We start from the raw sequence: 53,702 nt of genomic DNA, 5'->3' as shown, positions 1-53,702 counted from the left end.
TGAGGGCTAGGCAGAGGCAGAGCTTGGTTTGAGTGTTGGCAGATAACAGATTTGAGTTTTCCTTCCAGTTTCTTCTGAGAGTGGGCAGGCAGATCTTTAGACAGGAATAATTCTCCAGGGTTCTTCAGAGAACAGGACAGGCAGATTTCTGACAGAGAAACTCTTCAGGGTTTCAGGCAGGCTCAATCTAGGAAGCAAAGAGGAAAAAACAGATCAGGTCAGATTCAGGCTTTCAGGGAGTCAGAGGTTCAGACAGGCAGGTTGGCTCAGGCTTGCTAACCGTTACTGGCAAACACTCTGGCACTGGAAAGAAGTCCTCTGCCTCCTTAAATACGGATCTCCTGATGAGCAGACGAGCGACAGGTGGTGCAATCAGCTCCGGCTCCAGGAGATCTCTTACGCCCTCTGGTGGAGAAAGTGGACAGACCTCCAGATCCCAACAGTACCCCCCCTCAACGACCGCCTCCTGGCGGTCCAAAGAAAGTAGATGGCAGAGATTCACGGTATTCGTTGATCAGAGCAGGGTCAAGAATGAAAGATCCAGGAACCCAAGTGCGATTCTCCGGACCGTAGCCCTTCCAGTCAACCAGGTACTGCCAGCCGGGGCCCCGCAGACGGGAGTCTACGATCCGGCGGATGGTGAAGGCAGGGTGACCATCAATGTCCCGGGCGGTTGGAGGGGAGTCGGACGGAGGGCAAAAAGGGCTGGTCAGGACAGGTTTGATTTGAGAGACGTGGAATGTAGAATGGATCCGGAGTGAGGATGGCAGATACAGGCGGACGGCAGACGGGTTGATAATGGACTCGATTTTGTAAGGACCGATGAACCTGGGAGAGAGTTTACGGGACATGGATTTGAGAGGGATGTCATGAGTGGAGAGCTAAACCTGTTGTCCGGGTGTGTAGGTGGGAGCAGGGCGTCGTTTGCGGTCAGCAAATCTCTTGTTTTGGGCAGATGTCCGGTTCAGAGCTGATATTGTGTCCTTCCAGATTTTATGACAACGGAGGATGTGGTGCTGAACTGATGGAACAGAGATTTCCTTTTCATCGGCAGGGAACAAGGGTGGCTGATATCCTAGAGAGATTTCAAAAGGGGACAGACCGGCTGCAGAAGATGTGTGGGAGTTGTGTGCGTACTCTGCCCAGTGAAGGTATTGGCTCCAGTAGATCGGGTTGGTAGAAGTGAAGCATTGGAGGGTTGATTCAAGTTCCTGGTTTAGACGTTCTGTTTGACCATTGGATTGTGGATGATAACCTGATGTCAGAGAGATGTTAGACTCAAGAGCAGAAAAGAAGTGTTTCCAGACCTGTGCGGTGAATTGAGGCCCTCTGTCCGACAAAATCTCCTGGGGAATACCATGGAGTTTGAAAACGTGCTTTACTAGTAGTTGTGCTGTCTGGAAGGCAGTCGGAAGTTTCCTGAGGGGAAGAAGATGGCAGGCTTTTGAGAATCAGTCTATTATTGTGAAGATGGTGGTCATACCTCTGGATGCGGGCAAACCGGTTACAAAATCCACGGCGATGTGGGACCAGGGGCGAGATGGAACAGGTAGCGGATGGAGAAAGCCAGAAGGAGGCTGGTGTGAGGGTTTGTTGATGGGACAGGCTAGAACATAGTCCTTAGTATCTTTGTGGAGGGATGGCCACCAGAAACGGCGAGAGATCAGGGCTATGGTTCTGCTTACACCGGGGTGAGCAGAAAATTTTGCTGAATGCATCCAGTGGATGAGACGGGACCTGACGGAAGAGGGAACATATGTCTTGTTGGGTGGACCGTTACCTGGGTCGGGTTCAAAAGCTTGGGCCAGTTTTATCAGATCAGATATTTCCCAGGAGACAGTAGCCACCGTACAGCTGGCAGGGAGAATGGTATCAGGAGTTTCAGGTTTGTCAGGAGAATAGAGGCGTGAAAGAGAGTCAGGTTTGATGTTCTTGGAACCAGGCCGGTAGGAGATAATCAGGTTAAAACGTGAGAAAAACAGGGACCAACGGGACTGACGGGGATTGGATCATTTTGCAGATTGAATGTAAGATAAGTTTTTGTGATCTGTCCATACCAGAACGGGATGCTCTGCGCCCTCCAGCCAAAGCCGCCATTCTTCCAGAACCACTTTAATTGCGAGGAGTTCTCTGTCTCCGACATCGTAATTTTGCTCCGCGGGCGAAAGTCTGCGGGAGAAAAATGCGCATGGATGAGCTCTTTGGTCAGAATCAGATACTTGGGACAAGACAGCCCCCACCCCAGAATCAGAAGCATCCACCTCCAATATGAACTGCTTGGAGGGGTCAGGGTGGACGAGGATGGGTGTACTAGAGAACAGGGCCTTGAGTTTCTTAAATGCAGCCTCAGCCTCCGCAGACCAGTGAAAAGTCCTTTTAACAGATGTTAGGGCAGTCAGAGGCTGAGCTGTCTGGCTGTAGTTTCGGATGAACCTTCTGTAAAAATTAGCAAACCCCAGAAACCTTTGTAGTTGTTTACGGTTCTCGGGATTGGGCCAGTCCAGAACCGCCTTGATCTTGTCCTCAGACGGCTTCACCTGCCCGCCCTCGAGCACAAAACCTAGAAAGGTGACAGAAGGACGGTGAAACTCACATTTCTCAGCTTTGACAAACAGCTTGTTTTCAAGGAGTCTTTGAAGAACCAAACGGACGTGCTTCTTGTGTTTAGACATGTTTTTGGAGTAGATCTGAATGTCGTCGATATAGACAAAAACGAAGACATTTAAAAAATCTCTCAGAACATCGTTGACTAGGGCCTGGAAACAGGCAGGGGCGTTGGTCAAACCAAAAGGCATAACTAAATACTCAAATTGCCCTAGAGGAGTTTTAAATGCAGTCTTCCATTCGTCTCCTTCTCTGATTCTGAGGAGATGATAGGCCTTTCTTAAGTCCAACTTGGTGAAAATAGTAGCTCCCTGGACGGGTTCAAAGGCAGACGCTAACAGGGGTAAAGGGTATTTGTTCTTAACTGTTATTTTATTAAGACCTATGTAATCAATACAAGGTCTCAGATTTCCCCCATCCTTTTTTCCCAAAAAAGGGGGAAACCCCCCCCGGGAAAGGAATGGGGAAAGGGCCAAATTTAAAACCCGGCGGCTAAAGAATCTTTAAAATCCCTTCCCTTTGGCCCTCTCTCTCGGGCTTGGAGATATTATAGAGTCGACTGTTAGGGGGGGGGGAGCCCCGGGTAACAGATAAATTTTGCACAGCCAAAAGGGCCCAAGGGGGGGGAAGAGAAGAGCACTATCCTTACTGAAAACAATGCAAGGTCGTGGTAATCAGGAGGTACTAAGGAAAGATCAGGGGGGCCCGTCTCCGGGACGCCCGGGCCGGAGACTGATTTCGAAGTGTGGGGGACCCAGACAGGAAATAGGGCGGGAATGCAGACCAGGAAAAACATGCCCTTTGGTGGGGTTTTGATGTTAAAAGGCCACAAAAAACCCAAGGGACTATGGATAAGGGGGCTTTTTCCGAAACACAAAAAAGGAATATTTTTTTCTCTTGTTTTGCCGGAGAAAACAGTTCGAGCAGCTTAGTTTGGTGTGTGATTTGGGAGGTAATTTTTTTAACCTCGGGGGCTGAGACTCTCAGGGGTTTTTATTCAAGGGGGTGGTTTCTATTTCAATCGGGAACCAGACGGGAGTCTATTAGATTTTTCTCACAACCAAGTCTAAAAATGCGAAAGCGGAGGGATTGACCGAGAAAAACAGATGGCAGGTAACAGAAAGGGTGGGGAAAAATTTCTCATTTGAAATGGTCCCCAACTCCTAATTTCCTCGGGGGACCCTGGTTTTTTACCTTAGGGGGCAGGTAGAAACAAAGTGCCCAAAGGTTTTTCACAGAAACATGCAAAGGTTCCCCTAACTCTCCTTTGCCTCTCCTCGGATGTGACCTGGTGTGCCCCGTTTCTGCCTTGGGCTCAAATTTCTGAATTCAGGAGGGAGGCCCGTAATGAGCCCTTTTAAATACGGGGACAGATACAATGGATTTGGGCTCTTAGATCGGGAAAACTCAGCGTCAGGGGGCACTGGGGGAAAAGTAGTGTCATTAGTCTTAGTTTCGGGGGCAAAACAGAAAAAACATGGTTTTCAAAATCTAGACTTAAATCTGGCCGAAACCCTGTTACCCAAACCGGGTTTGTTTAACTTAATGAGCCCCCTTCCAAAGGGTTGCTGGCTCATCGAAGTGGCCAGCTCATTTTTAATAGTTTCGCCCCCCAGAGCATAAAAATAAGCGCTTTTGAGCGCAGAATAAATTCCATGGGGGGGAAAAGCTCCAATTTTAAACCCCAAAAATTTGGGGATTAAAAATTTTGGGCAACATTTCTTTTTCCCCCTTTTTTAAATTTCCAAAAAAACCACGACATTCGGTGGCCCTTATCAGTGTTTTGGGGTTAAAAATTTTTGCTGAACTTTTGGATAAATTCCTCAAATAAAACTAAAAACTAATTCAGAAAAAAATTTGGGGCTTCCGCCCTTTTCCGGGGGCTTTTCTTTACAATTGAGAAAGGGTTAAAAAATTTTTGGGGCTTTTTTCCTTGTCATTGGGGAAAACGGGAGGGGGAATTTAAAAAATGATTTACTTGGGAAAAAAAATTTCCCTTAAACATTTTTACTTGGATTCCCAAAAAAACTTATCAGGAATTGAAGGGGGGAAACTCAAAAACAATGGCCCGGGGTTTCTGCCCTGATAGAGTTTGTTTCTTAAACCGGGAAAGGGTTGAACGGTCTCCGTTCCAGGTGTAGCTTTTTTAAGATAACCGCCTATTTCCTGAATGAGCGGTTAGTTTTTTTTCCCCATGACGTGTTTTTTTAAACCCCACGGAGGCGGTGTCGTGGTCTGAACAGAGCTTCCCTTTTTGCCCCAAACACCCTTTCCTGAGTGATTCCACTGGGTTTGTCTTTTGGCCAGAGTTTTTCTTCATGTTTGGCTTAAGGGGCCTAACCCTCATGCAGAACAACCAGGGGCCCAGGAAAAAAGTTAAAAGTTTTAATTGAAATTTTTTTAAGCAAAAATAAATTTGAACAGATCCAGGGGGGAATTTGTCTGGTCACGAGGGGGTTCCCAAAAAATGCACAAAGGGGCTATCAGATCCAGACTTTTCACAGGGGGGTTAAACTGCATCTCCGGGGTTTCTTCAAGAAGGGACAGGAAATTTTCGACAGAAAACTTTTAGGGTTTCAGGCAGGCTCAATCTAGGAAGCAAAGAGAAAAACAGATCAGGTCAGTTCAGACTTTCAGGGAGCCAGAGGTTCAGACGGGCCCGGGTTTGGCTCAGGCTTGCTAACCTTTAAACTGGCAAACACCGGGGCACGGAGAGAACCCTTCTGCCTTTTTTAAATACGATCTTTTGATAGCAAGATGGATAGGGGGAAAATCAGCCCGGGCCCCGGGAAGATCTGCGACCCCCTCTGGTGGAAAAAGGGGCCCAGACCTCCAGATCCCACAGTACCCCCCCCCCAAACCGACCGCCTCCGGGTTTCCCCCAAAAGGAATAATGGCAAAGACTCACGGTAGTCGTCGATCAAGCGGGGTCAAGAATAAAAGATCCAGGAAACCCCAAAAGTAATTTTGATCCCTTAAGTTTTCTCCCCCCCTGCAGACAAAAAAGGGTGTAAACTTTTTTTAATTTTTATTCTGCTTTGCAGCCAGCTTTAAACGATGTTTGAAGTTTTTTGGGCTTGGTTATTTTTGAAAAGGGTTACTGGGAAACATTATTGGAGACTTGTTAAACTTTTTTGCCCCAAAATTAAAAAAAAAGAATAAAAGAAAAGATTAATGATGAATATTGTAGAATAATAACCCAACTTTTTAAAAATTGTTATTTTTGTTGACACAATTATTACCTCCTCTTTTACCATCCCATATATATTTGCCCTTTAAAGGTGAGCATCACAGGGGGTCCTACGATAAAATGCATTTTTAAATTATTTTTTTTCCCCTTTTTCCCTTGATTTATTAATAAAAACCCTTTTTAAGGATGATTTTTTTAAATTGATGCATAAGAAGTGTTTAAATGGGAATCATTCACAGGAGAAGGCAGGGCTAATGAAACCCTTTACACATTTTTTCCCATTTCTTATAAAGATTGATTAATTTTTATCTGAAAATATTCTGTTAATTTCTACGGGCGGAATTTACTAAAATGTTAAAAAAAAAATTTTTTTTTTCTAAAGGTGTTTTTATTTCAGTCTATGATGTCATGACCTGACATTTCACATTACAGAGTATAAGATAAGAAACAAAGCGAAAAATTGGGGGCCCCTGCTGGTAAGACTAACAAGAAAAACTTTTTTTTCCTGCTTTTTTTTTCCCCCGTTTTAGTATTTTTCCTAGGCGGGCTAGGCTTCCAGTTGATTTGAAAATCACACCTGAAACCCTTTAAATTTACCCCTTAAACTGTCCTCTAAAAAAAGTAAACTTTTTTTAAAACAGAATATGTAGATTTTTAATTTTTTAAAGAATAGTACCCCAAAAAACATTTTGGGCCTTCTTTTTCTACTCACCCCCATGCTGAACAAAACTCTGGAGTACTTTTTTGATATCTCAAATGCATCTGGAGATCTGGGAGGCTTCTTGCTGTCTGCTGACATTCAAATAATGGAGGTCTATGGCGCCCGAGACAGAAAGGTCCACAAAAGTCCACAAAAACTTGTCAATATTCCTCCATACTGCTCGTCCAATGTAATCCAAGTGTCCTGAGTGGGTAGCATCCAGAATTTACTCGAAACGAAGTCATTTAGAACGTTTTAGAGCCTAAACAGTAGTGTATAGGATTTCCTAATAGCGCCCCCATGCGCGCTCACGATTCTATGGAAGCCGGCAGACCAAACCAGCGCATTCAGCTCGGCAAAGAACTCATGCTCTTCCTCAACACTGAAGTCCTCAGACATTTTTCTTTCGTTGTTTCTTTCTTTGCACAGGTAAACAGCACATTTCTTCTTCTACGCTTGCATTATCGGCAGACCAGACGCTGAATGCGCACTTTCTTCCGGTTTGGTCTGCCGGCTTCCGTAGAATCGTGAGCGCGCATGGGGGCGCTATTAGGAAATCCTATACACTACTGTTTATGCTCTAAAAACATTCTAAATGACTTCGTTTCGAGTAAATTCTGGATGCTACCCACTCAGGACACTTGGATTACATTGGACGAGCAGTATGGAGGAATATTGACACGTTTTTTGTGGACTTTTATGGACCTTTCTGTCTCGGGCGCCATGGACCTCCATTATTTGAATGTCAGCAGACAGCAAGAAGCCTCCCAGATCTCCAGATGCACTGCAGCTTCTCTACTGTTACCCACTCTTTACTCCATCCAGACAGTGTCTTGCCCACGACCAAAATCTAATAAATTAGCAAAGATTCCCAAAGGAGTAAATCATGATAATCTAATTAAAATCAAAATAACTCCAATTGGGGAAAAAGTTAAAACAATTAAATGCGGTCTGTTTAACATAAGATCGCTTTCCTCTAAAAGTCTACTAGTTAATGACTTGATTTGTGATAATCACATTGACTTGTTTTGCCTTACAGAAACCTGGCTGCAGCAAGAGGATTATGTGAGCATAAATGAGGCAACTCCTTCAAGCTATTTAAATTTTCACATCCCCAGAAGTTCTGGGCGAGGAGGAGGAGTAGCAACAATCTTCCAGTCTGACTTACTGATTACTCCCAAAACAATTAATACCTACAACTCTTTTGAACATTTAACCCTTAATTTCCCTGATCCAAATTTCAAGGCAAGAAAACCTCTTCTTTTTGTAACTTTGTATCGTCCACCAGGTCCTTACTCTGAATTTTTAGATGAGTTTTCAGAGTTCCTTTCTGATTTGGTATTAAATACTGACAGGGTCATCATAGTGGGAGATTTTAACATCCATGCTGACATTGAAGGCGATAGCTTAAGAGCAGCCTTTAATGCTATCTTAGACACTATTGGCTTTGTTCAAAATGTGAATAGTCCCACGCATTCTCATCTTCATACTTTGGATCTTGTGCTGACATACGGCATAGAATGTGAAGAAATAACAGTATTTCCTCACAACCCTGTCCTCTCTGACCACTTTCTAATAACCTTCAGGATTACTTTAACAGAGTTCTCCTCCCCCAAAAGAAGGTTCAATTTTAGTAGATCTTTATCAGATAGTGCAGTTATAAATTTTAAAGAATCTGCTTCACTTTCTCTCTGCTCTGTGTCACTGAGCAGTGCTGCAGAGTGCAAAAGCTTAGCTTATTCCCCTTCACAGGTTGATGATTTTGTTGATGGGGTTGCTAGTTCTCTGCGTATTGCCTTAGACAACGCAGCTCCTTTGAAAATGAAAACCGTTAAAAATAGAAAGCTTGCTCCTTGGTTTAATGCAGAGCTGCGTACTTTGAAGCAAAATGCTAGGAAACTGGAGAGAAAATATCGCTCCACAGGCCTGCGAGAGTCCTTCCTAGTCTGGAAAAATGGTTTACTGCTGTATAAGAGGACCCTTTGTAAAGCAAGAGCAGCATACTTCTCCTCATTAATAGAGGAGAATAAGAATAATCCTAGATTTCTTTTTAATACAGTTGCCAAACTCACCCAGAGCCATAGCTCTGTTGAACCGTCCATTCCACCTGCTCTTAGCAGCAATGATTTTATGGGATTCTTTATAAATAAGATTGATCTTATTAAAAAAAAGATCATAAGCACTCCTCGATCCGCGATTGTACCTGAGGTAGTCATGGAATCTGAACCGGGTTTAGACTGCTTTGATCCAGTTGAACTCTCTGAATTAGCAAAATTATTGTCTTCATCTAAGCCTTCAACTTGTATGTTAGATCCAGTTCCAACCAGGTTATTTAAGGAGGTATTCCCTTTGATCTCCTCCTCCATTTTAGATGTGATTAATCTATCTCTGTTACAGGGATATGTACCTAAAGCTTTTAAGATTGCTGTAATTAAACCTCTGCTTAAGAAACCGTCTCTTGACCCAGATGACTTGGTCAATTATAGACCTATATCCAATCTTCCTTTCTTATCCAAAATTCTTGAGAAAGTAGTTGCCAAACAAGTTTGCGATCACTTCCACCATAATGAACTTTTTGAAGAGTTTCAGTCTGGCTTTAGAGCTCATCATAGCACTGAAACAGCTCTGGTGAAAGTCACTAATGATATTCTCATGGCCTCAGATAATGGACTTGTATCTGTGCTCGTCCTGTTGGATCTTAGTGCTGCATTTGATACAGTTGACCATAATATTCTTTTAGAAAGACTTGAATATTTTGTTGGAATTAAAGGAACAGCACTAGACTGGTTTAAATCTTATCTATCTGATCGAATTCAGTTTGTTCATGTTAATGATAGATCTTCAACACGCTCAAAGGTTACCTGTGGAGTACCACAGGGATCAGTGCTAGGACCAATTCTCTTTACTTTATACATGCTCCCAATTGGTAGAATTATTAGACAGCATGGGATTAATTTCCACTGTTATGCTGATGATACCCAGCTATATCTGTCTATAAATCCAGATGAAGCTAACCCATTACATAGATTACAGGCATGTCTTGAAGACATAAAAACCTGGATGACTCTTAACTTTCTGCTTCTGAATGCAGACAAAACAGAAGTTATAGTCTTTGGACCAGAGTCTCTGAAAAAGAAACTGATTAGCCAGTCACTTCATTTGGAAGGGATTAAACTGATTTCAGATAATAAAGTAAAAAATCTTGGTGTTATTTTTGATCAGGACCTGTCATTTAAATCCCATATCAAAGAGGTTTCTAGAATTTCCTTCTTTCATCTGAGGAACATTGCAAAAATTAGAAATATCCTGTCCAGGGGTGATGCTGAGAAACTAGTCCATGCATTTGTTACTTCAAGGCTGGACTATTGTAATTCTTTACTATCAGGAAGTCCACAAACTGTAGTTAAAAGCCTTCAGCTGATCCAAAATGCTGCAGCCAGAGTTCTAATGAAAATGAAAAAGAGAGATCATATCTCTCCTATCCTGGCTTCTCTTCATTGGCTTCCTGTTAAATCAAGAATAGAATTTAAAATCCTCCTTCTCACATATAAAGCCTTAAATGGCCAAGCTCCATCTTATATCAGAGATCTGATTGTTCCTTATGTTCCTAACAGAGCACTTCGCTCTCAATCTGCAGGTTTACTAGTGGTTCCTAGAATTTCTAAAAGTAGAATGGGAGGCAGATCTTTTAGTTATCAGGCTCCTCTCCTGTGGAACCAACTACCAGTTTTAGTCCGTGAGGCAGACACCCTGTCTACTTTTAAGGCTAGGCTTAAAACTTTCATTTTTGATAAAGCTTATAGTTAGGGTGGCTCAGGTTATCCTGAGCTATCTCTATAGTTATGCTGCTATAGGCTTAGACTTTTGGAGGACATAGGGACCCCCATTTCATCATTCTGCTTCATTTTCTCTCTGTTCTCCTATTCTGCAGAATCTGTTAGTTCAATCTCTAACCTTCTGCTCTCTCTGCTTTTCCTCAGAGTAGCTTTGCCTCGTCTGTTCCTGTTTGGTTGTGACGTCATCCTGGAAAAAAACATCAGCTGTGCTGCTTCTATCAACACCCTTGTTAATAGATGTTGGAGATCGGCCTGTTTTCCAGTGTGGTCCTGTTTCTCTGACCGTGACTGAGTGGATGTGCTCTCTTCGTCCTCTGGCATGGGAGCTGCCTTGGAGCTCGTCTGCCTGGCTGTGTGTTTCCTGGACGGGGCCGCCTTTTACAGCTGCTTTTTGTATCTCTGCTTCTGTCTCCTTGAACCCCAGTCGGCCTCGGCAGATGGCCGCTCACACTGAGCCTGGTTCTGCTGGAGGTTTCTTCCTGTTAAAAGGGAGTTTTTCCTCTCCACTGTCGCTACAAGCATGCTTAGTGTGGGGGATTGTATTTGAGTCAATGAGTCAATGCAATCAACTGGTTTTCCTTAGATAGAAAACTTTGTATCAATTTGACTGTATGATCTGGTTGAACTGTAAAGTGCCTTGAGATGACATGTGTTGTGAATTTGGCGCTATATAAATAAACTGAATTGAAATTGAATTGAATTTGAGATATCAAAAAAGTACTCCAGAGTGTTGTTCAGCATGGAGGTGAGTAGAAAATGAAGGCTAATCATGTTTTGGGTGTACTATTCCTTTAAAGCGGAGGTCTTCAACAGGGGGTCAGTGACCCCTAGGGGTCCACAGAGGTACTGCATGGGGGTCGCAAAAGTTTTGGTTCATTATAATTTTTTTATATTCCCCCTGCAATTCTTTCCACTAACTGAAATGTCTTTAAATCCACATTAACATGAATTCAACACACTGTAGTAAACAGATAAATGGAGGCAGAAGATGTCTTTCAGACAGGAGCTCTTTCAAGCTGGACACCGTTTCATTCACAACACCTGTCCCATCGACAAGGAATCAGAAATACTTTAATAATCCCAGGGAGGGATTACTTTAGTTACATTACTCCATCTGTTATAGAGTGACTATAGAACCAGTTTGATAGAAAACAATTTCATACAATATATATAATTAGGGGGTCCCCGCTCCATCTCACCATCAGTTTGAGGTCCTCGGCCCAGAAAGAAGACTCCTTGAAGAAGTTAATATTTTTCAAGAGCCTAAATTCTTTATAGTTCATAATAATAACCACAATCACAACCTTACTTAACATGTTAAATAAGTGAGAGCAATACCAAAGGCTGTATTTTAGATCTAAAAGTATTTCTTACGTTTATTTTTGTCAAATTAGGTTAAACGTGCTTTTAAAGTAATTTAAAGCTATTTTAATGTTTTTAAACTAGAATAGTTATGAATAGATTTTATTTAAATGTTTTCCCAGAGGTGCTCCTCATGCCAAGAAACATCCATTAACTTGATAGTGATCCAGATCACGTGTGATCATGTTTAGCTATCGGTGTAATTCACAATTAGGGTCAGAATTTGCTGCTTGATGAAGGTCTGCACTTATCTAGTTGTTTCTGTTTCAGTCTAAAAAAATTTGAGCTGATATTTTAAGTTAAGTTAATCAAGAAGTGATTGAAGCACAAACTGACATCATTGTTTAAAGTTGTAGTTTATATTTATATATTTTTACCAAATAGATATTTATAGTCAGAAATCATTTGACTTACATATTAATTTGCATTCTTAGAAGCAGTTTTTTTATTACCTTGATTAATTTTGCAATTCTGTTAAATTTGACTAATCTTTAGATTAGTGTAGTGTCGCTTTTGATTTTGAAATCAAGTATGTGACTTAATACCCTGTTACCGTGACACTACCAGAGTGCTAATTAATAATTTGCTCACAGGAATGTTGTTTTTACCAAACATCTCATTATAAGGGTTGTTATTTGGCCCATAATATTGAGGCTGCATAATTTGTAGATGTCAGAGGGTTACCTTAAAAAAAAAAACAGCCATAGTTCACAGCTAAAACTTCAGATTTTCTTAGTTTAGAATAAACCTTATTAGTCCCCTGATGTTAAGGAACCACAGGAAGCATATTTATATGATCTTGTTAATCCTTAAGGTCATAATCTGCTCTCAGCACTCCTTAATGTCTGACTAACACTCAGTGTTATTTTAAACAGCCTTATCAATTTGATCTTTATTTTGCCTTTTTGGATTCTACTGTTTGTGACCAAATACAGATTTTCTTGCTAAATCTTTATTGGGATGAGCTTTGGATATTTTGCCTCATTTATATGTCTTTGCAATTAAAGATGAAATTCCAGAATTGCGATTGTTATTTTCCTTTTCTAACAGGGAATCGAGTTAAAACAGACTGTACTGAGTTCAGAGATACATCCTGTCTACTCTGTGCTGATGGAACATATATGGAGACTCCTACTGGAAAAAATCAATGCAACCCATGCAAGAGATGTGATGAAGGTGAAATGTCTCATTTTATTCCTCAGTATCACTGAAGTTTTTTTTTTTTTCCTTCAAAGATCTTGATTAAGGGAAAAAAATGACAAAAAATAATATGAAAATGAATAAATACACATATGAATGTATAAATGAACAGGTAAAGAGTATGCACCATTATATATATGAATACACATAAAATTTTATAAAACTAAAATAAATACAAAAATAAATATAGTGTGGTCATAAAAAAGGCTAATTCTTGTTTTTTGCTTTGCTTGTATTTCTCTATGTATTTATTTTGTTTTGTTTTTTTTCCCTTTTGAAACTATTTTTTTGTTCCTTCATTTATTTCTACTTCTATTTATTTTTATTTCCACATTTCTGTCTCTGTGGTTCTAATATTCGTCTTTAGCGTTATTGGTTAACTGGGAGAGTCAGACAGAAGCAAACGATTCATACATGGATGCAGAGCAGAAGGATGTCTGAATAAATCCTAACAGACCATCACATCATGACCTCAGAGAAAACCTGGAACTGAACCTTCTCCTCCTGCTCTACTGTTCATCATCTTTCACCTGCTGTGTCTCTACTTGCTTCTCAGCTGCTGATGCTGAAGGCTCTGCCCGCTCTGCCTCTGTGTTTTCTGCTACTCCTTAGAGATGCTGAGCTGAGCCGAGGAGGACAGAGATTTTAGAAAAATGAACCAACAGGCTGCATATAAGGTCTCATATCGGCCTCTGTTAAGTTAAATAAAATCCATAGACAAATTATATTATTTGTATTTTGATTCCGCTAATTAATACAGGCTTCCTTTCTGGTAACCTTTTAAATCCTGTTTTCCATCGTATCCACTATAATTTATCCATGCATAAATAGTTTCTGTCTGATTCTCCCAGTTAACCAATCATGCTGAAGATAATTATTAGAACCACCAACCTCATTAACAAACAGAGACAGAAATCTAGAAATAAATCAAATAAATGTGGGGATTAATGGAGACTGTGTACATGCACAACAAAGGGGAAAAATAATAAAAATACATAGATACAACAAAAATAAATAGTAATTTTCATAATTTAATTTCAGATTTATTTTTTGCCATTTTTTTCCCTCTTAAATAAATATGCTTCCCCAGACATTGTTTTTTATTCCAAGCAAAAAAAATCATTTTTGTCTAACATAATAAGTTTGTTCTATGTTGGCAGGTTCTGGTCTGAGGCTAAAATACAAATGTTCACCATCATCAGATACAGTTTGTGAAGCTCTGGAAGGATATTTCTGTACTGATGTTATTGAAGGCAGCTGTAATGCTGCAAAAAAGCACAGCAGCTGTAAACCTGGACAATATATTAGCAAGAAAGGTAAAATTTTAAAACAACCATGGTTTCATATTTACATTTTAATTTTTAATCATAATACATTATTTATTCATATCTCTTCTACATAGAATCAGTGTTAATGTGGATTGAAATCATTCTTCATTCTCACAGGAACGTTGCTGTCAGACACTGAATGCTCTGAATGCAGCAGAGGAACATTTTCTAATGGATTATTAACACTCTGTCAGCCACACACACAGTAAGAGAATCTATAGATCTATAGACACATCTAGATTATTCACCAGGAGTGAACTTGTTTGATCAGATGAATTTATGTAAATGGATCTCTGTGTGATTCCAGGTGTGAGGAGCTAAACCTTTGGCTGGTTAAAGAAGGAACAACTTTAACTGATGCAGAGTGTGGAGAAAAAAATATAGATGTGGCTGCAGCTGTTGGGATTCCTGTTGTATTAGTGTTGTGTGTGGGAATAGCTGTGCCTTTTGTTCTCTGGAAGAAAAATTACTTATAATGCAGTGAGCTTCCTTTTATTTACAGACTAAATTATTAACAGACTAAAATAGACTTCTGAGTCCTGTCATTACTAGAAAAAGTTATTTACTTGACATCTGTGTTTCTGCTCGACAGGAAACCAAAGACAAAAAGAAAATGGAGAAAATTCCTACAAAACTCAGAGAGGTATGTTTATTTCACAGCTTTGATTTTTTCACCCTTATTGCATTTATTTTGTGATGACATCTTTCTTTGACTATTTTACCAAAGAGGGCACCAGATCTCCTCCAGAGGGTTCTCTACTTATGGCCGGGGATGTGGAAGGAAATGGAGGATCAGTAAAGACAGCAGTTGAGAGAGGAGCTCAGACCTTACAGCTGGATGCAGCATCAGAACGTTGTTGGAATGTTGAACCGTCTGTTAAAAAGACTTTCTCAGAGCAGACTTGTTCATAGATGCAGAAACATCTAACTTCCTGCACACCTGTGTGGTTTTATGGAGCTATAACTGTAACTGTAGTAAAACGTCTCTGAAAGCAGGAAGATGATGGAGGTTAAAAAACTCCAACTCTGTTCAAGAAGCTGAATCTGATTGGAGTGATAGTTGGAAAACTGGCTGCAGAGCTGAATGTAAATAGAGCCACGATAACTAGTGGGAATCATTTTATGACCCAATGAGAAAATGTTTCTACCCAACATTGATCTCTGATTATTGGTGGATATAAAGCAGCATCTTCCATCCTGTCAGAGGAATAGAGAATGAGATTAGTTCATTAAAACAAAGGAAACTCTGTCACAGTTTGAGCATTTTCTCTGCTCGTAAACCTATAAAGTTAATTTCCATTTCTGACATAATTCTAATAACCTTCAGTAGTTTTTGAATTGGTAAAACCTTTCAGAGGTTGGCAGATTTGAAAGTCCTGAAACATTGTTTGATTAATGATTGATCAGCTGGTGTTAGTAATAGCCTTGACAGTTTTTTAATCATGTTTACAAAGTCCATTCACTATTCTTTAAACGACTCCTCTAACATTTTGCAAACATCACATTCTACAGATATGGAGGCAGACTGAAGAGGAAACCTAACTAGTGTTTTATGTGAAGGTCACCCTGGATCTGGGAAAAATTCTGAAGATGGAAAGAATGAAGCCTGCAATTCCAAGGACCAAATCGATCTACAGAATTTAACTGTTATTAAGGAGAGAAAAGATTCAGCCTGAGGTTTTCTCACTTTAAAGGACCAAATAATTCAATTCAGTTTATTTATATATATTGAGCCAATTCACAACACATGTCATCTCAAGGCACTTTACAGTTCACCAGATCATCCAGTCAAATTGATTCAAAGTAATAAATTATGAAAGCTAAATTCTCCATTTCTTAAGCCTGAGCTCACCGTATGAGGACTCTTTCACAACTCCATCCATCCTGCTCCCTATTACCTTGGACAGGTCGCCAGTCTGCCGCAGGGTAACACAGAGACGCACAAAGACATACAACCATGCATATTAACAATTTACAGAAGCCAATTAACCTAATAGTGATGTTTTTTGGGCTGTGGGATGAAGCCAGAGTACCTGGAGAGAACCGGTGCATGCACAGGGATAACATGCAAACTCCATAGAGAAAAGCCAGGATTCAAACCTGCAACCTTCTTGCTGCATGACGACAGCTCCACCGTGCAGCCCTCTCTCACAAGTCTGTTTTGGAAAACTGATCCTGCTTTCAAGCTTTTTTATCTGACTGAGACCAACATCACTGTCATTCCCCTCAATTCCTCTTTGGATCCACAAAATATATATTTTGAATTAAACTGTATATTTTGTTCTATTGCTGATATTCATATTTAAATGTTATTCTTCATGTATGTTGTGTAAAATCATTTGTATTTCTTCAACCTCTTGAAAAATAGAGATTATTGATTTACACATCCTTTATTCATTCATTTAGATCTAAATATTTCAATCTGAAAAACTCACAGAGAGAGAAAGATGCAATTAGAAGAGTTTATTGATACGATAGTTTGAACTTTGGCGCTCAGGCCTCGGCAGGAAACATAAACGCTGATTTATACTTTAATGCAGATAAACTGATGTATGAGAATAAGGATATTCCCCCCGGGCCTGAAACTGGTGGTGGAGTTTAGATAGATGAAGTTTGGTTAATCCATAGAGGCTGGTATACAGGGTGATGCTTGAGTTAGATGTCACTGAATGAACAAAGTTTGCATAAACTGTCCATGAAGAGCAAGCATGAAGCGACTGTGGAGAGAAAAAACTCCCCTTTGGGAAGAAATCTCTAGCAGAACCAGGCTCAACGTGGCGGTCTTCTGCCGGACCGTTTAAAGTGACAGGGAACTCCATGAAAGTCTGGAGGGAGTACACACTGGAGGTGAGGTTGAAGGAGCATCGAGGAGGAGTCGGATGAGCTTACTACAATGGTGGAGAAGGGGATGGAGGTGGGTTGTCTGAATCAAAGTCTGACATAGGAGCGATGGATCTTGCGCTTGTTGAAGAGCAGGCCTAGAGATGATTTGGAGTGGCTTTAAGTAGAGTGCTAGAAGATGATTGGGCATCAAGGAAAGTGGCTTGAAGCGGGTTGGCTGCGTCGGAGGCGGATCAGCCTCAGATTGAATGGAAGTAATCAGAGTTTCTTCAGTTGAATTTCCGCCTTAGCTTCATTTCAATCTGAAAAACTCACAGAGAGAGAAAGATGCAATTAGAAGAGTTTATTGATACGATAGTTTGAACTTTGGCGCTCAGGCCTCGGCAGGAAACATAAACGCTGATTTATACTTTAATGCAGATAAACTGATGTATGAGAATAAGGATATTCCCCCCAAAAATTGCCGAGGTTCAGGCCTGAGCGCCAGCATATGCAGAAAGCGGAGGGAGAAGGATGAGTATAGGAGGACTTCATTATGCACAGGCTGATACACGTGGTAAATGAATAATCATGACAGGGATCATAGCAGAGAGCATGGTAGAGAGAAAATAAGGGAGTTTTGCAGAATGCTTAGCAGGGTGCATTGCAGGAAGCATAGGAACATTGCAGGAGCATAGCAGAAAGCAAGGCAGGAAACGACAGGGGATGTGGCGAGGAAGCATGGTTGGAAACACACAGGGAGCAAGGCCAGGGACCACAGGGAGCATAGCAGGGAACATGGCCGGGAACAAGGCCGGGGACCACAGGGAGCATGGCAGGGAACACACAGGGAGCATGGCAGGGAACAAGGTCAGGGACCACAGGGAGCATGGCAGGGAACAAGGCCAGGGACCACAGGGAGCATGGCAGGGAACAAGGCCAGGGACCACAGGGAGCATGGCAGGGAACAAGGCAGGGGACCACAGGGGGCATAGCAGGGAACACACAGGGAGCATGGCAGGGAACAAGGCCAGGGAGCATGGCAGGGAGCACACAGGGAGCATGGCAGGCAGGTAAAGTGGCAGGGATCACACGGGGAGCGTGGCAGGGCGCATGGCAGGGAACATGACTCACGGAGAGCATAGCGGGAAGCATGGCAGGAAACACCCAGGGAGCATGGCAGAATGCAAGGCAGGGAACACACAGGGAACATAGCAGGGTGCGTGGCAGGGAGCAATGATTTAGCAAAGATGAGAATAAATTTTAAACCACCACCAGTATTCGAAGTTAGCTTACCTTACAGACAGAGAGAGCGTTGAGCTGCTAAGATTGAAGAGTGTTCAGGGCGGATATAGGATTTATAGGCTGAAAAAGTCTATCGGCCCAACTGCTGGAGGGAAGCCACAGAGACACCACGAGCAGCTGTTTTGTGGCTGCCCCTATCCTAAATGAGTGGCTGGAATAATGACTGGATGAAAAGCCACAGGATTCTAATAATATTCTGAGATGGTCTTGGAACCAGCGTGGTGATGCGGGAGAACCCTTGCGCGTGACGAAGTGGCTTGAAATGAGTGAAAAACTTTTGGTGCTTTTGAACAGATTAAACATGGTGATAAACGGGCAAAAGGGGCCATCTGTATGTAAGATAGAAATAAAACAAGGGCCTTTCCTTTAGAATGATTCAAGATATTTGTAAGATCGATGTGGAAACGAAGATCCGAAAGAGACAAATGCCGGGAAGGATCGAAACGACTATTAGTTGAAGTGAAGCTAAACCTGATTTATGTAGAAACTGGAGGAAGTAAGTACGAACGAAGAGAGTAGGTTAGTTAAGGATGAGTTCTTCTAGCGGAGGAACGGGGGTCGGAAGGAGATCGGCAGAAGGACGAAGATGTGGAAGGTCTGAAATTTAAAACGAGAAAGAGCATCAGCAGCATGGTTAGAAAGACCAGGAACGTGTCGAGCAGAGATGATAGAGTTGTAAGAGACTGCTGCCAAGTTATGCCTCTAATGAATGGCATGAGAGATTGAGAGGAGGAGCGACCTTAGAGATGGCGTCAACGACTGCCATGATGTCGCAGAAGCGGATATGCGCATTCTCCTCCAAAGCGGGCCCCGCAGACGGCAAGCTACGGCTAAAGGTAAACCTCGCATAGCGCAGATGACTGAGAACTAGTAAAAGAGGGAGGCCATGAACCAGCAAACACCTGTCCTGAAAGAAACCCCCCAAAACCTACGGATGGGGCAGCATCCGTGAAAAATTGGAGCGTGTCAGCGTTTGAATGATGTCATCGAAAATAATTTGCCATTCCGTTTACAAGAAGTCTAGCCCAGAAGAAAGGATCGGAACGGCAACCTTCGTCCAGAGAAACCTAATCTAAGAGAGAGGGAACAGAGTTAGCTAGGTCAAGCAGTCGGGAAATGAAGGAACGACCATGATGCGCACAGCAAAATTAAGGTGACCAAGCAAAGAAGCAACTGATGTTTGGAAATAATTGATGCAGAGCTATAAGACTGAGAAATCTCACGAATCTTAGACAGCTTGTCTGCGGGCAGGGATGCCATCATGGCCACTGAAACGAGAGCTATGCCTAGAAACACAATTTTGTAACAGGGCCGATGGTTTTTCTTCGGACAGGGGAACACCAAGTTGGTTAAGAGCTTTTAGTTTAAGGAGTAATGAACTGGGCTGTGGGGGAGGATCTATGCGTAGGAAACCATCCTGAGATGAAGAACGCATGGCAAATGAGTAACATTAAGGAGAATCCAACACAGAGCTTCTGAGATTTGTCAAACAGACAAGGACTGCCCCTGCAGCGGAAGGTGAGACTGACAGCAAAGTAGAACAGAGACTTCCATTTAGCTCCGAACAGGTGCCATTGAGAAGGGTGAATGAAAATAATTTTGTCTGCTTTGGCCAGCCAGGCCCCTTGGCCGGTGGTCTTAATGAAAGAAATAGCGTGGTCTACAGAAGCGTAGTGAAGAGAAAAGGAGGAAAGAGGGAAGAGGCTATTTATGGAGGAGTGACGGCCAGAATGAGGGGCAGATAAGTCCAATATGAGCCTCTTTTTCCCGGAATATAGCGGGTAGCTACCACTAGGGGGCTCACACGAAAGGGAGCACACAGAGAATGTTTTGAAAGGACTGTAGTGGCAATTGTTTGTCAAACCAAACATCCAATAAAATTCCAATAAGCCACTATAGGCACTGGGGTCACGTTTTCTTGACGCAGGCAAAAGAAGTGGAAGTCCAAACTTGTAGATGTTTTGTTGATTTATTTCCTATATTTTGTCACATTACAGAGTTCACACTTTCCTTGCTCTGTCACCTCTCTTGCACTGGTAAAAACCCATAGGCCCCTAACCCAAATGCCTGCTGGTCCTTACCAGGCTCCTACAATTATAGAAAGTGGACCGCCCACATTTCTTCCTGTTTTACATAAAATAAAGAAAAATAATAAAACAACAAAAAAAATAGATGCACAAAAATGCAACAATTAACCTATAAATTAAGTCTGTAAATAATACAAAAAATATATAAGTTTAGGAATTAACACAATTCAAAAAAGAAATAAAGAATAAATAGCTCCAACACTCCGGCCCCTAATTGTGAATACTGTCACAATTACAAATGAAAAAAAAGGAGCTATTCCCTCAAACATGTCCTTAATTCCTCAGGTTGATGCTTCCAGTAGCAAAACAAGTTTGGTCACGGGTCTTTCGAGAACGCTGGTCTTTGTTTGTAATCGCACAGAGCGGACCAAGCCTTTTGCATCCTGGTTTACACTCAAGACCTTGGCCATCATCCATATTCCTCTTGTAGCTGTAGAGTCTGCAATTAAGACAACATCTCCAGGAGTGAGACATCGTTTAGTTCTTGTCCATTTTTGTCTTTCCTGCATCAGAGGTAAGTACTCAGAAAGCCATCTTTTCCAGAACAGCTCTGCCATGTATTGCACCTGTTTCCACCTTTTCCTGACAAAAATACCCTTTTGATTGAACAATCCTGGTGGCAAAACTGGTTTGGTTTTTAACAACAACAAATGGTTGGGTGTTAGTGCCTCAAGATCATTTGAGTCATCTGAAACTTTAGTGATGGGTCTGTCGTTTAATATGGCTTCAACTTCACAAAAAATTGTTTGAAGCCCTTCATCATCCAAAACTTGCTCTTTAAGAACTGAAACCAAAATACTTCTTATGGAACGAATCAGACGCTCCCAAACTCCACCTTGGTGAGAGGCTGCTGGGATGTTAAAGTTCCATTTAATTCCATCCTGCACAAAAGCATTTTGAATTTTAGCATGATTCAGTTCAGCTAAACTCTCTTTCAGCTCTCGATTTGCACCAACAAAATTTGTGGCATTGTCAGATCTGATGGTGGAAACTGGGCCTCTTCTACAGATAAACCTGCGGACTGCATTTATACAGGAATCTGTATCGAGGGTGTAGGCCATTTCCAGATGCACTGCACGGCTGGTGAAACAAGTGAACAGAACTCCATACCTTTTCAGGAGGCTTCGTCCTCTTTTAACACTTACAGGACCAAAGTAATCCACTCCAACATTTGTAAAAGGAGCGGTGGCTGGCAGGACTCTTTCTTCTGGCAGATCTGCCATCTTTTGTTCAATAAACTTTCCTCTGTTACACCTGCAAACAACACAGTGAGAAATGATTTTTCTGGCAGCTGAATTAGCATTTATTATCCAGTATTTTTGTCTTAATCTTGACAGCATATGAGCTCTTCCTGCATGTCCCAACTGTTGATGAATATGGCGTAAAATCAGTGTAGACACATGCATATCCTTTGTCAAAATTGCAGGATGCTTTGTTTCGACAGGCATGGCTGATTTATTCAACCTGCTACCCACTCTGAGGACTCCAGCATCCAATACTGGGTCGAGTTTGTATAAAGAACTTCTCTTAGAGACTGCTTTAAGGCCACTGGTGATTAAAGCCAGTTCAGTTGTAAATTTCTGTTGTTGTGCAAACTGAATAATAGCTAGTTCTGCCTTGGCCAAGTCTTCAGGAGTCAAATTTTCTTTCTTCAGAGTGGTCTTGAATCTTTCTATCTGCTTGTCTAGGGCTTTGTTTTGCTTTTCTGGTTCATTTTTATTTATGTCTGCAGCAGCAAACTCCTTCCTTTTCTGTTGCAACAGCATCAGAATGTTTTTCAGCTTTAAAAAACCAAGCAACAGAGGTTTTAAGCTTTGTCCAAGATGAAAAATAATGAATCAGATAGCTTGTAGGATTTTGTGACTCCTTCACAAGAACACTCACGGCTAGGTCCCTTTTGACCTCTGGGTCATCTGCAGGAATTGCATGGTGATCCACATCCAGTTTAGGCCATTCCTCTTCTGATCTGTGGAGAAATTCAGGCCCATTTATCCATCTCCTGCATTTAATGAACTCCTCAGCTCTCATACCTCTGGATGCATCATCTGCAGGATTTTCCTTGGAGGAAACATATCTCCACTGATTCACATCTGTTGCTTCTCGGATGACAGAGATCCTGTTTGCAACAAAGGTGTGAAATCTTCTGGTTTCACTGGAGATGTATTTTAATACTGTTGTACTATCAGTCCAGAAAACAGGTTTTTCCAATTGTATTTGCAGCTCCTTTTGCAGCAGTTTATTGACTCGGACAGCAAGAACAGCAGCGGTCAGTTCCAACCTGGGGATTGTTGTTTGCTTCATAGGAGCAACTCTTGCTTTTCCTAGAATGAAAGCAACATGTGAGATGTTATTCTTTTCCAGTTTTAAATATGACACTGTTCCATAGCCGTCTTGACTTGCGTCAGAGAAATGATGAAGTTGTGCTTTGTCTGGTTTCCTGATGCAGCTTGGTTTGATGCAACGATCCACCTTAAAACTGGAGATCAGCTGGAGGTCCTCCAGCCAGTCGAGCAACTTCCTACAAAGAGAATGGGGAATAACTTCATCCCACTTCAAGTTTTGTCGACAAAGTTCTTGTAGCAGCAGTTTAGCTGGCATACTGAAGGGAGCTAGGATTCCCAAGGGATCATATAGTGAACTAACCACAGACAAAATGCCCCTTCTGGTCTGTGGGCGGTCCTGCACAGAGGTTCTGAACTTGAACTCATCTGTTTCGATGCTCCACTGTAAACCCAGTACTCTCTCGACCGGAAGTTCATCTGTGTCCAAATCCAGATTCTTAATTTCTTTTGCTCTCCTTTCCTCTGGAATGGACATGAGCACTGTGCGACTGTTGCTTACCCATTTTGAGAGCACGAATCCTCCCTTAGAGCAGAGGTCCGTCAGCCTCTTCACCATGTGAATTGCATCTTCTTCTGTGGGAACAGATTTTAAACAGTCATCCACATAAAAGTTATTTTTGATAGTATCAACCACTTCAGCTGGAAACTGTTGTGCGTTATCATCAGCAGTTCTTTGCAGAGCATAATTTGCACAGCTGGGTGAAGACACTGCTCCAAACAAATGAACCAACATCCTGAACTCCTGTGCAGGTTTTGATGTGTCACCATGATGCCACCACAGGAAACGGAGGAAGTTGACATGTTTTTCAGAGACATAAACTTGGTGAAACATGGCGTTAATGTCAGCCATTAGTGCAACAGGCTCTTTTCTAAATCTAATGAGAACTCCAACCAGAGAGTTTGTGAGGTCAGGTCCCTGTAAAAGCTGACTGTTCAGTGATGCTCCTTTGTAGGTTGATCCACAATCAAATACAACTCTCAACTTTCCTTTTGTGGGATGATGCACTCCATGATGAGGAATGTACCACAGTTGTCCATTACCTTTCTGTAGGTCCTCTGCTGGTACAGCCTCAGCATGTCCTTGCTGCAGCATGTTGTTTACACATGCAGTGTATTCCTCCTTGTACTCAGCATCCTTTTCAAATCTCCTTCTGAGGCTCTGGAGGCGCTGCTCTGCAACACAGATGTTATTTGGAAAGCAGGGGCTTTCACTCCTGAAAGGTAAGTCAATATTATAATGACCTTTAATAAGTTTTGTAGAGTTATTGACAATGTTCATGAAATGCAAATCCTCTCTAGACATTTCAGTTTTCTCCTCTGATGATCTTTCGTTAAAATCATGATTGTACTGTTTGATCAGCATTTCTTCAAGATGCTCAACAGAGATCCTGTTGGCTGTCACAGCAGTGCAAACATTTCTATTTTTGCTGTGGCTTCTAGTGCGCAGGGGACCATTTATGACCCAGCCAACTTTAGTTTTTACAGCATAAGGCCCACCATCTACACTGTTGATCACCTCCCAGGGCTCTAAAACATTTGAAGCATCAGTTCCTATCAGTAGTTCCACATCTGCATTGATGCTATGAAGCTTAACAGGTTTAAGATGAGGCCACTGATCAATGTCCTTTTGCTGGGGAATATTCAATGTAGAAACTGGCATGGTACTTTGAGTCAAAACATCTGGTAGCTCTATGAAATCATTTGTTTCCAATTCAGAGATTTCCAAACCAGACAAAACTTGTACATTAACAATCTTATTTTGACTCATTGTTCTCAGCATAATATTTGTTCTTTTGCCCTTTAAGTTCAGACTTTTTGCCAGAGTTTCTGTACAGAACGTACCTGAACTTCCTGGATCAAGAAATGCATAAGTTTGCACAACTTTGTTGCTCTTTTGACTTTTAACTTTAACTGCAACAATAGAAAAAACAGCATTATCATCATGACCGGCCCCAATATGCCCACATGTCTGGGTGGTTGCAGTTGAGAAGTTGACATGAGACCTTGTTGTCTGTTGGATTTGTTCTGAAGAGGCTCCTGTCTCCTTTTGCTCTATGTGAAGAACCCCTGGATGCTTTTGGTGACACACATTGCAATCCAAACGACTCCTGCAGTCTTTGCTTGTGTGACCAACTTTCAGACAACCGAAACAAATCCCCTTTTGTTTAATGAAAGTCAACTTGTCCCGATGCATTTTAGCTTTAAACTACACACAGTTTTCCAGTAGATGATTTCTTTGTAAACAAAACAAGCAGCTGTGAAGAACAGTAGACTTGGCCCTGTTTTCAGTTGAGTGAGTTCTGGCTTCTGGAATTGTGCTGACATTAGTGGCAAAACTGCTTCCCTTTTTTCTTTGCTTGCTGTAACTTGGAACTTTGGAGTTGTTCCCTGTTGGTGGGTCTTGGATATTGCCAAACACTGGATCTGATGCTACTTTTACTTCCTTTGTTATGAAAGCAACCAGATCAGTAAACAACGCTCGGTGACCAGTTTGCTCCTGTAGCTCATAAGCAGTAACTCTCCATTTTTCCCTCAGTTTATATGGAAGTTTCAGGACAATTGTTCTCATATTTGAAGGTAAATCCAACTCCTTCATGTAAACAATTTGTTGTGTCAGATTTGAACAACCTTGAAGAAAAAGAGAGAATGATTGTAGACTTTTCACATCATCCCCTTTTATTGGTGTCCAACTCATAATCTTCTCCATATACGCAGAAGTTATTTTATTTTCATTTCCAAAATGTTCTTCAAGAAGATATTTGGCTTTGGAATAACCTTCCTCAGGAGCTAAGTGTTGACAACTATGCACGAGATCTTTAGGCTGCCCCCTGGTGAACTGCTCTAGGAAGTGCAAACAGTCGCTGCAGTTGTCAGTTTTAGCCTCCACTCCGTTCTCAAAGGCATTCATAAATGATCTGTACTGTAGGGGGTCCCCATCAAACACAGGGATGTTTCTGGATGGGAGAACAGACGATAAGTTTTGTTTTACTAGTAAAGCTGCAATGTCATTTGTCTTTGCATGATGTTCACAATATCATTCTGACAGTTCTCAGTCAAAGGAGGAGATTGAAATTGCGTCTGCTCTGTTGCTTGAGTTGAAGAATCAACTTTAACTCTCATCTGATCCATTTGAACTTGTCTCTCTCCTTGTTTAAGTCTGACAACAGGGAAGTTGGATGAAGACTTTAATTTTTCTTTCAGAACAAACTCATCAGCGAGAGGATTTAGCAGGGGCGTGTGCTTTTCTTGGGCTCTTTCAAAATAAGAGTTCATCCCATCAGATTGTTTAGAACTAGCAACTGAATTTATTTTTAATACATTAAGTTTTGCGTTAGTTGCTGCCAACTCTGTTTCCAGGTCTAACTTTTCCTTTTCTTTTCTCAGGTTTTCCTCTTGAGCTTCGATCAGATGTTTTCTGTCCAACGCGGCGAGTCTCTCCATCAGCGCTGCCTTTTCAGCTGCAGCTTTGATGCGTGCAGAAGAGGTGGATGAAGCCCGAGACTGCTGTGAAGATGTTTTTGAACGTGGCTTTATGCTTGTAATATTAGAAACACTGTCTTCAGGATTTATTTCATCAGGATCTTCAACAACCTGATCATCAACATAGTTTTTCTGTTCCATATATGGATTTCCTGCTTCTGTCAACCAAACCTTTACATTGTCCACAAAATCAGAGAAAGTCGTCACCTTGGACTGAAAATACACAGTTTGTCTTTTTACTTCTTCTTCTGGCAACGGCAAACCTAAAAGTGATTCATGTAAATCAGTTGCGTCTTGATAGCATTTAATAAACTTTGCAAAGTCAGAAGCCACTTTCTCAACATTTTCTTGTGAGGTCATTAATGCAGAGATTTTCTCCATACATTTTGAAGCTTGTTTACACTTTAAACTTCGTTTTTCTTGACATGTTTTTATATAAAACTCCAAACCCTTTTGTGTAAATTTTATGGTTCTTTTGTTTTGTGACGTTTGGGTGTCATCCTCTTTGCTCTTTACATCAGACATTTTTGCAGATTCTTTGGATCATTTCAAACATTTAAAGCGTCATAGTCCATGAATAATCCACAAGGAAAAGCACAAACGTATCTCTTTGTTTAAAGAGATTGATTCTTGTGAACAAACATTTCCATGATGGGCGTCGGCTCACGGCTTGATCCAATTACGCATCAATTTGTCACATCAGACTCATCTCATCAGTCTTTGGAGTGAAATAATGTCTTTAAACTCCAGTAGTTTCACTATTTTCCTTTATAGCTTGAACAATATTGTCACATACCAGCTTGATGAATGAGTGACGTGTCCATCCAAGTCTGACGCATCAAGTCGCTTGATTTAATCAAAGATGATCCAAAACATTTTGTTTGATGGGAATCCTTAAGATCCATAAATCCAGCATGTTGATTGATGAGGTATTCCTTTTAGTCCATGGGCTGGTTCCTTACTTGTTCCACAGGGTGTTTTTACTTGATCCACAGGTGGGTTTTTACTTGATTGTAGTGGCAATTGTTTGTCAAACCAAACATCCAATAAAATTCCAATAAGCCACTATAGGCACTGGGGTCACGTTTTCTTGACGCAGGCAAAAGAAGTGGAAGTCCAAACTTGTAGATGTTTTGTTGATTTATTTCCTATATTTTGTCACATTACAGAGTTCACACTTTCCTTGCTCTGTCACCTCTCTTGCACTGGTAAAAACCCATAGGCCCCTAACCCAAATGCCTGCTGGTCCTTACCAGGCTCCTACAATTATAGAAAGTGGACCGCCCACATTTCTTCCTGTTTTACATAAAATAAAGAAAAATAATAAAACAACAAAAAAAATAGATGCACAAAAATGCAACAATTAACCTATAAATTAAGTCTGTAAATAATACAAAAAATATATAAGTTTAGGAATTAACACAATTCAAAAAAGAAATAAAGAATAAATAGCTCCAACAAGGACCAATCGTGAAACTCTTGGACACAACTTGTGAAGCAGCTGATCTACGACGTATGGTTCTTTTAAAGCGGATTGGAGATTAGGGGGGGCAGGGGGTGCAGACTCCGAAAAGAAAACCTTGAATGAAGGTTGAATGAAGAATGAAGTTGACGAAAGTGCGGTCGGCTGATGGGTAAGATAAATTGCCAGTTCAGAAATAATGACGGGCGTAGAAGATGACGGGCTATTAATGTTTGAAGGTATGATTTCTCATGAACAGAATACGACGGGGACAGACGGACTTGGGATGCGCATCCTAGCAAAGCTGCAAATGTGGAGAATATGCAATTAGGAAAGGTGCATGTACTTTCATTAAACTTATTACAGATGGGTCTGGAATTGAATATCTGGACGTTTCTACCTCGGCGGTCTGTGGGCTGGGCAAGTGTAGAAGAGAACGGAGGAGGAATAGATTGAATGCTAGACTTAAAGGGTATAGATGGGCAAAACGCGCTCGGATGATTTGAAACAGCTGTAATGTCACCTGCTGAGGCGACTTGATGTTCAACTTCACAGAAGGGGAGGGTGAGTGAGACTAAATTAACATATTTCCCTTATATAATATTGGAACAGGCAAGGAGAAACGTTAGAATACATAGAAATATATAAACTGCCTGGATGGAAAGGGCGGGGGAAGCATAATGAGCAGAATGAAAGTGGCTTGAAGCGGGTTGGCTGCGTCGGAGGCGGATCAGCCTCAGATTGAATGGAAGTAATCAGTTTCTTCAGTTGAATTTCCGCCTTAGCTTCATTTGGATTATATATCAGGGGTAATTACACAAAAGTTCCTATTTTTAAACCATTATAAAAGTGACATTTATTTGCTATTAAAATTGGTACAATAGTCCCCTTCACAAGTATATACAGATGTAGCATGTTGAAATCCCCACCTACACTACTGTGACGGTCTACACGTGGAAGACAGATTTAAAAAATGACCCAAAAAACATAGCTTGGCTAATGCCCTTTGAAAAGGAAGGTTTTATTGAGCTTCTGTGTAATGTACAAAAGAACGTTGTCCACAAGGCCATCAAAGCGGACAGGAAGGTAGCTGTGGTCATGTACTAGTGCAGGAATGTCAGCAAACGGGGATGGAAGATCTTCTCCTCCTGCTTACACATTATATAACCTGCAGAAACAAAAACAAAAGTGACCAACAACAATTCACGGTGTATAAGATTGGTATATCAATATGTGATTAAATTTCAATGATACACATGCCCTTTGAAGATGAGCTGAAATGTTTGGCACAACACCATCTTTAAGTCGGACAGTCTGCCCTGTTCAGTCAAAATCCTCACTCCTGAAGTGCAGTGAAGACGCCTGTCATTTGCAGCAAAACCGTCCCTTCTGAGGGCAAGTTCCCACAGCCTCCTCATCTCTCTGTTTTTGGGAAACCTTAAAAACGTGAGAAATGTTCCCAGATGTATAAATTATTGTCAACATTTCCAACCCTTTTTCGTTCTTTCAACATTAAGGATAAGCACAAAAAGACACACCTAAATGAAATTTGTTTGGGGTAATTGTATGTATGTATGTATGCACTTGAAAATAACACAACCACACTAAACTACTTATAAAAAGTTGTCCAAATGAAACTAATACAAACTTATAAAAGCTTTGAGTCAACAACAATCTTGTAATACTATTATGTCATAGCAAAAGTCTGGCATCTTCCTTTTACATAATGCAAGATGTGTTGACAAACCAAATCGATTGGAAATCATGTTAAATTCTGCCTCTTCCACTGATGTAAAGTTGCTGGTTAACGTTAGCAGCTAGCTAAACTGTAACGTTAGCTGCTAACTTACTAACGTTAGGTCTCACTTTGCAGCGTCGTTATTAGCCAGCTAACGTTAGGCTAATAATGAAAATACAACAACACTCAGATTATTGTTATTAGCCAACTAATAACTACAACCACATCCACAAAGATTGTAATTTACACCAAAGATTAATTGTCATACAATCGTTATTGGTGTCAGTAAAACCTATATAATTGACTAATAGTCTCAGCCTTGATAACTTGCGCAAGTAGCCGTGATGCACAACTATGCTGCACGATTAAGTCATTTTTCGACAAGAAAATCTGCAATTTCGACATGTTCAAGCATCAAGAATTATAGCCACGTTCATAATGTTTGTAAGAAACCAAACTGTTTGTAAATCCGTCAAGAATTCAATGAGATAAGAGTATTTGTGTTCGTGCTGATCACTCACCTTACATTAGGTACCACAGAGCACACCAGAAAGCCTGCCTGAGGCAAGATGGCCGCCGGTGATGACGTTTGAGACTCCGCCGTAAGACATCTAGCCTTTATTATGGATATCTATGGTTGTATTGGTGAAATTAAAGAAACACAATAAAGGAATCTTTCTATAGTGAACGTGTTTCTGTTGGGAGCAGTTGACCTCCATCAGATTATTGCTCCCTACCTCTGAGATCTCACATCCTCCGTCACCATCGTTCCTTGGTGTGATTTATGTTTTTAGGATTTGGGGAAAAAATAGAAGAAAGTTCCCATCCCTGCATCAGAGCTCTACCTTTTTGATCTGTGGACGGTTTTCCATCCTTGCAACAAAACTAGCAGCAGTAGTGGAGTTTGGAGATGCAATCCACATCTTTGTTCTCCTCTCATTTATCCAGAAGTTCTGCAATCACACTTTTTCTCTCCCTCCCAGCTTGGTGGTCGGCTGTGTATTTAGCATTCCATGGAAATGGCTTTCCAGATTTTTATTTTTTGACAACCTCTCATTACAAAGCAAAAATACAGGCAATCCTTCCGCATTGATAATGAAAGCAAATGATTCGCTCCATTTGCCCCAGTGGCTCCGGAGCTGCCGGTTGCCGACCCCTGTGCGCGCCACTTAGTTTCTCGTGCGCGCCTGATACTTTCTTGCATGATAGCACGAGTATTTCGGACAACCGTGTTCATTAGAAAATGGAATTAGATGAACTCATTGAGCTATATTTTCAGTTTAGGCTACCATACAAAGACATCGCTGCATTGCTTGCAAGACGTCACAGTTATGTTGTGTCTGAACGTCACATAAAATGTATCCTGAATTCCTGTTGTCTATTTCGGCTTAAAGGATACACAAACCTTAAATATGCTGTGGAATTTATTCAAACACAGCTCCAAACTACTGGTCAACTGAACGGATATAGATAGATGTTTACCAAATGTCTAGAGAATAGATTAAAGTTAAAAAAAGAAAAGGTCCATGTTATATTAAAAGAACTTGATCCAAGAGGTGTGGAACTTAGGAGAACCAGACGTCTTCATCGCCGCAGCTACTTTGCAAAGGGGCTGAATTACATCTGGCATTTAGACTCCTATGACAAACTGAAACCATTTGGAAATGGCTGTATTGATGGATTTTCTAGGAAAATCATATGGATGAATGCGTTCACCACCAGCAGTGACCCAAAGATTATTGGAGGCTACTTCATGGACGCAGTTAAGAAAATAGACTGCTGCCCAAGGATTGTCAGAGGTGACAGGGGCACGGAGAATGTCAGAGTGAGGGACTTCCAACATTTTCTGAGGCCAAATATACAGGATGACTCATAGAGGGGGCAAGCACATCAAACCAGAGAATTGAAAGCTGGTGGGGTTTCCTCAGGAGGGAGTCAGTGGAGTTATATATTTCTCTGTTGGTTGATCTTAAGGATTGTGGTTTGTAGAAAGGTGGATATTTGGACAGAAGCCTTGTTCAATTCAATTCAATTCAGTTTATTTATATAGCGCCAATTCACAACACATGTCATCTCAAGGCACTTTACAGTTCACTAGGTCATACAGTCAGATTGATTCAAAGTTTTCTATCTAAGGAAAACCAGTTGATTGCATTGACTTATTGACTCAAATGCACTCCCTCACATTAAGCATGCCTGTAGCGACAGTGGAGAGGAAAAACTCCCTTTTAACAGGAAGAAACCTCCAGCAGAACCAGGCTCAGTGTGAGCGGCCATCTGCTGAGGCCCACTGGGGTTCAAGGAGACAGAAGCAGAGACACAAAAAGCAGCTGGTCCAGGAAACACGCAGCCAGGCAGACGAGCTCCAAACCAGCTCCCATGTCAGAGGATGAAGAGAGCACATCCAGTTAGTCACAGTCAGAGAAACAGGACTACACTGAAAAACAGGCTGATCTCCAACATCTATAAACAAAGGTGTTGATGGCAGCAGCACAGCTGATATTTCTCTCCAGGATGGAGTCACAGCCAAACAGGAACAGACGAGGCAAAGTTCTCCTTCCTGGGCATTATACGGGTAAGACTCAGAGTTATCTTGGTTATTTTACATAAAGAAACGTTCCAGCTTGCTACGAATTATTTCCACAGTAATAGTACAAGATGTCAAAACTGATTTGAATCAATGGGTTAATTCTGAACAGCCCCTTTGATAGGAAAGAAGTACATAAAACAGGGATCAAACAGCGTACATGGATTAAATTTTTTATTTAATTTTTTTTTGGGGGGGGGGGTTACATGTCCCCCTGCACTTTTTCAAACGTCTGTTTTGGTCCCCTGCAGGTTTTACTGTCTAAAAACAATGTTATACTACTATGGACGACATTTTGATTTCAGAAGTGTGTGTGGGGGGTGGGAGGGTTGGGGTGGAGATACAAGAATTTTTTAAAATATAACTAACTTCAGCATGTTTGATCTTCCAATCACAGACCCAATTCAGGGGTGCATCAGATGTTTGTAAAGGGGGCTTCTCAGAACTGAAAGCAGTGGCAGCCAATCACACAAGAAAATACAGTTGGCCAATCAGAAACTTGTGCACGGTTTAAACTCAGGGAAGCAGGCTTCAGGTTGAGGTGTGGTTTTCTGCTTGGTCCTGGTGCTCGATTAGTGTTGGTGTACCGGAGCATAACATTGTTTTTGGACAGTAAAAAGTGCAGGGGACCAAAACAGACGTTTCAAAAAGTACAGGGGACATGCCCCCCCCCCAAAAAAAAAAATTACGTCCATGTACGTTACAGTACACAGACATTCGTTGAGCTCTAGGATCAAGCGGAAATCTGCAGCTCAAGCTGAAACCCGCTTCCCTGAGTTTAGACCACCAACAAGTTCCTGACTGATTGCTCGTGCCTGTTCCTAATATTGCAGCAACTTTTTTTAGGCAACTTCGTTAATATACGTATTATTTTTATGGTTGCCTGGCATTATGCAATAGTGCATTTTATTCCTATTGGTTTAAAAAGTAGACTGTTGATGTCCAAGTACTGGGAAATTATGTTATTCTTATCATTTCTTTTCTAAGTTATGACCAACCCTGTTTAATCTCTCTTGCTAAAATGAAAAGTATTAGCCTGACATAGTCCGACTCAATTCTAGTCAGAATGAGTCTGATGCTGCTCCATAGAGCTGTGATTATGGGGCGTGTTTCGAACGAACCAGGAAAAAAAAATGCCTCTGCACTCAATTGGATAGACCTACAACCAATAAGAGCAACGGAGTGCGTGACGTATGTTAAGCGAGGCATAGTTGTCCACAAAAATCAAAGCGTGCAGTTTCACGCCTAGAATAAGAAGATGAGACTTCATTGCGTTTCTCTGTTCCTCTTTTAAAATTAATTTGCTGTCGATATCTTCTAGAAAAGACCTAATAGCAGAATCTACTCACCCAAACTCTCCAGCGGCAGCCATTATTGTTGTCACCCTAGCGCGCTTTGGTCACGTGGTTGATTACGTTACTCTTGATCATCTGTCCATCATCGTATAAAGCCCGCCCTGACAATTTGATTGGATCGCCTGACAGTGGGCGATAATACTCGCGCTACTATGGAGCAGAGCCAGACCGAACTTCCCCGAACTCAAACCTTGTGGGCGGGACTAAGTTCTGACTGGCACCCAGGCTAGAAAAGTATAAGGACACATTTTGAAATGTCATAACTAAGTTGACTCTGTGTACATGGTTTTATCAGGATGAGTTGGATGAGATGACCTCTGTGTGGGATTCACATATTATTCAACCATCAAAACATGACAGAGTACCAAGTGGCCGACCTTAAATTATGTACAGGTTTCCAGACCTCTACTCAACCAGAGATTACATTTCCCCAGTAAACAGTGATGATGTACAACTCTACACTACAAACCTTACATTTCGACAAGCAACACCATGTGACACAGACAACAATCTCTGCAACTTTCTGATGGATGAGTCACATTTGCAGCTCCCATCTGATGGTTTCCAAGCAATAGATCTGTACTTGCATTTGAGAACTAGTATTAGAACTAGTCTATAAGTTGTAGTGACTTACAAATGTTTGTTCTGTATCTTTATAAACAATTTGTATCTTAGAAGATTGTGTTTCTTTCTTTTAGAAATGACTGCTATGACCTTGCCTATTCAATAAGGCAAAAATAGTTAATTTTTTCTGAGTTTATTCAGAAACCTGACCTTTATTCAAAAACAAACTCATTAGCAAGTTGAACATTTTTGTGTTTATTTGTTCACATAATATTCAAAATGTTACTTTGGATATGAAAATCTTCTGAACAAAACTGAAAGTTATCATCACCTATTAAACAAAAGAACTGACATTATTTTTGTCAATATCTAACCCTTTATCGGGTTCTGTGCTATAAAAAAAATACAGGGATGAAATCAGTTTTAGAATTTGTTAATTCTAAAACTGGGAAAGTACATTTCTCCTTTTGAAAATGGTAAAACAGGAATTTCTGAAAAGAATTTAACTTAAAAATTGCAGTTTTTAATACAGAAACTGAACATCAAACCACTGTGATTAACTAAATCATTGTTTTGAATCAAGCTTTTGGTTTGTAGGGCTGTCAATGTTAGAAGTCCGTCCGTTTGTTTAGTACCGCATTACCCATGATGCATCTCTTCATTTTGTAGTTCTAATTTCACGCAGCTGAGCAAGTTGTGTTTTCTGTGCTTCTGGGTGGTTCGGTGGCACAAAATAGCATCCACCATTAAACCGTCTTTAATCCAGTGTGTATGAAACCTGTGTGCGTTTTTTACGATGTAAGTTTACATTTTAAGTCCGATGTTGTGTTTTTCTGTCAGTTTTATCCCAGGAGGTTAAATTGTCCTTTAGTTTCTCTGGTTACTGACAATGCAAGAGTATACTTATAATAACTCAAGTTCTTTGTTACACTTTGCTAGATTTATTGCCATTTCATTAGTAAATGAGGGCATTGCCGTTTATTTCATATTTTCCGATGGTTCTGTCAGTTAAATGTTTATTACGTTCAACAAATAATGCCTGTGTGATGTTATGGCGCCCTCCAGTGGATTTCTTTGGTATTACAAGTTAATTTCATCCTGCATCTATATGCACCCGTTTTGCCTGCATGGCTATAAATATGTATCTTTGTTGTTTATTCTGTTTCGGATAACCACACATCCATATACATATCCCTAAAAAAGAAAATATAAATTTCATCATCTGTACCATCATCTCCAATGTACCTGCTTCTATTCCATTAATAAACCTTCTGAGCTGCACCGATGGAGTTGACATATTCCCTCTGACCGAGGATCAATATCTCCCTGAAATTAGTTTTTGGAACCTGGGATTTCTGGATTGAACATAAATTCAATTTAAAAACTGAATTATTTTCTTCTATCTATATTGTTTAGTTTTAAATGGCTACTGATTTCATCTATATGACACAAAATATACCAGAAAGAGACATAAAGAGACAAAACTTAGTTTTGAAAGTTGTTTCATATTTACCTGAGAGGAGTTAATGTCATCTTGGTTCAAAGGAAGGGTGCAGTCTAGACTCTCTTCACCATGACTGGAAACTGGCCCAAATTGAATTTTAAGATCTTCAGCAGATACATTAATAGCCATGACTGGAGGAAACTGAAGAGCTTCATCTGCATCTTGAGTGTTGGATATAATTAAACAATCATCCTCAGCTTCTGGATTGTCTGCAGCTTCTTGAAGATGGGTTTCAGAAGTTTCAAATGAAGAATCCGGGATTTCTTCATAGATTATTTCAAGCGAAGGTGACTGGGATTGCTTGTTTGATTTGTCTGTCTGTCAATAAACAGTAAATTCAATCAATTTATAGTGAACTGTTTCATTTTATTTCTGAAATGTTAAAAGAAAAAAGTACATTAAGTTATCATTCTAGGTCATCAAATTTAAAGGAATAGTACACCCAAAACATGATTAGCCTTCATTTTCTACACACCCCCATGCTGAACAACACTCTGGAGTACTTTTTTGATATCTCAAATGCATCTGGAGATCTGGGAGGCTTCTTGCTGTCTGCTGACATTCAAATAATGGAGGTTTATGGTGCCCGAGGCAGAAAGGTCTATAAAAGTCCACAAAAAATGTGTCAATATTCCTCCATACTGCTCGTCCAATGTATTCCAAGTGTCCTGAGTGGGTAGCATCCAGAATTTACTCGAAACAAAGTCATTTAGAAAGTTTTTAGAGCATAAACAGTAGTGTATAGGATTTCCTGAAAGCGCGCACATGCGCGATCACGACGCTACGGAAGCCGGCAGACCAAACCAGATGAAAGTGCGCATTCAGCGTCTGCTCTGCCAATAATGCAAGCTTAGAAGAAGAAATGTGCTGTTTACCTGTGCAAAGAAAGAAACAACGAAAGAAAAATGTCTGAGGACTTCAGTGTTGAGGAAGAGCATGAGTTCTTTGCCGAGCTGAATGCGCACTTTCATCTGGTTTGGTCTGCCGGCTTCCGTAGCGTCGTGATCGCGCAGGTGCGCGCTTTCAGGAAATCCTATACACTACTGTTTATGCTTTAAAAACATTCTAAATGACTTCGTTTCGAGTAAATTCTGGATGCTACCCACTCAGGACACTTGGAATACATTGCACGAGCAGTATGGAGGAATATTGACACATTTTTTGTGGACTTTTATGGACCTTTCTGCCTCGGGCGCCATAGACCTCCATTATTTGAATGTCAGCAGACAGCAAGAAGCCTCCCAGATCTCCAGATGCATTTGAGATATCAAAAAAGTACTCCAGAGTGTTGTTCAGCATGGGGGTGAGTAGAAAATGAAGGCTAATCATGTTTTGGGTGTACTATTCCTTTAAGACATTGTCATAAAGTGGTATTACCTCTGCTATAAACATTTTATTTCCTAGATTCAAAAGGTTTTACTTGGGTTGTAATACCTTATTATATAATCTGGTGCATTATGTATTAATGCAATATTGGCTTCTAAATGTAAGAAAACATAATTTTGATATTGTATTTCACCATGGAAACATACTAAAAAGTTAAATGAATGAATATGATGTAATAGTCTGACTCATTACAAATTAACATTATTACATTGGCTAAGAATTGCTGAATTGGTCCCTCTTTCTTAAATAGTGATAATGTAGTATCACTTTATTACGATACACACACACACGCCCAACTTGTTCTGCCATAGTAGTGAGGACCATGTGTTGACTTCCATTGGTTTACAGTCATTTTCAACCCATTCAATGCCCTAAACGTAACCATTAGCAAAATAGCATGTGAGTACCGACCATGTGATTTTGGGTATAATTATAAAATAAGATATTTCATTCCTACATTGCCAGAGTTTTTTTTTTATAAAGTAGAACATGCATCACCTCACACTGTGGGATTTTGATAAATCCATTAGGGCTTACTTCTCCATGTTCTTCACGTGCTGAAAAAGTGGGTATCATATCAGACCCTGCAGATATCCCTGGTTGATTCCTTTGATCATCGGTTGTCCTTTCATGGTATCTTCTTCTTTGTTTCCTTGCAGACTGACTCTGGATTGTCCTGTCCTATACTGAATGAAGATGTTGTGATGTATATTTCTTAATGAAAAGCTGTTTCATTATTCAGCAGGCTTATACACGCTTTATACTATTGTTCATACATTCTGAATATTTATTTTAAAATTTAGCTGCCATGTGAATAGAAAGTGTTTCTGAAGCAACAGAACTGAATCTGGGTTAAAAAAAAAATCCACAGTTCTTCCACCACAGGATTTTAAAAACGTTTCAAGTTTACTTCACTAATGCAAAAATTACATTTTCATTGCTTTGTGATTCAGTTATATGGCTAATGGCTAAATACAATAAATCATTACATGCCTTAGATACAACTGCATTATTTTTATTTGGAATTACATTACAACACCGAACCACTGATTGCCTTTCTCTGTTTCCTGAAAATCCGAAGATATATGTGAAAACTGCTCATCAGTAGATATTTTTCCTTTTCTCAAGAGCAGGTGTAAATTCACAGCATTTTTACCTTGGTCTGCTCTTACAGTTGGTTAACTGTGCTTTCAAGTGGAACGTTTGCATGACTAAAATCACTTATGTCAAAGACAGAATCCTCCGCTGATCCTTCCAACAGTTCCCCCCATTGTAACAGTTTTCTGGACATTCATGTGTCTTGTTCCTCCTCCATGTCTTGTTCGAACCTGGTGAAAATCTCCGTTGTTAAAATGTAGCCATCCAATTTCAACCCCTCTATTATCTTTTGCGGCGTGTTGATTGCCAAAAGGCCGCGGTCTACTGTTTCCAGCAGATCTTTGTTCAGTCAGTTTTTAACATACTTGCTGCATGAGGGCAGACCTCACTCCTGGAGTTTGGAAACTCTCACTTCTTTGCTGACAAAATGCTCTTACTGCGAGTCGTTCTCCATATTTCACAATATAGGCTATTGTCCCAGCTCCCTGTCGATCATCACATTTATGACGTTAATATCAATCTAAAAATGAGATCACACAGACAAACTATTAATTATTGAAAAAAAAAAACTGTAAAATAGTATTGAAATAGTGTCTGATTGAAGAGGAAGGATGTGATGGCAAGTGCTGTGCTATTGCTAATTTGCCTATTAAAATGATATTACAACACTGTAATTAAATATTATGCTAATGTTTTACAAACATAGTATGTGATTAACAAAACTTATCTTCCTTCAATTTTTTAGCGACATTGTCAGGAATATTTTGGGTTTTCAAGAAGTTTATTAAATCTTCGCCAGCCATCTCTTTAACATCAACACACAAATAGAGACAATATCAGGTGTGCACGAGAAACTAAGTCATGCGCACGAGAAAGTATAATTTTTTAATTTCTCTTCAGTGTCCCTTTAGGGGCTCTGTACCTTTTGGCAAATAATAAAGTCATATTTTGTGGATTATTTCCATGGATGAGGGGGTGTGTTGAGTAAGATATATGACATATTATCGAGGCGAAGGTGGATATTGGATATTCAAGCTCCACGTTGTCAGCGGGATCAAGCTCACGGTTGATCCCATTGATGGACTGAGATTTCGGCCAGCGTCTCTCAGCTGCTCCCTCCTCCTGCTGTGGTGCAGTTAGGGACAGAAAACTAATTTTTGTTTCAAGCACTCTTGAGAAATTAAAATAAATCAATTCCTTATCTTGCGATCAGGTATTATGAAACTAATCTAAAAGCAAGTTAATATATAACATATGTAAGGCACACTTGTTTTTATTCCATTATAAGCCATTTTAACATATAAAAATATTCAAGAGACAAAAATTTGGATTTTTCTTAAATAGCTTCCAGGTCATGTGACCCACTGACTCAAGGCTAAATGTACCACATAAGAATAAGGCTGTGCATTAGTGTTAAAAGCTGCTTTTATATTCAGTCTGATGACCAGCAGATGCGAAGTTCAGCCATTGTCCAACAGCGCCCTCCAGTGGCCACCAAATATTTTACAAATTAGGAGAAACAAAAAACACATTCCCATTTCCTGATATTAAATGTTGTATTTCAACCCTTTACGAGGAGAATTTTTTTTACCACGTGCATTTAGAAAGATTCATTAGAGATTAATTCCCATTAATCTACTCACATAGTCTTACATCCAGTCCTGGAATCTTGAATGTTTTTCACAAACTTATACCCAGCCAGGGGAGGATCTAAGATTCTAGGAGATCAGGGGTTTAGCCCTGAAGGTGAAGATGAGAGAGTAGACTTTCTGGTTAATCCCGTTCTAATGTAAAATGTGACAGATTACTGGATTAAAGAAATTTCTAGTATACTACATGCTATATACATAAGAATTCCCCCTTAATTTACCTACAAGTCTTTAACTGTGTTTATTCCTCTCTTCATCAACAGCAAACTCTGTGGATTTGGGGACATTTGATCATTATTTTTCCAAAGTTATGAGAGGGGAATCATATATTTTAGCCAAACAGGCTCTAACCAGGGTAGAAAAAGCGTTGCACAACTGAGCAAGAAGATAAGTACATTAGAGTCTGATGTAATGTTGATGTAATGTTTTTGGTAGATGCTAGGCTCCTATAAATATTATTTTTGTAATTGTTATTTTGCTAAGGCTAACAATTAGGGGCCGGGATGTTGAAGCATAATAAGAATTAGATTAATTGATCTATTTTATGCTAAATTATTAATGCTACAGATCTACGGTTGTGTGAATGGTAGAGCTATTGTTTATTTGTTTGTGTATTGGTTTTCCTTAGACCCTCCTCCTTGTCAGTCATCCTCCTGCTGAGATTAACAAGCAGAAGCAGCTGATGAGGTGGATCTGATTGTTTGTTTAAAGGAGTGATGAGTTTTTTCACACACACACCACTTAACATTTATACTTGAATTTTTGTAAGTCAACTCGGAGAATATTTCTGTTATTTTTATAAGTAAAGAAAACATGCCTTTTTGAAACAAGGAAATTCTCCACGAGTGCTTTTTGTTTGGTGAGTCGAAAAACCTCCTCCTGAGACTACTCTGGCAATTTTTTATTTTTTTGGAAACTATTTTGATGCAAGAGTAGCTGTAACACCAGGTGAAGGACAGGATCTTTCCAAAAAAATGTAGACGGGTGCAGATTTGCTTTAAGCTATTATTTCATCCAAATGAAAAATGGAGAACAAGCAGATCATGGCTTGTCTACAGTGAAAAGAAGGACTGGGTTATTTACTTTGGCCTTTTTGGAAACACAGGAAAGAGCAATCAGCTAAGTGAGCTTAGTGCTTGGAAAAAATCTTTCATTCCTTTAGAGACAGCATGAAAAGTCAGCTGAGTACAAAACATAGAGAGGAAAACAAGAAGAAAAGGGACAAGAAGAGAGGGACACAACCTAGAACAGATAATGGATGTCTATTCTATTAACATTTTTCTATCTGTATAATGGGTCTGTTTTATGTGTTGTCTTCTCAACAGTGTTGGGCAAGCTACTTGTCCAGTGTAGTGAGCTAAGACATCAGTTACTCAACAATAAATGAAGCTTCACTACACCAAAGCTACCACCTAAAGAATTATAGCAAGCTAAGTTACACTAATGTGTTAAAAGTAGCTTAACTACATCAGAAGCTACTTAACGTTGTACCAACTGTAAAGGAAGAAAATATTCTAACATAATTAACTTTGGAAAAAGGTTGGCTTTTGATTCTTCCCTTCCCCAGGTCCACTCGGCGAGCTGCGTGTGGTCACTATGAAAATCAGCAAGGCATGTTGACATCACAGAATTACAGAGTTTAATCCAATATAAGACAATGCATACACTTAGAAATAAGACAATGCACAAACCTACACCAGAAACTGCAGAACAACAGAGACATACATTCCATTACCTGACATAGGAGGAAAGAAAGCAAAGACGTACAAGACATCTTTGGAGAGTTTGCAAGGGCAAAATCTGATCTGTAACTTCTATTTAGAAAGCTTTATCCTCTTGTATCTAATCCATTCAAAAAGGGCTGGCCCTCGGTCGTCCAACCAGACGCCATCTCTGACACTGCCTAGAGCTTCCCCTTATTTACTGCAAACATCTGGGGTCATTTGCTTCTTTGTTTTAACAAGAAAAGGCGGAAAGCTTGTCCTGGCATCTAGAATTCTCAGGGTCATAAAACACAAGATAAGCTCTCACAGACTCTGTGTGGAATGCGGGGGGCCTCACCATAAATTCTCAAGAACAAACTTAAATCTAGTAATCTGGTTCAAGGAAAGGTTATCTTCACAAACTTGTTCAAATAAGAAATATGTTCACAAGGAGAGTATACAACATACCTTTTACACATGCCATAAGATTAACACTTAAAGACTAAAAATAATCATTTTTCTTTAACAGTCCCCGTTTTGAGGTCTGAGACACACAGACCTCACAAATAAATTGATTAAGCCTTCTAATAGAGGAACCAAAAAACTATTTAGTATACTAAAAAAACTGTATCTTGCGCTGTCCAACAATTTAATACTCACCTGATGAACCACAAAATTTTAACCAGTAAAAACTAACTAAAAATACATTTCACTTATCAAACCTGAAAAATTATAAAACTCAGTTATGTCAATAGAAGAAAACACACAATAGAAATATCAGCCCAAGTATAAAATTAGAAAACCAGAGTAAGATATCTCGAAATTACTAAAAAATGCTCAGCAGACTTAAAAGACAATACTCGCCACAAAAAATACAATTTGTCAATACAAAACAATAACAACATAAAAAAATACATCATAAACACATAAAAATTACAAAAGACCTTTTTTTTTCTTTTTTTCACAATTCAACAATAAGAAGTTAGAGTTCGTCTCTATGCTCCTTCGATAGTCTTTCAAAAATGAATATGAATTCTTCGTCAGGAAACGATCCAAAAATACGCGCAAAAAGAAACAAATGTTCTTGAAGAGTTCGCAAAAAACGAAAACACGCAATAAAAAGAAGATAAGTTAATGATGATCTTGTAGCCTGATCCTTCACGTGTTCCTCCTCGGTTGTAAACCTCAGGTTTTCACCTGAGTGTCCGTTGCTCACTGAAAATTGGAGTATTATGCCAATTTAACAGTGAGTTTAAGGAGAGGGTGCAATCTCCTTTTCTCAATGGAAGGACACCGGAACAGGATTATTGTGCCTGCCCGGGCCTTTTAAGCCTTGTAATTCAGGAAAATGAAGTGGTTTTGGCAGGTATGCCTGCCACACTTCTGCCTGGAATGCAGATCCTCCTCCGCGCTGTGATGTGCCTTCAGACACTCCTCGACCGCAGGTTGAGACTGTAGATTCTCCTGTATGCCCTGCAGCGTGCGCCGTGGCTCCTCAGCTGACTCCAATGGAACCACGTGTCTCCTTTTCCCTTGTAGACGGACAGCATGAGATGTCCTCTCCACGACTCGGTATGGTCTGGCGAAGCGAGGTTCAGACCATTTTCTTTTGATGACCATCAGGCGCACCCAGTCGATTTCCCGAACTGATCCCGAGCCTGGACGTTCCTCTGTTGTCTGATATTTTGTAAATTCCGCTGCCAGGACCTGTAACTCATTGAAGAAATCTTTATGAGATAAATGTGCAAGCTTACCTTTCCATCCTGGAATGTAGGTAACAGGTCCTGGAAACATCCGTCCTGTCTGGAGCTCATATGGGGAGAACCCTGTTGATTGGTTAATGATTGATCCTACACTTTATGACAGCTTTACTGTCTTCCTTTTGTATTATAAATCTGCTACTTTGGAGCTGTATTTTAACAATCCTTTGACCCCCTTTTTATATAAGGCTTACATGAGAAATAAATGTTTCCTATCACGTTGAACCCAAAACTTAACTGTATTTTAGAAGCAGTTCCATAATTGTTAATTTGTAAATCTCCAATTTAGACCAATTTAATTTCAATCATCATCTTTTCTATTTTTTTTAAACTTTAAAAATGATCAGCCTGCTTTACATGAGTATAGTTAACCTTGTCACTAAATATCAAAAACGACCTACTTTATTCCAATCATAGTGTTAAATCCCAAAAATTTCAACCGATTTTACCTTTGATCCATTTATTCATTTGAAAACCTATTTATAAAATATTTAATTGAATAATGTATTACCCTTTTTATATTGTTTATCAATTATCAATGCCTTTTCAGGTTTGGAGAGAGATTCGACACAGCTAAATTTATTAAATGATGTAAATCTTTAGTTTAGACCTTCCTGGATGTCTTAGTTAAACAACTTATTTTAAAACATTTGAATAGAGATGCAACAATCCAACAATCACCTTCCTTAGTTTAAGAACACTATTCTATGTAAATTATTTGATAGACAATATTTTGTTTAGTATATTCAATTTGTAAATTTTACTTATTTCATATCCAAATAGTTAGCTCATTTTTAATGCTGCTAATACACCGTAAAACATTTAATGTATTTTGATTTAACTTCAATAACCTCTTTTTCCGAAAAGTAAAGAGAGATCCAAACTAAAAATTTGCTTATCAGATCAATTCCATTCATGTCCCCCTGTTTCTATAACATAACAAATGTTCTGTCATAGAATACAATAAAAATCCTATACAACTCATTGAGATGAAATCCGCCATCACCACTAACCTTAGCCTCATGTAACACAGTTGGATGCAATTCAAACATGGTGTCCCAGATGCTGTTACAATCTGCACACCTCAATCAAAGAATTCTAATGTTTGATTAAATTTATGAAATCAACACAGAACTTGTTGTCATTTGCTCAGTAAGCTCAATAGACACCCATCAATCCACTTTAACACCTTAATTTTAAATTCCATTTAAATTTTAAATTTATTTTTACTGAATGGTAGCCTCTGTACTATGTAAATAAAATTTAGATCATCTTCCTTAGTAGATGAAGCGTAACACACAATGCAATTCAGCTATAGTTAAGAAAAAATATGTAATTGCAATAGTTAGTCCCTGCCCATTCTTTTCAGGCAGGAAGGGAAAAAGACACACTAGCATTTTGTGAGACAAACAGAGTGAATCATGGAGGAATGCAGTGTCGTAACAGTTGGTGCACACCAACCCCCAACTGCATCGTAAAACCTCTGACCCCAGGAGATGGGGTTGTCCTCAACACCTAGAATTACACTGCAGGGCTGCAGGACGTGAAGAAAACAGGGCGCCTCAGTGCTATACTAAAATAAGAAGAGAACAATGGCATCACACACTACAAAAATTTAAAGAAAAGAACTTATTCACCACTACCAAGTTGTGTTGGCACCCATTTCGTCTCCAACCTGCAGACTGAAGGGAACCCCAGGAGTGGGCTTTGGCGCCCAGGTCACATGATCAGAGGTGAGAATCCAGGATCAAACATGAGAACACACAACAGGACCACCGCTGAGCGACTTGCCATGCCCCAATTCTTTATCTGCTGAATCAGAAGGTGTCCAGAATAGCAGTCCTTCCAGCAGTGCAGAAACATCTGGATACAGTCCCGCTTTAATGAACTTTGGTCAGACTTTCGTGGTCGACAGAGCAGGACATAGAAACCAGCAGACCAGTCATCTACTGAAACCCCCGTCCAGGTTTGGACAAAAGGCTATGATCTTTGTGGACCCGACTCACTGCTGATTCCCAGCCATAGAAGACTCCCCCAGATAACGCTTGAGTCCCTTTTGTTTTCAGCCAGGCATGAAAAGCAACAGTCAAAGGAGACATCTGTTGCCAGGTCCTATGAGCAGCACTTTGCAAGCACGTGCAGCATCATCATGTACAGCAGGAGAACAGTTCGCTTTCACTGACCTTCGTAATCGCTCAACAGCGTTCGGCTTTCATACAACAGTCCAGCAGAAGATGGGCCTAGTTCAGCATCATCATGTCTTTGTTCAGCAACAACAGCGGCCTGATGCGGTAATCAAGAAGATCCCTTCAAATACATCTTCCCATGATCTCTGAGCTTAAAAGACCCTTCCCCCAAGATCGCCATCAAGTCAGAAGGAAGGAGAACTGCCAGAGAAAAAATAATACAAAGTAATTAAAAAGCAAAACTTATATTTGCCACATTTTGTTACTTTCACTACTATAAATAAAATTTATCTTGTGATGCCTCCTCCCGTGTGGCGCTAGATTTGTTGTTGTTATAGCACAAACGGCCAACTGCCCCAAATCCTGAACTGCAAAAAGAATAGATAGAAATTTGTTAAAATAGTCCACGATCGGATGTGCCAGAATTAAGAAAATAATGACACTTACTGTTCAAAATCAATAAACGTCAATACCTCGATGACATTCACTCTGCTTGTGCCAAATATCAACTACAAATTCTAAAATCACAACCTCACAAACTCATTAAAGAATTAGAACAAACTCTAGAATGTCCAAGTACTGATACTTATAAAAGTTGTGATGGAATTGCCCTTGGTCAAATAATTATGAATTGCATATTGTTCTACTAAATACCAAACATCCTTATCATGGTCCCACGCTTCAAGACAAAGTCCTATTTCAAAATTTCAGAAATCCTTTACATTTTATCTGAATTTCATAGCAGTTTTAACCAAAATTTTCCTCAAAATTAACAATTTACACCCAACTGTATATAATCAAAGTCAGCAGTGATGCAGAAATCTATCAACAATTTAAATGTAAATAGACATGGCATAGATGTTATTTGAAACCGTTCAATTTGAGATGATCAAATCTAATTTAGTAGAAGCTTCTATATCACATACACCATATTGTAGTAAAGCAGGAAGGCCATATGACTCTACATTAAAGAAATCCATAATTCACTATTGTTGAATCGAAAAAATCAAAATTATTGATTAACTAATTTACCATTAACCATATCCAAAAATTTACCAGGAATTAGGGTCTACTTCTGCTTCTCCCCCTGTTGATATAATAAAATTCTCATTTTGAAAACAATTTGGAATCTATGTCACTTTTATATAATAATTTGCTGAAAAACCAAAATATCATAAGATGTTCCACCATTTCTCCAAATCTTCCATCTAGTATTCAAACTAGACTGAGATTATGTAAATTTCAAAGTTCCATCTGTAATGTCTTATCTTTATAACATCCCCCTGTGTTTTCTTATTTCCAAAAGAAAAACAATTTAGAGGTGGAAAAACAAAAATGGAAGAACTTTCCCCCATTATGCTAAAATTTCAACATGTCCAATCAGTTACCCACAAAAAATATAAACCAAGTTTATTTAGTTAGAATTTAGGTTAGTTTGTTAGTGTTGTTAGTCAAAGTGGATAACACAATTTCCTAATAACTACATCTATCTGCTTTAAGCCAAGGCTGAATTCTCGTTTCATATTAATTTCACTGCACAAGCAGATGATTCAGCTTTAACCAGATCGTGACAGCAAAATATGAAATCGTCATTACCTTAAAATTGTCCCTTAAAGCAGTAATAAAAACATATTTATGAAACAAAACCTTCAGTGTACCTAAATAGTTTAAAATAAGAAAAATATCACACAGCTACACACTAAACTGAGGTCATATTTACATAGAGCATCCTAAAACCCATCAAAGGCCATCAGCCTACACGTTCACTCTCATTCACACTCAAGCAGACTCATCAACACATTGTAAGAAAGATGCAGGATGTTACCCCAGATTTCAAACCAAAATTCATCCTGTAAAAGTCTTAAAGACAAATATTATAACACCATGGTTGAAAAAAAATAATAAAAAGACATTATTATCCAATAGTTCTAATATTGTTCAGTTTTGAGTGAACCTTTTTAAAAACTCCAAATTATACACACAACCGTATTTCATGATAGCCCACTGTTATTAGATGGCTACCTAGACCCCCTGTAGGAAAACCCAAAAACCGTTCATGTGGTCATGTAATATGCGAAATGGGCTGCACACGAAGATCGTCCTACAAGAAACAAAGTCATTCATTAGTGTTTCAACATGTCCCACATTAACAGTGTAGAAAACACTGTTAAGCAGAAAAACATCCATATGTTCTCATTTTTGTTCTCTTGTTTCAAGCAGTGAGGGTGTTCCCTCTTGTGTCAGGAAACCTAGAAATTGAAGTGATTGTCAATGTTACAATATTATAATAAACAATTGGATCATTCCAGTGCTCAAGCCTGGAACTGATGCAACACATTTCACCCGCTGAGAAAGTAAAAACATCTGTAAATCTGTTATTTTGTACTTTTCATTTCAACACAAAACACAGTCCTAAAGCAATTCACATCAAAATCCAAGAACCCTGAAAGCGTGAGCTGGAAATAGCACAGAACTGAAGCACTCCCAAAATGCAAATAAGGGGGGTCAATCAGTCCCCCCGCTGTGAAACAAAACTTGCATCCAAAACGGAGACACCTCTGTCCCACAGAAGCACATTTTAACAGAAAGTTAGTAACACAACATCCAGCAAAAATATTTAACAATATTTCAGAACACAATCTTGAAACACAAATCACTTCCGCACAATCTCAGCACAATTCAGACACAGACAGACGAATAGACAGCAGCGCGTGGTGGGACATAGGCTACAGTATAACGGGGGAAGACAGACACACAGCCACAAACACAAAGAAACATACAAAACACAGAAACACAGACAACGTTGTAGTTCAGTCAAGAAAAGACAGAAAAAAAGAAAAGAAAACGTCAGGAGCCGGCTAAAAGAATGTATGACGCATCTTTTAATTGTCCAATTTCAATTTTACAAATCCCTTTTATTCTCATTTCAACTTCTCAGTCCTACACTTCAGAGCTGGGTCAAGCTCGAGGCGAAAATAAGCCTCAATTTAGTTTATTCGATCACTCAATCCGCCCAGTGACAAAAGGTTTTTTCTTTTCTTTTTCAGCTGGGGAGAGCGATTGAACCCGTATTAAATCAAATAATTTATTTTAGTCCTTTATTTTCCACGAGTGATACAACTCGGTCCAATTAACCCGCTATTAGTCCTTTTCCATGAGTGATACAACTCGATCCAATTAACCCAAATAATTATAAGTCCACTGGAGATGAGTCGAAATCTCCGGCTGATACAAGCCAAAACTAACCAATACACAAATTTCCAAAATACTTTTTTTAGAGGCCCAGGCATTGCTCCTCAGGGTAAAAATAATAAATTAATCTTTATTAATTAATCAATTAATTAATTAATCAATCAATAAAACCTTCTTTTAAAAAACCCAGCTTAAGTCAGAGTTAACGTAAAGGCTCTGTTTGAACTAGCCACAGTTCCCTGTAATGTGTATTTATTCAAATCCTTAAACAACCGACTCTGTTAGGAGGGATTTTATCTACCTCTGCAGCTTCTGAATTCTGTGAGGCCGCACACAGCAAATCAGCCCCGGTCCGACCACACGGCGCTTCAGACAACTGAAAAATAATCAGATACTGTCTTACCACACCGAAGCGTCGGGCCGAAACGGATCAATCAGGACCAAACAGCCGTCCGCCGAGACTCCAGAACCGGCACGAGCCCCCAATTGTAAAGGAAGAAAATATTCTAACATAGTTAACTTTGGAAAAAGGTTGGCTTTTGATTCTTCCCTTCCCCAGGTCCACTCGGCGAGCTGCGTGTGGTCACTATGAAAATCAGCAAGGCATGTTGACATCACAGAATTACAGAGTTTAATCCAATATAAGACAATGCATACACTTAGAAATAAGACAATGCACAAGCCTACACCAGAAACTGCAGAACAACAGAGACATACATTCCATTACCTGACATAGGAGGAAAGAAAGCAAAGACGTACAAGACATCTTTGGAGAGTTTGCAAGAGCAAAATCTGATCTGTAACTTCTATTTAGAAAGCTTTATCCTCTTGTATCTAATCCATTCAAAAAGGGCTGGCCCTCGGTCCTCCAACCAGAGCCATCTCTGACACTGAGCTTCACCTAATTTACTGCAAACATCTGGGGTCATTTGCTTCTTTGTTTTAACAAGAAAAGGCGGAAAGCTTGTCCTGGCATCTAGCATTCCTAAAGTCATAAAACACAAGATAAGCTCTCACAGACAGCTTGTGGAATGCGGGGGGCCTCACTTTTGACCTTCTGTAAACCAAGCAGAAATCTCTCCTGCAGGCTTAACTGTTATTCACCCCCCAGGAGATACTCATTCTATGGGCTGGTGGTCTAAATACTTATCCATTAGTAGTTTTAAATCATTAACACAGCCTTGTTCAAAATTAAGAAATATGTTCAAGTGAGAGTGTTTACACATGCCATAAGATTAACTGTATTAAAGTCTAAAAAATAATCATTTTTCTTTAACAGGCACAAAAAGTTTGGGAACCACTGCCCTATGGCATACAAAGCTGCTTCAGCTGTGCGGTGAAAAAGTGGGTCTGACGCTTGTCAGGCGGAGCTTCCCTGTCTTTCTTTGCTTGCAGCTATATTTGCTGTGATCAGTGGGAATAAAGTAGTTTTACTATGTTTCTAAGTGGGAAAGTCCACCTGAAAACTGGAACCTGAAAATCAGCCTTCAAATATTATTTCTCTGTCGGAGCCGCTCAGACCCCCGCGGTTTTGCGTGGCGGCTGGAAGGCTGTTTTCATGTACGTGATCAAAACTGCAGGGACCAGGATAATAAAACCGAGCATGGTTTGCCAGCAGGTTTCAGCATTTTAACTTAATTTAGGCCTTAATATACTGTTTCAGAGGAGGTATCATAGCGCTCTGTATCATCAGCAGTGCTGTGTCTCTTTCTCCTTGCCAGCTCCCAGATCAGCTTCTCGGATTGCTTGATGCGGCGCGTCGGGCAGCAAAAGTTCAATTTTTCCATCTCGAGCTGCGTGTTTTGAGCAGCTGAAGCAGCGCGTCAGGAGCGTTTAAGTATGGCAAGCCAAGAAGGCCACTATTCGCATTAAATTATTGTGTTAAGAATGAAAGTAACCTGCTAAAAACGCGCTTTTTCCCGAGATTTAGCTGCTTTTTTCGCCGTCATTTACCAACAAGCGTCGCCTTTTACGTGCATCATGATGGTAACGCAAGACGTGCATATTTAACGTGTCAAGAACGCGCGTTGTTACCAAGACAACGCAAGTAAAATATTTATTTTCCTAATATGATGATAATGTCCTTCCTTCTTTTCCGACAGCCAATGCATTTGAACTGGTTGCATCCAATCGCTGATCAAGGCAGCCAGACCAAGAAAGTTCAGCACAGATCTGCTTTGTGGAAAACTGCACAGAGCTCTCTGTGGCAGCGTTACCAAAGTTCACTGCATTGCCTTAATGTTAGGAATAATTCCACTACATGAACTTTGCTGTTATTTTGAATCCATTCCATGCCTATTTTCATATAACAACGTTTTGCATCAACATGCATCGCCAACTAATGCTTTGTGCTTTACAGGTATTATTGGGAACAGTTCACCAGCAATTACTACTGAAAGGTGGGGCAGTGGTTAAAGTGAGCGCCTTGAATGCAAAGTTTTGCTTTGTTGCAGGTTCAAATCAGGCTGAGGCAGTTTGACTTTATATTCCCATGGGATCGACCTACTTGTCCCTAATAGGCTAAAACAGGCGATTTACTATACAGCGTTGTTGCAGCAGTCGCTTCTTTTCCTCTTGCGGCTCCTCGGTATGTGTGCGCGCTTAAAGAGTGAAATAAAATGTAAAAAATTATGCTAGAATACGGCGGTTACCAAATCTAAATATTATCTAGGCTAAAACAGGCAAAAGCTTCTGATTGCAGTTCTGTAAAAAAGCAGGAGAGAGTTTGGATTTTTAGAACTTGAGAAATGAAATAACCAACTTTAGGATTTCTTTTATAAAACAAAATATTCTAAATCAGACAGGAGTTCAGAAAACTGCTGTTAAAATGAACAAAGACTGTAAAATATCGACATCTGATTCCCTTTCACCAATATTTCTTTGCTATTACTGTTTTCTGTATTTTGACGGCAGTTCTGGTATAAATAACAGCTGTTATCTATTTTGTAGAACATAACAACATGAGAAGGATGATAAAGATCTGATATTTTTTGTTTTCCATATTAAAATAGTTCTATTTAATTGACTTGTACTTCTAGAAATAGGATAAAGACAAACAGAGGAACTCTATTTAGCTACACTGATTCTATTATTCCATAAGTAAATTAGTACAAACATTAATGTCTGGTAAATAATGCTTGAATCTATTTGTTTATTTTAGATACTATTACATTACAGATAAGATAGTGTTATATTGTCTTTTATAATTGTTAAAAGTAATTTTATATTTGAATAAACTAAGGCTCATTCTTAGTGTTGTGTTTGTAGATGATGCCACTAAAAAAGAAAATAGACATAAGGAGCTATTTAAACAGTCAGACAGTAAGCAATATAGGATGATGATAAAAGGTTGTTACATTTAATCCTTTAATATTAAAAACCCACTTTTATAATAGAAACATTATATGATTGTAGGAAACAGATATGATGCTGCAGGGCAGCCTCGGGGTGAAGGAGCTGCCCTTCAGTGCTGCATTAAGAAATGTGTTTGGAATGTTACCATAAAATTAGGGCTGCAACTAATGATTATATGCAAATTGATTAATATGTTGATTATTTTTTTGATGAATCGATTAATAATCAAATAGCCAAAGGTTCCTTAGATTGTTTTACAAGATTAAACCAGGGGAAATAGAAAAGTTTCCTCTTGAGGAGTTCTGGATGGAGAATATTGACAGACAAAAACATTTTTTTTGTCTTAAATGCAAAATGTTTAAATATTTTTTACAATCTTGGTATAATTCCTGCTCTAAGTGGGTCGTTCTCTCGGCTAAAGGCACATTTTAGTGGACCTATACTCCAGTTAACGATTAATCAATGACTAAATTAGTTGATGATTATTTTAATAATCCATTAATATGATTAATTGTTTCAGCCCTATATAAAACAATGAAATGGGCGACACAGAGTAACTACAGCCCAGATGTACAACTTGTAGAGTGAAGTTAATATTTTAAATGCTCAGTGTAAGTTCCTCTTATAGTTACAGTGTGTAACCCAGAGGTTAACAGAGCCACCAAGTGTTAATAAAAGCAACAATAAATGCTTAAAATAAAAATAAATAGTTCAATAAATTAGTTCATATGGTTAAAGATATCTAAAGATATCTAAAAAGTTTTATTTCATTTTACTGTATATTATTTGATTAAAAAAACAAACATCCAAACCATGTAGATTTCTATTTTGTTCTAAAGCCTCTGCAGCAACTTACATCCAATCAGATCGTTACGGGAATTCCCCATGTTGGTGAGACACACGCAAAGTGCTGCAGTAAAATTAGCAGAGAAGCAAGTGGGGAAAGTGAGAACATTAGTCTAAGCGCAGATTGTATTAATGCAGTCTTATTCATTGTTTGGTTCCAAATGCTAAGACAACGTTTTGTCTAAATTCAATGATACCTATACTAAACTAAAAGAGCTGAGATAAACAGAACTAAACTCATTAATAAAAGAGTCAAATAGATAAATACCTTGAACTACCTTGAACTGAAAATTAAAATACCTTAAGGTTGCAACCTATATTGATAGGACCCAAAAGGAATTAAATATCCTAAAATTAAACTAAGAAGGTTTAACACAAAAGGGGATTTATTCCAAAATAAATGTTAAATGTAAGCCATTGTCTTTTGTCCATATGTTCAATAACAAGCCGGCATTTAAACTTTACTCCCTGGTCTGTGTCTCTTATTTATCTTAAGTTTTATCTTACTCCTCTTAATCAAGTCTAGGTTTCTGATCTTGGTCCGCAGAACTTTATCATACTATAGTGACCCTTTGAGGTACTATAAGTGCACATGTAAATACAATATATTTATTTGCCTTCCCTTTAATGTATTATTTTGCATGATACAGAGATAGCATATTAGATGAAAAAAATAAATAAGAGTGGTTTTTACCTCTGTTTACCTCTGCACAATTCTATATCTTCACAGTCATATTTAGACTATATTTGGTTAAATAGGCACTGGTAAGTTTAAATGCAAACATTTTCAAAGTGGAAAAAAGTCCTAATTCCACATTCATCAGAGCCAGTGATGCTTTAAACATTGATAAACAGCATCTAGTGTGTGCAGTGCTTATCAGATTTGTATTAATTTAGGAAGAAATGCTGCTGTTCTCTTTAAACAAAATGCGCCCTGATGCTCACATTAAGCATAAAAAAAGAGCATGCATATTTTTGCAAAGGACCAATGACATCCTACCAATGAAACTGAAGACCAATAGTGTCCCTATCAAAGCTGAAATCAAACCTATGCCTTTGATATT

General features: G+C 39.6%; 1 protein-coding gene across 2 annotated transcripts; it reads right to left on the bottom strand.

The window, feature by feature from the left end:
- Positions 1-21,135: 21,135 nt before the first annotated feature.
- On the bottom strand, positions 21,136-25,755 carry LOC119799250. Of its 2 annotated transcripts, XM_038309064.1 has the most exons (3): positions 23,816-25,755; positions 23,274-23,347; positions 22,984-23,191 (listed from the first exon to the last, which is right to left on the bottom strand). In XM_038309064.1, the coding sequence occupies exons 1-3, from the start codon at positions 24,966-24,968 to the stop codon at positions 23,042-23,044; spliced, it is 1,377 nt and encodes a 458-aa protein (XP_038164992.1). In that variant the 5' UTR covers positions 24,969-25,755; the 3' UTR covers positions 22,984-23,041. The 2 variants fall into 2 exon arrangements, with proteins under 2 accessions (XP_038164998.1, XP_038164992.1); XM_038309070.1 differs by lacking the exons at positions 22,984-23,191; positions 23,274-23,347 and adding an exon at positions 21,136-21,686.
- Positions 25,756-53,702: the final 27,947 nt, after the last annotated feature.

This window comes from Cyprinodon tularosa, unplaced genomic scaffold (assembly GCF_016077235.1).
Source record: "Cyprinodon tularosa strain WSP-4 unplaced genomic scaffold, ASM1607723v1 ctg1178, whole genome shotgun sequence".
NCBI classification, from domain to species: domain Eukaryota; kingdom Metazoa; phylum Chordata; class Actinopteri; order Cyprinodontiformes; family Cyprinodontidae; genus Cyprinodon; species Cyprinodon tularosa.
The sequence above is the reverse complement of the archived record's forward strand: the minus strand, read 5'-3'. Positions and strand labels throughout refer to the sequence as shown.

Bases quoted from the DNA above. Each gene is read 5' to 3' on its own strand.
- LOC119799250 (XM_038309064.1), bottom strand. From the start codon at position 24,968: ATGCATCGGGACAAGTTGACTTTCATTAAACAAAAGGGGATTTGTTTC. The intron at 23,348-23,815 runs GTAATGGACAAC...CTGTTCCCACAG, and splicing joins AGCAGAGGACCTACAGAAAG to AAGAAGATGCAATTCACATG. The intron at 23,192-23,273 runs GTAAGCAACAGT...ATTTGGACACAG, and splicing joins GATTCGTGCTCTCAAAATGG to ATGAACTTCCGGTCGAGAGA.